Source organism: Leucoraja erinacea, chromosome 1 (assembly GCF_028641065.1).
Source record: "Leucoraja erinacea ecotype New England chromosome 1, Leri_hhj_1, whole genome shotgun sequence".
Lineage (NCBI taxonomy): Eukaryota > Metazoa > Chordata > Chondrichthyes > Rajiformes > Rajidae > Leucoraja > Leucoraja erinaceus.
In genome coordinates this window covers 116417178-116489266 of record NC_073377.1, presented here as the reverse complement: position 1 = coordinate 116489266, position 72089 = coordinate 116417178, and the positions used below count along the sequence as shown (strand labels likewise).

The 72089-nt window shown below is 44.1% G+C and overlaps 1 protein-coding gene across 1 annotated transcript; it reads left to right on the top strand.

The window, feature by feature from the left end:
• Positions 1 to 13527: 13527 nt before the first annotated feature.
• dkk2 (dickkopf WNT signaling pathway inhibitor 2) lies at positions 13528 to 69367 on the top strand. Its single transcript, XM_055641854.1, has 4 exons — positions 13528 to 13969; positions 49642 to 49795; positions 52081 to 52230; positions 62647 to 69367. The coding sequence occupies exons 1-4, from the start codon at positions 13775 to 13777 to the stop codon at positions 62883 to 62885; spliced, it is 738 nt and encodes a 245-aa protein (XP_055497829.1). The 5' UTR covers positions 13528 to 13774; the 3' UTR covers positions 62886 to 69367.
• The last annotated feature ends 2722 nt before the right edge of the window (positions 69368 to 72089 follow it).

Genomic DNA, 72089 nt, shown 5'->3' with positions numbered 1-72089 from the left:
TTTTACTTCCAGCTTTTCCTGCTGTTTAATTCAGATATCCAGTATCTGCAATTTCACAGTTTGTATGGTTTGCCTCAGGGTTTTAACCAGCCTTCCCTCCCCATGCTGAAGAAAATGGTGGAAACTGAAGTTTAGACAATAGACAACAGACAATAGGTGCAGGAATAGGCCATTCGGCCCTTTGAACCAACACCGCCATTCAATGTGATTATGGCTGATCATCCACAATCAGTACCCCATTCCTATCTTCTCCCCATATCCCTTGGCTCTTTAAGAGCTCTATCTAATTCTCTCTTGAAAGCATCCAGAGAACTGGCCACCGCCCTCTGAGGCAGACTCACAATTCTCTGTGTGAAAAAGTATTTCCTCATCTCCGTTCTAAATGGCTTACCCCTTATTCTTAAACTGTGGCCCCTGGTTCAGGACTCCCCCAACATTTGGGAACATGTTTCCTGCCTCTAGCGTGTCCAAACATTAATGATCTTAAATGTTTCGATGATCCCCTCTCATTCTTCTAAATTCTAGAGTATACAAGCCAGCCGATCCATTCTATCAACATAGGACAGTCCAAGGAATTAACCTTGTGAACCTATGCTGGAATAGCAAGAATCCTTGGAGACCAAAAATGCAGGTGTGCAAATTGGGAGACACATAATACTCCAGGTGTGGTCTCGCAGGACCCTGTACAACTGCAGAAGGACCTTTTTGCTCTTATACTCAGCTCCTCTTGTTATGAAGGCCAACATGTCATCTGCTTTCTTCACTGCCTGCTGTACCTGCATGCTTACTTTCAGTGACTGATGAACAAGGACCCCCAGATCCCGTTGTACTTCCCCTTTTCCCAACTTGACACTATTTAGATAATAATCTGCCTTCCTGTTTTATATACAACAAGTTTTATAATGCAGATAAATAGTCCAGTTGACCTGTTACGTAGTAATACATGGGCTGGCTTTTTAAATACACATGGAGAGGACGCCACTGAAAATACTTTTATTCGCCTAAACCTGTTTCTCCACTGCTACCGTCTGGCCCTAAAATTAATCCAGTTTCTCCGGAATGCCAGAGGTTGAGGGGAGACGATAGAAGTATGTAAAATTATGAGAGGCATAGATAGGGTAGACAGTCAGAACCTTCTTTCCCAGGATAGAAATGTCCAACACTAGAGGGCATAGCTATAAGGTGAGAGGGGGAAAGTTTAATGGAGATGTGCGGGGCAAATGTTTAACACAGAGTGGTGGGAGTATAGAATGCATTGCTAGGGGTGCTGGTGTAGGCAGATACGACAGTGACATTTAAAAGGCTTTTAGATAGGCACATGGATATACAGAGAATGGAGGGCTGTGGATCATGGAGAGGCAGAGGAGATCAATTTAACTAGGCATCATGTTTGGCACAAACATTGTGAGCCGAGGGACCCTTCCTTGTGCTGTACTGTTCTTTGTTCTATATGGTTCTTATGTGGGAGACCTGGTCAGGATCTGCATAATAACAAACCTATGAAAAGTGGCCATCAACTTAAACCAAGCAATAACTTTCCAGTTGACATAATGTACACCACCTACTGTACGACTTGATTCATTACTTCACTGCTTTTCTTTACCCAGCCCAACAAAATAGTATGGGGGGAGGGGGAAGAATGCATTAAATTTTTGAATGTTAAAAGCGACACAACATATCACATTGGCCAAATCTTGCTGTCTGGAGATGGTGGTTCTAGCCATCTGGATTTCTTTAATTCCTCATTTCTACATATGTGCCAATGAGATTTACTGAGTGACAGATACTGCATACGCTGTTACCAATCTCCTTCTCATTTTTCCATGTGAAATCCAACAACAGTCCAGAGACACGAGGAACTATAGATGTGTGGATCATGAGAAAAACACATAGAGATGGTTGATAGCTTCATAAGGTCAGAAGTGATAGAAGCAGAATTAGGACATTCGGCCCATCAAGTCTAATCTGTCATTCAATCATGCCAAATGTATGTCTCTCCCATATCTTTTAAACTCAAGTATACACTGTTCTGAGTAACATTTCCTTTTAACTTAATCCTTCTAAACTTCCACCATTTTTCCTGCAGTCCTCTACCCTGGTTGAACCCCGGCAGTGACATTGCCAAAGGCATTGACATTGGGTTTCATAAGCAGATATTTGGACAAAAGTCAGAGATGAAAAGACAGGAAATGCGAGATTAAGGGCAGCACAGTGGCACAACGGTAGAGTTGCCTTAGGGCACCAGAGGCCACAGGTGCTGTCTGTATGGAGTCTGTAAGTTCTCCCTGTGGCTGCATGGGTTTTCTCCGGATGCTATAGATTTCTCCCATATTCCAAATGATGTGCATCTTTGTAGGTTAATTGGCTTCTGTAAATTGCCCTTAGTGTGCAAGATAGGTATGGGTCATTGCTGATCGGTACAGCCTCGATGGGCCGAAGGGCCCGTTTCCACGTTGTTTCGCTAAAACAAAATAAGGATAGAAGAGGTGCAAAATGTGAAGTTGGAAGGAATATCAGTGGGGACAGATGGGGGAGGATATACATACTTCATAAGATCATAAGTGATAGGAATAGAATTAGGCCTTTCAGCCCATCAAGCCTACTCCACCATTCAATCATGGCGGATTTATCTCCCCCTCCTAACCCCATTCTCCTGCCTTCTCCCCATAACCGCTGACACCTGTACTAATCAAGAATCTATCTATCTCTGCCTTAAAAATATCCATTGAGTTGGCCTCCACAGCCATCTGTGGCAAAGAATTCCACAATTCATGTTCTTAGGAATAACCAAGGATCAGTCTCACCCTGGTCATTCTCTTTGCTCCCCTCTCCCACCAAGCAAGAGGTACAGGAATTTGACAACGTATATCTTCAGATTCAGGGGCAGTTTCATCCCAGTTAGTATCAGGCAACTGCAGCCTCCTCCAACTACTAACGAGCAATCCTGACCTCTCATCTTCTCCATTGGAGATCTTCAAACTAGTTTTAATTGGTCTTTATTGGACTTTATCTTGCACTAAACATTAAACCCTTTATTCTGTATCTATATACCATGGACGGCTTGATTCTAAGCATGTATAGTATTTTCACGGACTGACAGCACGCAACGAAAAGCTTTTCACTGTACCTCGATGCATGTGACAATAATAAACTAAAGACAAAGTGCTTGAGGAACACAATGGGTCAGGCAGCATCTCTGGAGAACATGGAGAGGCGACAATTCAGGTTGGGACCCTTGAACAGACTGATGGTGGTGTGGGAATGTGGGGAAAGGTGGAAAAAAGAGGTGGGGTCAGTGCAAAGCCTGGAAAATGATAAGTAGAGACAAGTAAGGAGGAGGAGGTGCTTGGCAGGAGAGCAGACAAAAGCTAGAGATGAAAATGAGGCAAACAGTGACAAATAAGAAGAGAAGAGGAGGGAAAGGTAAACCCAGAGTCCAGACCTATGGTATTACAACGGATTCTCTTCTCCAGCCATTACCAGCTTTTTGTAGGGCTTGAGCTCCCATTTGAATGAATGAATGCATGATGAATGAATGAATGAATGAATGTATGAATGAATGAATGGATGAATGAATGATTGAATGATACTTCATTATCACATGTGAAATTCTTTGTTTTGCATACCATGCAAAAAAGTATGCAAAGGTTTGTCACGTATAGGACACTGACATTATAAGGGCCTGTCCCACTAATTTGCGAGTTTAGAAGAGTTTGCGCTCGACTCAAACTCGCAGCATGGTCGACACGTGGTCCTAGGAGGTCATTGGAACTCTTCTTCATGCTCGAGGGAGGTTCCCACATACTTGCGGCCTCAGTTCGGTCAAGAAAAACATTTCTGCAAGTAAAAATTGGTCGGCATGGTTCTTTTGAACTCATAGTGCAGTGGAGTGGGGTCGCTAGGCAGTCGAGGTAGATGTAGGCAGTCTCCTTTGCTGACCGGGCATTTTAATTGGCTCATTGGCATTTTCGGAACCAAGGAAAACAGACCGGTAATGTTAAATGCCCGCTAAACTTTATTAAAAGATGTCTGGCTTCTTAAAAGTGTCTCCACTCCTTCTGCCCCCCTTCTCCTCCCTCCCATCTCTCGCCCCCCTTCTCCCATCCCCTTCGCCCCCCTCTCCCCCCTTCTGAGAAGAACTTTTTTCACACAGTGGTGAATCTCTGGAACTCTCTGCCACAGAGGGTAGTTGAGGCCAGTTCATTGGCTATATTTAAGAGGGAGTTAGATGTGGCCCTTGTGGCTAAGGGGATCAGGGGGTATGGAGAGAAGGCAGGTACGGGATACTGAGTTGGATGATCAGCCATGATCATATTGAATGGCGGTGCAGGCTCGAAGGGCCGAATGGCCTACTCCTGCACCTAATTTCTATGTTTCTATGTTTCTTCTCCCCCCCTTCTCCCCCCCCCCTTCTCTTCCCCTTCCTCCGCGCTCTCAAAAGGACTTACTGTACACTGTGCCAGCTGTCTTTTACCTTCCTGTTCATCGCAGGTGTGAATTTCAGACAACCCCCCCCCCCCCCCCGCCCCCGCTTTCCCTGCCCTCCGCTTTTGCGATGACAATAGACAATAGACAATAGGTGCAGGAGTAGGCCATTTGGCCCTTCGAGCCAGCAGCGCCATTCAATGTGATCATTGCTGATCATCCCCAATCAGTACCCTGTTCCTGCCTTCTCCCCATATCCCCTGACTCCTCTAAGAGGCTTTTAAGAGCCTTATCTAGCTCTCTCTTGAAAGCATCCGGAGAGCCTCTAAGGCAGAGAATTCCACAGAATCACCACCCTCTGTGAGATATTGGTTCCTCGTCTCTGTTCTAAATGGCTAACTCCTTATTCTTAAACTGTGCCCCCTGGTTCTGGACTCCCCCAACATCGGAACATGTTTCCTACCTCTAGCGTATCCAAGCCCTTAACAATCTTATATGTTTCAATGAGATCACCTCTCATTCTTCTAAACTCCAAAGTGTACAAGCCCCAGCTGCTCCATTCTTTCAGCATATGACAGTCCCACCAGCCCGGGAATTAACCTTCCAGGGATGGGATTGTAAACCTACGCTGCACTCCCTCAATAGCAAGAATGTCCTTCCACAAATTAGGGGACCAAAACTGCGCACAATATTACAGGTATGGTTTCACTAGGGCTCTGAACAACTGCAGAAGGACCTCTTTGCTCCCATATACGATTCCTCTTGTTATAAAGGCTAACATGCCATTTGCTTTCTTCACTGCCTGCTGTACCTGCATGCTTACTTTCATAGACTGATGTACAAGGACCCCCAGATCCCGTTCTACTTCTCCTTTTCCATTGATGCCATTTAGATAGTAATCTGCCTTCCTGTTTTTGCTACCAAGTGGGTAACCTCACATTTATCCACATTAAACTTCATCTGCCATGCATCTGCCCACTCCCCAACCTGTCCAAGTCATCCTGCATTTTCATAGCATCCTCCTCAGTTTACACTGCCACCCAGCTTTGTGTCATCTGCAAATTTGCTAATGTTACTTTAAATCCCTTCATCCAAATCATTGATGTATATTGTAAATAGCTGTGGTGCCAGCACCGAGCCTTGCGGTACCCCACTAGTCACTGCCTGCCATTCTGAAAGGGACCCATTAATCCATACTCTTTGTTTCCTGTCTGCCAACCAATTTTCTATCCATGTCAGGACTCTATCCCCAATACCATGTGCCCTAATTTTGCCCACTAATCTCCCATGTGGGACCTTATCAAATGTTTTCTGAAAGTCCAGGTACACTACATCCACTGGCTCTCCCTTGCCCATTTTCCTAGTTACATCTTCAAAAATGTCCAGAAGATTAGTCAAGCATGATTTCCCCTTCAAAAATCCATGCTGACTCGGAATCCATGTGCGTGTGTGTGTGTGTGTGTGTGTGTGTGTGTGTGTGTGTGTGTGTGTGTGTGTGTGTGTGTGTGTGTGTGTGTGTGTGTGTGTGTGTGTGTGTGTGTGTGTGTGTGTGTGTGTGTGTGTGTGTGTGTGTGTGTGTGTGTGTGTGTGTGTGTGTGTGTGTGTGTGTGTGTGTGTGTGTGTGTGTGTGTGTGTGTGTGTGAGTGTGTGTTGACGGTCGATCCGGCTCGTGGTTTCATCGCTGATGGTCGATCCAGCTCGATGTTTTTCAGGCGAGTGCCCTCGAGCTTGAAGGTCGAAGCCAGTCGCAGAAAAGTCGCGTTAGTGGGACAGGCCCTTTATAAAGTGTTAGTCCCAACAAGTGTTAGTCCCAACAATCCCTCTTCCTTCTCAGCAGCCTCCCCACGCCGGGTCCCTCTTCAACCTCCACGCCAACCTTCGATCACCCGTTCATACTAGTTCTACGTCATCCCACTTTCTCATCCACACCCTATCTATGAGGGGCAATTTTATAGAGGCCAATTTACCTACAAACCCACACCTCTGGAATGTGGGAGGAAACCAGAGCATCCGGGGGAAACTCACGCGGTCATAAGGAGAACGTGCAAACTCCACATAGACAGCACCTGAGGTCAGGATTGAAACAATGTCTCTGACGTTGTGACGCAGCAGCTTTACCAGCTGTGCCACCATTTGTTCCTGCATCTTTCTGCCACTTCATCCTGTTGGGAGTTATTGCTCCCTCAATCTATTCTTAAATGACAGGTCGTGCTGCCTCTTTCAACAGGTATGTGTTGATTCATTAGCAGCAGCAGCAGTGTAGAAAGCCAGGTGAAATTATGAAGAAAGTTCTCAACCCGAAAAGAGCCTGAAGAAGGGTCACAACCTAAGATGACACCTATCCATTCCCTCCACAGATGCTGCCTGAGCCTTTAGACTTTAAAGATATAGTATGGAAATAGGCCCTTTGGCCTGAGTCTGTGCCGCCAGTGATCACCTCATACACTAATGCTATCCTGCACACACTAGGAACAATTTACAATTTACAGATGCCAATTAACCTACAAACCTTATGTCCTTCGATTGTGGTAGGAAACTTGTGCACCCAGAGAAAACCCACACTGTTTCTGGGAGAACGTACATAGTCCGTACAGACATCACCCAAGGTCAGGATCGAATCCGGGTCGCTGGTGCTGAAAGGCAGCAACTGCTACACCACGGTGCCGCCAACCTACTGAGTTACTCCAGCACTTTGTCTTTTACGCAATGTTACAGCATCTGCCGTTCCTTGTGTCTCTAAAACTATACTAGTTATTTTCTGAGAGCACAAGAAGCAATGGAGGAATGCAGATTCTTGTGGCAAATAATCTGGCATGAATTTACTGCCAGTGAGAGTCATGCTAATGTTTTGTATTTAATGCTGCAGGAGTTTGAACCATGCATCGCATACCTCAAGTGGTGAAGAACAGAGGTGTTAATGATACATATTGCTCAGAGCTGATTTATGATACACTAATTCTTCCTAAGCTGTACCACTTTTATTTTCTGTTACGGCCCCACTGAATTTTACTAATACATTTAATTCTATTACATTTTTGAGAATCCAGCTCACGACTTGATAACATTTTAACTGATACCAGACTGCATTATCATTCATTCCCTGCGGTTTTGCTAACTGTTATTTAAAAACGGAGGAGCTGTAATGGAATTCCTACAACTTAAATTAAACTCCCTCTAAAACAAAGGTGGCCAGGACCCTTTGCTTTTCCAGACACATTTATGAATTTCGAGCGAAAGAGTTATCAAACACCATGCATGATTTAATGTCATGTCAAAACCAATAGCTAACTTTCAATGATTCAATTTAGCACATTGCAATCTATGAAAACCAAAATGTACAATGTAATTGGTTAGGCACAAGCCAGAGTGCATTGACTTAACATTTGAGTGTGAGAAAATATGGCCCCCTATAAAACATGAACACAATGAACAATGAACACAGGGGCTGCACGGTGGTACAGGGGTAGAGATCCTGCCTTACAGCACCAGAGACCCGGGTTCGATCCTGACTACGGGTGATATCTGTACAGAGTTTGTACTTTCTCCCTGTGACCGCATGGATTTTATTCGGGAGGGAGTTCCGGTTTCCTCCCACACCACACTCTAAAGTTGTAGAGGCTTGGAGGGTAATTGGCTTGGTAAAATTGTAAATTGTCCCAAGTGTGTATAGGATAGTGTTAATGTGCAGGAATTGCTGGTCGGCATGGACTCGGTGGGCCAAACGGCCTGTTTCCACACTGCATCTCTAAACTAAACTAAACAATGTACATTGTGGCCCTTCAGTTAGATGCTTTAAACTAGTTGTAAATCGTGCAGTATGTTTGCAACTGATCCACAACTCAGTTGGCTGATGGGTGTCAAAATGAGCCATATTATATAATTGAAGATAGACACAGAGTGCTGGAGTAACTCAGTGGGTCAGGCAGCATCTCTGGAGAAAAAGGATGGGTGACGTTTTGGGTGGGAACCCTTCTTCAGACTGAGAGTAGAGGGGTCAGGAGCGGAAACTAAAGGCAGGAGAAAGCTGGAATAAATCAGGGCCGGCAACAGATGACCAAGGCAGGGTGGAGCCCATAATGGTCCATTGTTGGGTGGGTACGAGTTGATAATGAAGGGTACATGGATGAGAGGAGTGGAATTAGAAGGGCGATTACGGTGGGGGAGGGAGGAAATGCAGGAGTTACTTGAAATTAGATAAATCAACGTCCATACTGTTGGGTTGTAAGCTGCCCAAGCAAAATATCAGTTGCTGTTCCTCCAATTAGCGTGTGGCCTCACTCTGACAGCAGAGCAAGCCCAGGGCAGAAAGGTCAGTATGGGAATGGGAATGGGAGTTTAAGTGTTTGGCAACCGGGAGATTGCATAGGCCAAGGCAGACTAAGATTGAAAGTGTTCCCTTCTCCTCTCCTAATAGCATATGATCGTTATCCTGCAGGCTGGGAAATAAACTATCACTCTGGCTTTGCCCTCCCTTGCCTTCTGCCAAAAGGTTATAAAAACATTCTTTGAGGTGACGGTAACACCTCTGTGGATGATTAATGGCACAAACTTTAGAACATAATTGATGCAAAACCTCTTTATTGGTTCCCTGGAGTGCCTCCTAAAAGGAGCATTTAAAAAACAGCTTCTGGAAATATTGTCGAAGCAATGAATAATAGCTGGAACACACAAAACGTAGTCATTTTCAACCACAACTTTATGCCTCAGTGCTAATAATGTGAATTTTGATCATTCCGTCCTTTTTAGCTTGGCCCAAATCAAAATACCTTTTTCTGTGTTGATATTAATGAAAACCTCATTCTCCAATATATTTGTGTAGCAAGGAACTGCAGGTGCTGGTTTAGACTGACGATAGACAATAGACAATAGACAATAGGTGCAGGAGTAGGCCATTCGGCCTTTTGAACCAGCACCGCCATTCAATGTGCTCATGGTTAATCATCCACAATCAGTACCCCGTTCCTGCCTTCTCCCCATATTCCCTGACTCCGCTACTTTTAAGAGCCCTGTCTAGCTCTCTCTTGAAAGCATCCAGAGAACCTGCCTCCACCGCCATCTGAGGCAGAGAATTCCACGGACTCACCACTCTCAGTGCAAAAAAGTGTTTCCTCGTCTCCGTTCTAAATGACTTACCACTTATTCTTAAACTGTGGCCCCTGGTTCTGGACTCCCCCAACATCGGGAACATGTTTCCTGCCTCTAGCATGTCCAAGCCCTTAACAGTCTTATATGTTTCAATGAGATCCCCTCTCATCCTTCTAAACTCCAGAGTGTACAAGCCCAGCTGCTCCATTCTCTCAGCCTATGATAGTTCCGCCATCCCGGGAATTAACCTTGTAAACCTATGCTGCACTCCCTCAATAGCAAGAATGTCCTTCCTCAAATTAGGGGACCAAAACTGCACACAATACTCCAGGTGCGGTCTCATTAGAGCTCTGTACAACTGCAGAAGGACCTCTTTGCTCCTATACTCAACTCCTCTTGTTATAAAGGCCAACATGCCATTCGCTTTCTTCACTGCCTGCTGTACCTGCATGCTTACTTTCATAGACACAAACCGCTGGGGTAATTCAGCAGTTGAGGCAGCATCTCTGGATAGAAGGAATGGATGACGTTTTGGGTCAAGACTCTTCTTCAGACTGAAAGTCGGAGAGGGGGAGACACAGAGATATGGAAGAGTAAGGTGTGAAAACGAGACATCAAAGGGGAGTAAGTTCAAGGAAAATGTAGAATAAATCATTTCAAGTAGGCACAAGGAACAGAATCTATAGGAACTGCAGATCCTGGAAAATCAATTGTAGACAAAAGTGCCGGAGACACTCAGCGGGTGCGGCAGCATCTATGGAGCGAAGGAAATAGGCAACGTTTCAGGCCGAAACCTTCTTCAGGAACAGAGTCTATAGAACAGAAAAGAAGCAGATGCTGGTTACAAAATTAAACACAGGGTGCTGGAGTAACTCAGCAGGTCAGGCAGCATCACTGGGAGACATGGGTAAGTAATGCTTTTGGTTGTGACCCCTCTTCAGTCAGAATTACTCCAACACTTTGTGTTTAAAAAAAAAAAAAATTCAACTATATGACCTGTCATTAGAACTATGAAAACTAAGAATTCAACGTAAGTTTCAGAGAAAGGGAAACATGCAACAAATGAAGCGAATATATGTGTTAGGCTTAAAAGGAAGGAGAAGTTGTGAGTGCAGATTGGCAGAAGTCTAAATAAATGTACCCGATCTGTCTGAAACATATGTCAATGGAAGGAAGAGAATGAAAACACAAGAGAGGGGAAAACATACAAAGCTATAACTGTGAGATAAATAGAACTGCGGTCACTGCAAATCTGAAATTAATAACAAATATGCTGGATATAGAATCATAGTCATAAAGTGTGGAAACAGGCACTTCGGCCCAACTTGCCCAAACCAACCAGCATGCCCCATCTACTCTCGTCCCACCTGCCTTTGCCCATATCCCACTAAACCTATCTTATCCATGTAACTGTCCAAATGTTTATTTTAATATAATGATAATACCTGCCTCAACTACCTCTGGCAGCTCATTCCATATACCTATCACCCTTTGTGTAAAAATTGCCCATCAAGTTCCTATTAAATCTTTCTCTCTCACCTTAAACCCATGACCTCCAGTGCTTGATTCCCATACTCTATGTAAAAGGCTCTGTGCATTTACCCTATCTATTCTCTTCATGATTGTATACACCTCTAACAGATCACCCCTCATCCTCCTGTGTTTCAAGGAATGAAGTCCTAGCCTGCTCAACCGCTCCCTGTCGCTCAGGCCCTCGAGTCCTGGCAAGGTCTTGGTAAAGTCCCGGCAACATCCTCCTAAAATATACCAGACAGCTCAGACATACAATGTAAAATCACATTGTAGAACTTAGGGAATGGGGGGGGGGGGGGGGGGGGGGGGGGGGGGGGAAAACTGGAGTCCAGAAAAGGCCCAGAACTAAACAGGGATGGAAACGATTTTCTGAGGAATGATGGAACCCATAATGGCTCATTGTTGGCTGAGGATGCGAACAGTGGAACGAGTAGGACCAGTAAAGGGGGGGAGGAATGCAGGAGTTATTTGAAATTAGATAAACCAACGTTCATATGGCTGGGTTGTAAGCTGCCCAAGCAAAATATGAGGTGCTGTTCCTCTAATTTGCATGTGGCCTCGCTCTGCAATGGAGGAGGCCTAAAAAAAAAGTCAACGTGGTAATGGGAAGCTGAGTTAAAATGCTTGGTGACGGGATCGTGTGGGCCAAGGCGGACTGAGCGCCTTCAACGTGAGAGTGAGTTCACAGGCAGATGAAGGAGGAGGGTGGTGCAGGAGCAGTAATGGACCTTTGTGTTCAAGTATCAATGAAAGGGAACTCAGGCCATCAGGGCATCCATGGTGAAAACGGCTCAGTTGGGACTGTGAACCCAGAAACATGTCAAAGGTTAAAATTCCCAGCAGTTTTGAGCATTGAGATCACTCGCCCTGGAACATTTCCTCATCCCATTTCCTCGTCCCCCCCCCCCCCCCCCCCCCCCCCCCCCCCCTCCCCCCACCCTTCTCAAACGAGGAATGAAGTCAACCACATCTGGACCGGCGATTCGCCACATGTGGCCCAAGCATTGGACAACACCGGGTGATCGACAGATTCTCTGCACTGGAGCGGTTCCCCCACGGACACCAGGACACACAGTGCGGCCAAAGGCCCACACGTCGAGTTAATGAAGGGGCAAGAGTTACTTTGTCCCCCTGGTCTTCACAAGATCTATAGCTTCCATCTGAAATACGTAATGTTAGCCTTTCTCTCCCCCCCTCACCCCTGCCCTACACATTGGGGAGAGGGAGGGGAAATAAGTTGTCTCCAAACCTCCGCATATCTTTCACTCATTGTTCTTTATCTCTCTACATCATCGTCTAAATCTCTCGTTTCCCTTTCCCGCGACTTTCAGTCTGAAGATGGGTCTCGATCCGAAACGTCACCAATTCCTTCTCTCCAGAGATGCTGCCTGTCTCGCTGAGTTACTCCAGCATTTGTGTCTATATCTCCCAATCGGAAGCTGAGCTCGCTGTTTCTAGAACGGAACAAGAGTGAGGCGGAAGGGGGGGCGTCAATAACATGGAAACTGAAGGGTCTCGACACGAAACGTCACCAATTCCTTTTCTCCAGAGATGCTGCCTGTCTCGCTGAGTTACTCCAATATTTTGAGTCTGGCTGATCAGACAACTTGCTCCGTCCGCGCCGCCCCAATGAGCGCTCACACTTCACCCAGCGACTGAGAGAGCGGGGGCTGCCGACTCTGACATATCAAGCAGGGTCCCGACCCGAACCATATCCGTGTTCTCCAGAGATGCTGTCTGGACGGGTGGCATCGATCAGCAGCTGCCTCACAGCGCCGGAGCCCCGGGTTCGATCCTGACCTCGGGTGCTGTCTGTGTGGAGTTTGCACTTGTGACCGCGTGGGGTTCCTCCGGGTGCTCCGGTTTCCTCCCACATCCTAAAGACGCGCGTAGGTTAATGTGCCTCCGTGAATTGACCCGGCTGGTGCGTAGAACTAGTGTGTGCACGGGTCGGCGTGGACTGGGTGGGCCGAAGGGCCTGTTTCCATGCTGTATCTCTAAACTCTGAACTACAACAGATTGTGTATTTTTTAAATCTCCCAACGTTTCCGTTTCAACAACAACAACAGACAAATAATCCGCGATGCAATCAGCAAGCGATCAGCGCCGGCAGCGCAGTGGTCCCTGACTCTGTGAAACTGTGGTTCGTGGAGGGGTAGAGAGGCTGGGGTGGAATTGCAGAGTTGCCTCACACCAGCCCGAGCCCAGATGCCCCTTCAACTCCCCCACACTCTCTGCTGTTCTCCCACACACGTTCATTTCCCTTCGCTTCCCCTCACGCTCTGGGTTTCAGACGATCGCGTAAGGATGGGGAAGGGAGGTGGTTACTGCCAAAGATCACCGTTAGTGCGGTGGTGGGGAGAGGATGGGAGGGGAGGGGACTCCCGCCTGTATCTGACCCTACACCCCCACCCCCTCCCTCTCCACGCCGCCCGTCATCTCCCGTATGGCAGGGTGGAGGAGGGTCTATAAATAGTGGAGCACTAAACTGAAGGGTCGCAGACTGCGAACCTGCGGCTTCAAGCTTGGAGCAATCGCAGGCGACCACACTGAAAGACATTATAATTGAAGATCCTTTACCGAGAAATCCATTGGGATAACCCGAACGAGCCTAACCCTGACCTAGTTCGTGCTCCGTCAAAGGGAGCTGAACAAGTTCAGCAGTTGGAGCCGCTGCTTCTCACACAGCCCTCACCTCCCTCTCTCCCTCGCTGTGTGCAAGGCTCTGGTCATGTCCCCGAGCAGCTTACTCGTTCTCTGGACCGCGCTCCTCATCCTGGGCATTCAAAGGATAGACAGCGGCAGACCCAAGGTCAACTCCATCAAGTCTCCGGGTGGAGGGCAGTCTCCGGATCAACTGCCCACAAACAGATCCACTGGCGTCCAACAGGCGAAGGTCAACAAGAAGAACCCGTCCGGGACCCAGGTGAGTGGGTGCCGAGTTCATCTCACGATGCACTTTGGGATGTCCCGCCGGCAAAGCGTTGGGGGAAGAACAGCGATTTAGTCTGGCGTTTTCTTTGAGAATTGGGTCCTGTACCCCACGGATTGTGTTTGGTGGTGGTGTTAAACATTTCGGGAGATGCAAGGAACTGTAGATGCCGGTTTACAAAACCCCCCACAAAATGCTGGCGTAACTCAAGTCAAGTCAAGTCAAGTTTATTTGTCACATACACATACGAGATGTGCAGTGAAATGAAAGTGGCAATGCTCGCGAGTCAGGCAGCATCTCTGGAGAACATGGATAGGTGAGGTTTCGGGTCAGGACCCTTCTTCGGTTTGTAGAAGGGTCCAAACCGCAGATGTCATCCATCCATCTTGCGTGATCCGCTGAGTTACTCCAGCACTTTGTGTCTGAGTTACTTCTGCACTTTGTATAATGTCACCTATACATGTGTTCCAGTGATGTCTGCCCGCTGAGTTGCTCCAGCGTTTTGCGGCTGAGTTACTCCAGCACTTTGTACATTATCACTTATCTTTTATCACCATAGATGCTGCCTGACCCGCTGAGCTACTCCAACACTTAGTGTCTGAGTTACTCCGGGATTGTGTATAATGTCACCTATCCATGTTCCCCATGCCCGCCTTAAACACCCCGGGATTGGGCTGAGTGAGACCTCTCGATCCCACATCCCACGAAGTCACAGTTGCGGCTCTGCCCAATGAGCCAGAAGAGAACTCGTTACTGGAGAGAAAGCGAAGGTCCCATTTCCCACTAGCGTGGAGTTTGCTGTTGAATCTGCAGGCTGCACCAACTAAAGCGTCCATTTGTAATACTTTCTCTTTTTGCAAAGGGGATTTTCGAGGATGTGGCCAGGACTTGAGGGCGAGCTATAGGGAGAGGCTGAGCAGGCTAGTAGGACTTTATCCCTTGGAGCGCAGGAGGACGAGGGGTGATTTTATGGAGGTGAATAAGATCATGAGAGGGTTAGACAGGATGAATGCGCACAGTCTTTTACCCAGAGTAGGGGAGGCAGGAGACTTAAGTTTAAGGCTAGAGGGGGAAGATTAAAGTGGGCGTTGAGTATGTGGAACGAGCTCCCAGAGAAGTTAGTTGATGCAGATACAATAACAACATTTAAAATATACTCAGACTGGTACATGGGTAGGGAAGATTTAGAGGGATAGGGAGCAAATGCGGGGAAACGGGACTACCTTAGATGGGGCATCTTTGTGGACATTGGGCCGAAGAGTCTGTTTCTATGTTAAAGGGGTTGACTAGGTTCCATTCAAAGGTTTGATGGAGGCGTTTAATGTGAAATAAAAATAGATTGATTTCTCCCGGATCGCGAGTCGGGAAAGAGTGGAGGGGTGAAATCAAGAAAGTTTGGGCAGAAAACGTGAGAGCTCGTTTTACTTCACGGAAAGGGTTGCATGTACTGCAAGAGGCTGGAGAGAAATCCGTAGAGGGGTGAGTTGTCCAAGAGGCGGCTCCGCGGTATCTCTGGCAGATGAAGATACAAAGTGCTAGCGTAAAGTCTCAAGTCTAAACTCAGCGGGTCAGCGCAACATCTCTGGAGAACCATGGATAGACCGCGTTGCGACGCCCGCAACCAAAGATCCTATAGCTCCACTCTAGGATATTTGCCCGCAAGGCTGCCGACCCGAACCGTCACCTATCCAAGTTTGTTCTCCAGAGATGCTGCCTATCCCGGTGTGTTACTCTAGTGCTTTGTGTCTTGTTTTGTAAACCAGCATCTACAGTTCCACTGGAAGATCTCCAGTTCACGACAACTAGTCACAGTCGATTAACGGAATGAAACTGTCTTTTTAACGTTCTGGTTGCCGTCAAAGTAACGACTTCAGAGCAGTACAGACGCCAAGGGAATTCAAACGGACCTGCTATCAATGATGCCGGTTGTGTTGGAAGGAACTACAGACAAACATAAAATGCTGGAGTAACTCAGCGGGACCGGCAGCATCCCTGGAGAGTAGGAATGGGTTGACGTTTCGGGTTGAGACCCTTCTGCAGACTGGGTCAGACCAAAGAATCGTTTAGTGCCTCGGATTTAGTGCTTAGAGTTTAGTATCTCGGTGACTTTAAAAATAAATACTTTATAAAAGATACTTACAGGCGAAGCATTAAATCGGGCAGGTCCAATCTAAAGAAGGACTTCGACCCGAAACGTAATTCACTCCCTCTCTCCAGAGATGCTGCCGGTTCCGCTGAGTTACTCCAGTATTTTGTATATATCTTCAGTTTAAACCAGCATCTGCAGTTCCTCCCTACACAAGGAACTACAGATGCCGATTTACATTGAAGACAGACACAAAATGCTGAGGTTCAATCGTACTGGTCGCGCTCTGCAGATCCGCGTAGGGTGAAAGAATATCGTGCACATTGTCTGCGAGATTGGACGTTGACATGGACCTAAAATAGACGCAAAGTGCCGGATTAACTCAGCGGGCCAGGCGGTATCGTTGGTGAGAAGGAAAAGGTGACGTTTCGGGTCGAAGCCTTCTTCAGACCGGACCGGTCCGGTTTAATGTCTCGCCTCCGTGTAGCTCTTTTGAAGTAATTATTTTTAAAGTCACCAGGCATTAAACGATTTTTTGGTAAATTTAATGTGTTGGGTAAAGCACAGTGAAACTTCTTTCAGGAGGGGGAAGTTTAGTATCAGAAAACTATGTGCAACGTGAAGGTGGAAATAGTTTATTCCGCTAATGGAAAGACACAAAGTGTTGTAGTGACTCAGTGGGTTAGGCAGCACCTCAAGAGAACATGGATAGGCGACGTTCCGGTTCGGGACCCTTCTCCAGACTGGAGATAGTTTTATGACGGTAGACAAAAATGCTGGAGAAACTCAGCGGGTGAGACAGCATCTATGGAGCGAAGGAAATAGGCAACGTTTCGGGTCGAGACCCTTCATCAGTCTGTTGGACTAAATCAGGACATTTTATTATTTGCCAAAATATATTTCTCAATGTTTCTTGTTTAAAGCCTGCACATTCACCCAAACTACTTATTTATTTAAGTATTTATCATCTAATAACAGACAAGCCTGCAGCATGGAATGATGTCAACAATCCTGATTTTGGCAAATAATAAAATGTTCTAATTTTGTCCAACTAACAGCTGACAATTATCCCATTCCTTAGCTTGCATCTGAGTAAAATTTATTTCAAAACGCATTGATAGTTTACGATTATTTAAATGGCAAATGTAGCTTCAGAAGCGTTTTCATTTTGCATGTTAAAACCCACATGAGAACCATGGGCGATTTTGCAATTTTACTGACGGATTTTTCACTTTTAAAACTTTTCATATAACAAATGAATAAAGATAAAAAAAGTCAATAATGCCTTACTTTTGATGAAATGCAGCGAGCAAACGCGATAATTCCCGATATTTTGGATCTTTAAATCTCCAAGACAAATGTCCGCTGATCACTTCCGCTGGTTTAGCACCTTCAGCTCCCTCTTGAATTTACCTTAGTTTCTATCTTTTTTTGGACTGTAAATTTAGGTAGCTGTGCCTCATGGTCAACCCGACTGGCACTGTAAATTGCAGCTCAAAAACTGGCCGTTTTCGATGTTTTTAACGGGTGTGAAAGTGCGTGTTTTCCCATTCACTAACATGTACCAGAAGTATCGCATGTACTCCACTTTAAATTTTCGGTCACGTGGGTGCGGATCTACGCTCCAGTGACCTTTCATGAAATCACCCTATTGTCAGTTGCACCGAGAGACACAGTGAAAAACACTTTGCGTGCTATCCAGTCAAATCATACCATACGTGAGCACAGACATGCCACACGCAGTGCAATAAAAACCACACTGCAGCATATAGTATTACAGCTTTATGCATTGCAGTTACAGAGAAAGTGCAGATTAAAAAAAAACCCTGTATGGTTCGCAGTGGGACAGGTTGGGAGATTGGGACTACACCTTTGGGTTATGAGAGAACCATTCTTTGATCTGAAAACAGCGGGAGAGAAGCTGTTCCTGAATCCAGCAGTTTGTGCTTTCAAGCTTTTGTATCGACTGCGTGATGGAAAGGGGGAGAAGAGGAGGCGAATATCAATGATTTGGATGAGAACATGCATGGCGAGATAAGCAAGTTTGCTGATGATACAAAAGTGGGTGGTTTTGAAGATAGTGAAGATGATTGTGAAACAAAGTGCAGCAGGATCTGGATCGATTGGCTAGGTGGGCGGAGGAATGGTTGATGGAATTTGATGCAGAGAAATGTGAGGTGTGGCATTTTGGGAAGTCTAACATAGGCAGGACCTACACAGTAAATGGTATGCCTCTGGGGAGTGTTGTAGAGCAGAGGTATCTAGGAGTGCAGGTGCATGGTTCCTTGAAGTTGGAGTCGCAGGTAGATAGGGTGGTCAAAAAAGCTTTTGGCACATTGGCCTTCATCAGTCAGAGTATTGAGAATAGAAGTTGGGAGGTCATGTTGCAGTTGTATAATATGTTGGTGAGGCTGCATTTAGAGTATTGTGTTCAGTTCTGGGCACCATTTTATAGGAAAGGTATTGTCAAGCTGGAAAAGGTGAAAATGTTCCTTGATTATGATGGCTGCTCTCCCGAAGCAGGGATAGTGAAAGATGAGGGGAGGATGGTTTGGTCTTTTGTAACAGCATCTGCACCTCAGAACATTTAGTTTCAGCAGCAGTATGCTTTCAGCCAACTCATGAAATGCACCGCAGAAATACAAGTCAGTCAATCGCTCTCAACTCGGATTAAGTGGGTAAATGGGATCAAGCGGTTCAATGCACAGTCCCTTGCCCAGAGTAGGGGAATCAAACTGAGCAACCTAGTCAGATTGGGCATTTTATAGCAGCCTGTGATGAAGTTAGAATGGTCATGTAATCACTGACAGGATTATATGTCCAATTACCACATTCAGGATGCATTTATATAATGGGATTGAACCACTAGAAGAACAGCAAAGAAAGAGCTTCTGTTTTTATAACATTTTTCATGGATGCTTCTGTGAAATACTTCCTGAAATGTGATCACAGCAGGGAATACATTAGACAATGTTCAAATAATGAGTTCTAAAAAAAAATAATATGCTATATAATGTTTTGTAATTGGTGGCTGTGGAATTTAAATTGAAAAAGCAGAATACCTTTGTTTTATTTGGATTTTCTTGTTGTATCTCCACTATCCACATTGTGAATTCTTTATTTTAACATATTGTCCAAAAGACTGCAATGCCGCACATCTTAAGAATCCAAGAAATCAGGACCAGGTTCCTCAAGTGTGTCCCACCATTTAATGTGATCATGGATGATTAATAGTCGCCTTTTTTGTGCCAATTCCCCATAATCCTCAATTCCTTGATCTTTCAAATATTTATCTTTCTCCACCTTGAATGTATCTATTACATTGGTGTGCTATCATGTGCTATGTCCTTTGACGATACTTTGGAGGGGATCTTCAATTAACTGCCTTCTGACTCAGAGCAAGACTGCCACTCTGAGCCCAAGGCTGACATCTTGTGTCAAGAATCTAGTATGAATGTGGAACAATTAGTTACAACAACATGGAAACACAAGACACTGGAGATGCTGGAATCTTGAGCAATAAATTGATTTGCTATGTTAAAGGTGGTAGTCAAAGTGTTGATGGAATTAAAAAATAAATGCTGGAGGAGCTCACTGGGTTAGGCAGCATCTGTGGAGGGAAATGGATGGATAACATCTCAAGTCAGGACCTTTCTTCAGCCTGAAGGAGGATCCCGAACATAATTGCTGCAGGTCTGTTTCTCTTGGTTCATGAGAGGTAGAGATGACATTGTTGGGTTGTTGTCCAACAATTATTGTCAGCATAAATGTGCAAAAAATGGTCTGTTTTCTAGAGATGTTACCAAGAGCAACATAGGGATGAAAAATGGAAAATGGGCGGGCAAACTCCCAGGTATATGGGGGACACGAAAGAAGAACGGACTGGCACGGTGGTGCAGCGTTAGAGTTGCTGCCTTACAGCACTTTCAGCGCCAGAGACGCGGGTTCCATCCCGACTACGGATGCTGTCTGTACGGAGTTTGTACGTTCTCCCTCATGACAGTGTGGGTTTTCCCTGAGGTCTTCGGTTTCCTCCCACACTCCAAAGATGTACGGGTTTGTGGGTTAATAGGCTTGGTATAAATGTAAATTGTCCCTTGTGTGTGTAGGATAGTGTTAATGTGCGAGGATCGCTGGTCAGTGTGGATTCGGTGGGCTGAAGGACCTATTTCTGCACTGTATATCTAAACCAAACTAAAACTAAACACTTAAGAAACAGTGTTGCTGATTAACTCATTGGCTAAGCAGCTCCCTCGCTCTTTAACCTCATTCAAATGGGCAGAGGACGGGTTTCGCTACCTCGGCGTCTTTATCACAACACCCTTATCTGATATGTTCCGCACAAACTTTCTGCCTCTGGTTGAGAAAGCTGAAAGAGATTTTGACCGCTGGTCAGTTTTACCGCTATCCCTCGTGGGCCGGATAAATCTGGTCAAGATGGTCGTCCTACCCAAATTCCTGTATCTTTTCCAGCACGTCCCTATACTTATCACTAAATCTTTTTTTGATAAATTAGAAAGGACAATATCTAAATTTTTATGGGGTAGCAAACCGGCTAGAATCCGAAAGGCGTTACTGCAGTCTCCTAAGAGTGACGGCGGTTTGGCACTTCCTGACTTTAGGCGATACTATTGGGCAGCTAACTTGCAAAAACTCCTGTATTGGATGAATGATGATTGCGACCACCTACCGACCTGGGTACACATGGAAAAGGCGAGTTCACATCTCCCGTTGCGGTCTGTCCTATGCTCCCAACTCCCCCTTCCTATAACATCTGTGGGTGCAGGCCCAATTGCGTCCCTCTCGCTCAAGATATGGAGTCAACTCAGGAAAAACTTCGGTTTACAAGGCCCTTCCATCTTGACCCCACTCATTAAAAACCACATCTTTAAACCTTCAAGTACAGACCACGCATTCAAAACCTGGCATAGCAACGGTATCAGTAGTATCAAAAACCTATACAAGGATGGCATCTTTTCGTCTTTTCCGGAGCTCTCGTCCAACTATAGCCTCCCAAACTCCCACCTTTTTCGTTTTTTCCAGATTAGGGATTTGTGAAGAAGACATTCCCCCATTTCCCAAATCGCCCCCCTGAAACCCTGACCGATACCATCTTAGCTCTAGATCCCAACCGGAAGAAATGCATCTCTGTTTTGTATAACTTGTTAGGGTCGGTTATATTGAAATCTCATACCTTATTAAAAGCTGCGTGGGAGGGTGAGCTGAATACTAAACTAACAGACCAGCAATGGGACTCTGCCTTGGATTTGATCCATTCTTCCTCCATATGTGCCCGTCATGGCCTAATCCAATGCAAAGCCCTTCACAAAGTCCACTACACAAATGCAAGATTATCTAGAATTTACCCCGCTCTTAGGGACACCTGCAACAGATGTAATCAATCTCCTGCCAACCATAGCCATATGTTTTGGTCTTGCCCTAAGCTAGCAGCCTTTTGGAGGAGTACTTTCGACTTGATAAGCAGAGCCTACGGCCAGACTATTCCTCCAAACCCACTGTCAGCCATTTTCAGTACCCCTCCCAACGCCAACCTCTCTGTTGCGGTGAAACAGGTCCTAGCTTTTACAACCTTGTTAGCCCGGAGACTGATCTTGCTTAACTGGAGGCTCACCTGTCCCCCGACACACGCCCGCTGGATTAAGGAGGTCCTTTACAATTTAAAGCTTGAAAAACTTAGGTTCTCTCTCAAAGGCTCTACCAAGACATTCCTAGATACATGGAACCCTTTCTTGGAACTTGTTAACTCTCTCAACTTGTCCCCGGACTCGGAAGAGGACTGAGTGCTCTCCACCATTGTTCTGCTCTACTGCAGCTGCTCTTCCCTTAACCCACCCCCCCACCCCCTCCCCATACTTATTTGTTTAATTACTTACTTATTTACTGTTATTAGTGACCCCCTTTTTTTTTGTACTTTTTGATTTGTTTATCTTACCATATTTGTGTGTATGTTGTTTGTCCCCGTTTGGTTCCGACCTGATTCGGGTGGGTTGAAGGTGGGTAAGGGTAAGGACTTTGAGGGTCGCTTACATACTGTTGCACAATTATGCCTTGACTGTCACTGTCTGTTATCATTGTATGTATGCAAATTGCTGTGAAATTCAAATAAAAAGATTTAAATCTAAGAAACAGTGTTGCTGATGATGTACATGGAGGTGGCTTTGATGAGAATAAAACACATGTTTGGCTAGAATGAATGGAACAAATCAAGAGGAGCACCATTTTTTGTGTCCATGAAAGGCACTATTCTGCTTAATCTTTCTTCATCAGACATCTCCTCATCCAATAAGAGGATGCTTACAGGGGAGAGAGCAAGTATAAGTCACAGGAAGTATCATCTACCCGTAATTTTATGCACAAATAACTAACAGGATGTTTCCATTGAAGTAACATGATCACAACATAAGTCTTGCTTTTCATTGAATATATAACTAATGTGAACCAGAGGACATACGTTTTGAGTGCGGGGAGAAAGATTTAATAAGAATCTGAGGATTAACCTTTTCTCCCAAAGTGTGGTGGGTGTATGGAATGAGCTGCTGGCGGAGGTAGCTGAGGCAATGTTTAAGAAACATTTAGACAGGTACATGGATAGGACAGGTTTAGAGGGATATGGGCCAAATGTAGCTAGAAGTGACAAGTGTAGATTGGACTGTTTAAGAAAGAACAGCAGTTGCTGGAAAAATCGAAGGTAGACAAAAATGTTAGAGAAACTCAGCGGGTGAGGCAGCATCTATGGAGCGAAGGAATAGGTGACGTTTCAGGTCAAGAACCTTCTTCAGACTATTCCTTCGCTCCATAGATGCTGCCTCACCTGCTGAGTTTCTCCAGTGTAGATGGGACTTGTTGGGCAGTATGGGGAAGTTGGGCTGAAGGGCCTATTTCCACACCGTAAGACTCTATGACTCTTTCAATGAGTGATCAATGGTTGGTTTGGACTCAATGGGATGTAGGGACTGATTCCATATTGTGTCTTCATGCACAAAAAAGTGTCATGCATATAAGAAAGGTATCTCATTTTAGCGCATTATCCCTCAGGATGATTACATTAAAATTACAATACACAAACTCATTATTCAACTAAACTAGTCCACATTGGTACTTACTATCCATACCCTGACAGTCCATATCTTGTGTAAGACGATTCTTTAGTCTGACCCAGTCTGCAGAAGGGTTTCGACACGAAACATCAAAGTGACGACTTCAGAGCAGTACAAACGCCAAGGGAATTCAAATGGACCTGCTATCAATGAGATTGGTTGTGTAGGAAGGAACTACAGATAAACACAAAATGCTGGAGTAACTCAGCGGGACAGGCAACATCTCTGGAGAGAAGGAAGGGTGACGTTTCGGGTCGTGACCCTTCTTCAAACTTGTACTTTGTCTCTATTCTCTTTGCTTTCCTTTATCATTTCTTTAGAAAGTAACATATGTTTTAATCATTAGTCCTGAACATTGATTCTGCAGCCAAAAAAGCTCCAGTTCTTTTGCTCTTTCGCTAGAATCTCCAACATTTAATTTTATAGCTATCTCAACCTTCAACCACTAGATGGGATCTGTCCCAAAGCTGTCTAATATTAAACATTTCCCTCTCAACATTACTTCATCTCTCTGGTCTAATGAAAATAATCTGCATGTTTCAACATTAGTCTTTAGTATTTAGAGATACAGTGTATAAACAGGCCCTTAGGGCCACCGATTCCACGCAAACCAGTGATCACCCCATACACTTGTACTATCCTACACACTAGGAACAATTTACAGAAGCTAATTAACCTACAAACCTGGTCGCCTTTGGACGTCAGCTCGATATGTTACAAATACCTATGAGAGAGAAGCGAGTGTTACCAAACTTCTGAATTCACTGGGGTGGAACCCTCTCCAAGACAGACGTGAAGCTCACCGTTTGACCTGTTTTTACAAAATGTTAAAAGGCCAGCTCGACATAGATTACAAGACCTACACCAAACCCAAACCAATTAGGAGCAGACGAAGGCATTCAATCCAATTTAAGATTCCAGCTACCAAGACAGATGTGTACAGCAATTCATTCTTCCCCCGCACAATTAAAGTATGGAATAGTCTTCACCCTACCATAGTTACCCAACCAGATGCAACTAAATTTAAGGTAGCTCTTTCTTCCCAATAACCCTTTCTGGCTTAAGTCCTCCCTCCACCACAACCAGTTTAAATTCCATTTGGAATATTTTGGAGGACCAAGAAACCAAGAAACCAAGATCCAAGAGTGTGGGAGGAAACTGGAGGATCCGGGAGAACGTTCAAACAGCAGCTACAGTCAGAATCGAACCCGTGTCTCTGGAGCTGTAAGGCAGCAACTCTACCACTGAGCCACTGTGCTGCCCCAAAGTTCTTTATATATCTTTTATATATCCATGTTATTTATATATCCCCATCCTAAATATGTGCTGTTGCATTTGATTTATATGTCGCCAATATGAAACCTATTATATATGCGAAACAATCCTGATACTACACAGCACACAGGAGCTCCGATCCTTCATTCAGATGTGCAATTCATGTTGTTCAATTCAAAATGTTTGACAATTCAAAATTTCTAGCATTACACTTTATTCTGAACAAAGATAAAGGTGTTTCTCGTTTGGCTTTAGAAAATAGCATTTGACATGAAAATGCAGACTGCTTTTGTGAATTAAATCTTGATTTATTTCTTCCTCTTGTGTGGAAGAGAAAGTCATGATTGCAAAGTAGCTCAGACTGAGAGATTAATAAATGAAGAAGGAGATGGATAATCTGGATAGAGAGCTGGACTTTAAACAGGAGCGGTCAATGATTAATGAGCATTTGGGATATCTGCAGTCAGCAACATTTCTGACTACAATATGTCTGAGAAACTGAAATTATATTTGTTTGACTTTGTGTATAAAAATAGTGAGACAACAAAGAGACAGTCAAATAGCAAAACAAATGAGATTAAAGGCAATGCTTTCAGAAACTGTAAATGATATGATGTTATGAGGGAGGTTTAAACATCTAAAAGTTCCAAACATTCAAAGCTACAAGGAGCAGAGTGGGTGTAAAGGTAGGGGTTGCTTGACAGCCAGGATACTATCTGTGATCATTTATTTTCTTGGAGTTGGCAAGCAGCATGTCTGAGGGCTGGGATTCCCTGTAGCATCACTGTTCCACTGTACTACCCACCTGAGCCACCCCCGCATGATGCAATCTCAAAGCTTCAGATCAGAATCGCTCTCGTGGATGCTGGGTTTCATCTCCTGCACATCAGAAATAACCATCCTCCCCTATATCTGAACAGGAACAGTCTTGTGGCGGGCGGGGTTTACCATGCTGGTACATGTACCATGCTTGGAAATCTTTGCGGGTTCCAAATGTGTTACTTTTCATTGTGTGGTGATGAGCATTTTGTGCACGATTACCCCTTTAGTTGAGTTCAAAGATACAGAGCGGAAACAGGCCCTTTGGCCCATCGAATCCACACAAACTAGCGATCCCTGTACACATCAGTTGATCGATCAATCAATCATACAATAAATACAGAAAAAAGATATAGTAGCTCATCAGGTGTAGGTAGCAGGTAGTTAGATGAAACAATCAATATATTGATGACCTTACTAGAGAGGGGGCAATGGTAGACCTCTTCTTTGTGAACGAAGGGTCAGTAAGGGAGCATTTGAGACCAGTGACCATAATGTTATTAGTTTTTAAATAATTGCAGCAAAATTTAGAAAAAGTCCATAAGTTAATGTCCTAAATTTGGGCAGGTCAATTTTGGATGAATTAAGTTACAACTTGAGGTCGAAATGTAGAAACCAAGAACTATGGATGCTGGTTAATACACAAAAGAACACAAAGTTCTGAAGTAATCAGCAAGTCGGGCAGCATCTCTGGAGAACATAGGTAGGTGATGCATCTAGTAAGTGGGAGGCTTTTAAAAATGAGATAGCAAGAGTTCAGGGACTGCATGGTTCTGTTAGTGAATAGTATTTGATGAAAGATATTGATACTCTGGTTAAGTAAAAGCAGGAGGCAGACATCAGCGTTAAGCAGTGTATGAAAGAACTGCAGATGATGGTTTAAATCGAAGATAGACAAAATGCTGGAGTAACTCAGCAACACAGGCAGCATCTCTGGAGAGAAGGAATGGGTAACGAGACCCTTCTTCAGACATTTGTCAGGGGAGTGAGCGGTACAGAGATAAAATGTGGTCGGAGACAGCAAGACTGGTCGGAGAACTGGGAAGGGGGAAGGAATGGAGAGAGAGTAAAAGCAAGGTAAAAGCTACCCAAGCAAAATATGAGGTGCTGTTCCTCCAATTTGCGCTGGGCCTCACTCTGGCAATAGAGGACAGAAAGGTCTGTGTGGGAATAGGAGGGGGAGTTAAAGTGTTGAGCAACCGGAAGATCAGGTAGGTTTAGGGGGAGTGAGCGGAGGTGTGCAGCGAAACAATTGCCGAGCCTGCTCTTGGTCTCACCGATATACAGGAGTCCACACCTGGAACAGCGGAAACAGTAGATGAGGTTGGAGGAGGTGCAAGTGAACTTCTGTCTCACCTGAAAAGACTGTCGGGGTCCTTGGACGGAGTTGAGGAGGGAGGTTTAGGGACAGGTGTTGCACCTCCTGTGGTTGCAGGGGAAAGTACCTGGAGAGGGGGGTGGTTTGGGTGGGAAGGGCCGAGTTGACCAGGGAGTTGCGGAGGGAACGGTCTCTGTGGAAAGTGGAAAGAGGTGGACATGGGAAGATGTGGCCAGTAGTGGGATCCTGTTGGAGGTGGCGAATATGTTGGAGGATTATGTGCTGTATGCAACGGCTGATGGAGTGGAAGGGCAGGACAAGTGGGACTCCAACTTTGTTACAAATTGAGGGGAGGGGGAGTAAGAGCGGAGCTGCGGGATATCAAGGAGACCCTGGTGAGAGAATCATCTATAATGGAAGAGGGCAACCCTATGCTCCCTGAAGAATGAGGACATCTCCCATGACCTGGTATAGAACACCTCATCTTGGGCGCAGATGCGGCAGGGACGGAGGAACTGGGAGTAATGGATACTGAAAGCAGGGTGGGAAGAAGTGTAGTCTAGATGGCTATGGTAGTCAGTGGGTTTATAATAGATGTCAGTTGATAGTCTGTCTCCTGTGATGGAGATGGTGAAATCTAGAAACGGTAGGGAGTTGTCAGAGATGGTCCAAGTGAATTTGAGTGCAGGATGGAAATTGGTCATGAAGTTAATGAAGTAATGAGTTATGAAGTATTCAGGGTCAGGAAGATGTGTGGAGTACACCTGAGGGAAATAAGAGAGACAAAAAGAAGGCATGAGATGGTAAAGGAATAATCCTAAGAGATTCTACTAATATGTAAGGGCAAAAGGGAGTCTAGGGAGAGACTAGGTCCATTTAAAGACCAGCTTGGCCATCTATACATGGAGACACACGAGATGGGTGAGATCTTAAATTACTATAGAAGTATATAAACTTAGGAGAGGCATAGATTGGGTAGACACGATAGAAAAATCAATACTAGAGGGCACGGATGTATCATTGTTAGCTGCAGGTGATGTCCCCGAAGGTGGTTTATATTGTTATTTAGTTATTTAGTTTAGTTTATTGTCACGTATACCAAGGTACAGTGATGAGTCTTTGGCGTGTGCTATCCAGTCAATGGAAAGACAATACATTATCTGCATTTTCTTTTAATGCTCATTTTCTTCCCTTGATGTCAAGGGTCTAATGGTGCCTTAATGCCAAAGGCAGTCACTCACCTTGCCTCTTGAATCCAGCCTCACACTATATGGTTGATCTTAATGCCTTCAAAGTAATTAATTATTGCCTTCAAGGTAATTAAGGTGAAACAACACATTGTTTGACTTGTAGACACAAGGAAGTGCAGATGCTGGGATCTTGAGCAACAGAACATACGGGGGCAGCACGGTGACACAGTGGTAGAGTTGCTGTCTCACAGTGTCAGAGACCCGGGTTCGATCCTGACTATGTGACAATATCCATGTAATTTATGCGCATGAGCTGTACTCATTCTCGCACTTGCTCAGTAAATCAGTCAGCGACCCTTGACTTGGAAATAAAGTATTCCTGTATTTGATCCCAACATGAGTGTGTGTGCAGCCATCTTTCTCTGTATAGTATGTGATAGCTTACTTATTTTATAATCAGACGTATATCAAAACATGGTGGCAGCGGTGAAAGTGAAGATTTGTGAATCAAATAGACACTATGATGATGAGCAAAAATGCTTTGAAAAGCTTTCAGGAATCAGTGTTTCAACACTGAGCAATCGGACTAGCTGCATGCATGTGGAATGCATGTCAGTGAACACACAAATATAAGATGCTGCATGTAAATCAGCGCTGTGGGAGTCAAAGTTTAAAACAACGTGCTGTAAGACTGCTTAAAGATAAAATAAGCTATTAAAAGCAAGGGAAAACACTGATATTTCAAATTGCTGCAGACCAGTCCTTGTTTCCACGTGGCTCCACCACCCAATCTAAAGCTCAAAGAGAACAGGGTGGAAGAGTGGAAAATGTTTGAACAAATGTATGGAAATTATGCAATGATAACAGAACTGGATAAGAAGGAGAAACAGTATCAAAAAGCAATATTCCTGCATAGTATTGGACCAGAGGACATGCAAATCTTCAATACCCTGATGTTTGAAATAGTAGCAAATGAGATGGATCTGAAAGTCATCATTGACAAGATGTCTACCATCATCATAGGAGAGACGAATTAAACGTATGAACGATTCATTTTCAATAAACGAGACCAGAAATCAGGGGAAAGCATTGAATCGTATGTTGCAGAGCTGTAGGAGCTTGCTAGGACATGCAACTTCAGTGATTGCCTGAGAGAAAGACTCATTCGAGATCGAATTGTCATTGGTATTGCAGACCGGTCAACTAGGAAGATACTTCTTCAGAAGAGGAATTTGATACTACAGGGGACTGTGGACATATGTAGATCCTCGGAGGTAACAGCGGCAAGAATGCAGATCATTGGCAAAGAGCCAACAATACACAAGGTGGAAGGATTCAAACTGAGGGAAAAGATGGTTGATTTTCCTTCTCAGTGGAAGAATCAGGGACTGGTCAAGTGCAAGTTCTGTGCAAGGACGCACACGTGTAGGAAGGAGGAATGCCCAGCATATGGGAAGGATTGCAACAGATGCGGACGACAAAACCACTTTGCCTGCTGCTGCAGGTAGATGAAGGAGAGCATGCAGAAACAGGATCTGCACAAGGTCGTAGAGACATCTGACACAATGTCCATTTCTGACACAGAATCTGGGAGTTGCATTGAGATCAATGCAGCTGGAAACAATTCCTCTTCAGGCCTATTCGCTGAGATGCAGGTCGGCAAGTTTCAGTTTGACTCTGGTGCCAGTGTTAAAGTGATTCCCAAGGATCTTGTACCCAACAAAGAGGACATTAGATGAGAGAAAATCATCTTAAAGATGTACAACGGATCCAACCTGCTGGCGGGAGGTAGGATGAAAATTATACTCCGGAACAAGATGAACAACACGAAGTACCGGGTTCACTTCATAGTGATAGAGGAAGGTTGGCTCACACCGCTCCTGAGCAGCAACACTGCACAACAGATGAAACTCATCACTGTTCACTACGAGAACTTCAAGAGCCTGAATGCTGTTAGCGAGGCTGACTCATTACTTAAGAGCTACAAAGGTGTCTTTGGCGACGAAAGACCTGGGAGACTGTCTGGCAAGGTCAAGTTGGTAACTAGGACGGAGGATGTGACCCCATCACAGTGTTCTGCAAAGCCGGTACCTGTAGCCATGAAAGAGAATGTCATGAATGGTCTCATGAAGCTGTTTGAGCAGGACGAAAGTCAAAGAACCAACTGAATGGTGTAGCAGGCTGGGCGTTATGGAGAAAAAGGGCAGTTGAGATTCTGCATAGATCCTAGACCCATCAACAAAGTCCTGAAAAGGGAGATCCACAGACTACCAGTCATAGAGGATGTACTCCCCGAGCTGTCCAAGGCGAAGATTTTCTCCAAATTTGATCTGAAGTCAGGATACCTCCACTGCGAACTAGACGAGGAGAGCAGTTTCCTAACAACCCCTTTTGGGAGATATCACTGGAAGAGGTTGCCATTTGGGTTGAAAGTCAGTGCAGAGATCTTCCAGAAGAAGCTGCAACAAGCTCTAGAAGGATTAAAGGGAGTGGAATGTGTTGCAGATGACATCATCCTATTCGGAGTAGGGGACACCAGAGAAGATTCAGAAAGGAATCACGATGCAAGACTGCAAGATCTTCTTCAGCGATGCAGAGACAGAGGCATCAAGCTGAACCGGCAGAAGTCAGTAGTGAAAACTACTTGTATCACATTTCTAGGACATATAATTACAGATCGTGGCCTGAAACCAGATCCAAAGAAGATCCAAGCTATCCTAGAGATGCCCAACCCAACCAATCCAACAGAAATCCAAAGATTACAAGGCAGTGCAAGATTCCTGCCAATGCTGTCGGACATATTCAAGCCTTTGAGGAGATTGACCCACAATGAAGCAGAGTAGGAATGGTCATCAGAACATGACATGGCAATGTCAAAGATCAAGGAGCTGTTGACAACGGCACCTATCCTGGCGTGCTACACAATAGATAAACAGCTGACCATACAATGTGATGCAACCAAGGCAGGTCTAGGTGCAACACTTATGCAGAAAGGACAACCACTGTCCTATGTGAGTCGTGCATTGATGCCAACCGAGCAGAGATATGCTCAGATTGAGTAGGAGGCACCAGCAATAGTGTTTGCCCTCGAGCGCTTCCATCAGTACACCTACGGACAGAGAGTGATCATGGAGAATGACCACAAGCCATTGGAAGTCATAGTTGAAAAGCCTCTGCATACACCACCAAGACTTCTCCAGGGCATGATGATGAGGATGCTACACTATGACATCGAGATCAAATGGGTGAAGGGAAAAGACATGCATCTAGCAGATATGCTCTCCCAAGCATACCTCCCTGACACCACAGGATCAACCAGATTCACTGATGTCAACATAGTTGAGTCCTTGAGCCTCGGAGAGGACTAGGTCAAACACATCCAAGCTCACACCAGGGAAGACGAAACACTACAAACAGTTAAGAGAGTAATCCAAAATGGATGGCCAGATCACGGCAGATGTTCCAGAGGCAGCACAACTGTACTTCAACGCCAGAGACGAGTTGAGTGTGCAAGACGGCCTAGTATTCAAAGGAGAGAGAGTTGTAATCCCTGTCACTCTACGCAGAGATATGAAGGAGACCTCACCTGGGAGTGGAAGGAACCCTCAGATGTGCTAAAGAATGCATTTTCTGGTCCGGAATGAACTCTGATTCATTTCAAACTGTGAAGCCTGCAGGACGTACGAACAACAGAATCAGAAAGAAACTTTGATGCCCCATGACCTCCCAGATCGACCATGGGAGAAAGTGGGAAGCAATGTGTTCGAGCTTGAGGGAAAGCACTATTTAATCACAGTTGATTATCTATCTAACTTCTGAGAAATAGTTAGATAGACAGACTGTACGACCTGACCAGCAGGAGAATCATTGTGAAACTCAAGAACCACTTTGCAAGACACGGAATTCCCAGCACTGTGGTAAGTGACAACGGGACACAGTTCTCATCAGAGGAGTTCACCAAATTTGCCAGGAAATGGGAATTTGAACACTACACAATTTCTCCAAGACATAGCCAAGCTAACGGTAATGTGGAATCGGCAGTCAAGGCAGCTAAGCGAGTGCTGAAGAAAACCAATCACTCCAAGACAGATGTTTACTTGGCAATACTGGAATTACGCAACACCCCTGCGCAAGGATTGAACAGTAGTCCTGCACAAAGACCACATGGAAGGATGACAATTCCAACTACATCTAACCTCCTCAAACCATGTGGTGCTGAGACACTCACAGAGAGGAAAAAGATGGAGGATTTGCAAGGAAAACAGTAAAATATCTACAACCAACATGCCCAGGATCTGCCAATCCTGGAAGAAGGTGATGTCGTAAGGCTCAAACCCTATAAACTAGGAGATACCAGATGGTAGAGGACAACAGTTCAGAAATGACTGGATGAGAGATCATACGAAGTCGAGACAGTTACGACTAATCCAACGTAATCGCGTGGATCTGAAGAAGACCGGAGAACTCCCACACATAACTCCAGAGAAACCACCAAATGCGGAGAAGACTGGGAAACCTTTGCAACCTCAGCTGACACAGAAAAAAACAACACAACATGCATCACCAGAAAAAGATGCGACTCGTAAAACTCATAACACAGAGAAATCTAAACAAAAACAAAGTGACACAAGAGAAGAAACTAGATGTGATGTACAGAATGTACACACTGAAAAGAAAGACTCTTCTGAAAGAAACACAATCACAAAGTCTCGACAGGAAGAGTTGTCAGACTGCCAGAAAGGCACGGCGAGTATGCCACAAAGTAATGTGTTTGGTTGTGATGTACCTACATGCTTATGAGAAAAAAGCATGTGAACATTATTTTGTGTTATTGAAATGTCACAAGTGTGACTATGACTGAAATTGTGAAATAAGACAGTTGTTTTATTCTGTTAAGTTAAACCATATTACTATGGTGTAATATTATGAAAAGTGTTTAAATTTACTTTGTTTTGGATCGTTGGAAATGGAACCCCAAAATGTCAAAACGGAAGGGATGTGATAATATGCATGTAATTTATGCGTATGATCAGACTCATTCTTGCACATGCTCAGTAAATCAGTTAGTGACATTTGACTTGGAAATAAAACATTCCTGTATTTGATCCCAACATGAGTGTGTGTGCAGCCATCTTTCTCTGTATAGTATGTGCTAGCTTACTTATTTTGTAATCAGACATATATCAAAAGACTACGGGTGCTGTTTGTGCAGAGTTTGTACATTCTCCCCGTGACCGTGTGGATATTCCCCGGGTGCTCTGGTTTCCTTCACGCTCCAAAGGCATACAGGTTTATAGATTACTTGCCTTTGGTAAAAATTGTAAATTGTCTCCGATGTGAAGGATAGTGTTAGTGTGCGGGGATCGCTGGTCGGCGCGGACTCAGTGGGCCGAAAGGCCTGTTTCCACGCCATATCTCTAAATTGAATTAAACACAAAGAGCTGGAGTAACTCATCAGATCAGGAAGCATATGTGCAGGGAATGGACAGCCAACATTTTAAAGAAAAATTTCCTTAGCCAGAGGGTGTTGAATCTGTGGAATTCATTGCCATAAATGGCGGTGGAGGCCAAGTCTTTTGGTAATTTTAAAGCAGAGAATGAGGTGTTGTTGAATAGTAAGGTGTCAAAGGTTGGGAGGAGAAGGCAGGAGAATGGGGTTGAGAGGGAAAAATAGATCAGCCATGATTGAGGGGCCGAATGGCACAATTCTGCTCCTGCGTCAGGCCGTCTTGGGTCCTTTTTCAGACTTGTTTCAGTTACCCATATTGCATGAAAGAATGAATCTGTTTGAACACCATTTGATAGTTAGATTAAACGAGTACTTACCAGTATGAAGTTTGATCTGTATTTTATGAGGAGTTACGGTGAGGGATTAAGTGAAGAACCCAGCAGGTACTGCGCATGCGGCATACTTCGAAGCAGCGGTGTGGAATCACAGAATAGACACAATATTTGAAGTAAGATAGTAAAGATCACGAGACATCAGTTTATTAGCTTGATCTATATAATGAGGGTGGGAGCGGCGGGCACTTAATCCCTCACCGTAACTCCTCATAAAATACAGATCAAACTTCATACTGGTAAGTACTCGTTTAATCTAACTATTTTACTTCGGAGTCACGTGAGTGATTCCGTGAAGACTTCAAAGGTCTGTGATTTCAAACCGTGTAACAGTTTTTATTTCACTCACTGCCGAAGTTTATGAGGGAGGAAGTGTTATCGTAATCAACCAGTTGATCTGCTTTCAAAAGAAACAGAAAGGTATTTGTTAACAATAACAACATAAGAGAGCTCCTCTGAGCTTAAATTAATATTGCAGTTTGTAATATTCTCCTGCAATTAAATCAGGTTTATCAACGGTTTATAATAAAAACAAAATGTTCTGAACGCCGTTCCCTTGACCATTCTGCTGTATTGAAAATGTGGTCAACCGGGATGTCCATTCGTTCAGCCGCTGATACCAATGCTGCCCTAGTGGAATGGGATTAAATGTATTATTATCTATTCCGGCAGCTTTCGGTACCTGTTTGAGCCACCTTGGAGTGGTTTGGCTCGTACCCCGTCTTGGGTTACTGTGGTTGACCCATAGGCTTTCCTCTCCCTCTAAGATTGTGGGTTGTGTCTATATATAGTAGTAGATGGGTCACCACACTCAACCTGGACTCTGGTGGGTAGGCCCGGAATCCCACCAGTGAATTGGGCGTTCCTGGTCCATATAGCCATATAACGACTACAGCACGGAAAACACAGGCGATCTCGACCCTACTAGTTCGTGCCGAACTCATAATCTCGCCTAGTCCCATATACCTGCGAGTTAGATTTTACCAGACCTAAATATGAACGTGATGCGTCTGGGGTAATCACCATGTTATCCAGTCTGGTTTATGGAGTGACTGGACTCTGTGAGCGTGTACGAGAGCCATAAGCATGAGCGTTTTTTTTAAAAAAAACATAGATTAAGCAAGCTGAGGGATCTGGCTGGTGCCATCTCTGAGACATGTCAATGTCACACCAATATCCCATACATGGGTATATACCTGGGTGTTTGGGGCTTATATTATAGTTGCCCTTCATACCTTCAGTGGATGGGATCCCATGCTCTGCTGACATGCTGTTTTAGATAAGCAGATAAGGCGCTCCATGCTGTATTTACGGCACTGTAACTCACCTTTTAGTCATGGTGTAGATGTTCCAGGAACTCCAATACGTCAGTGGTTGAATAGTTCGTCGTCCCTGCGTCGTGGCAGTATTTTACCCATGTTAGCTTTTAGTGACTGTTCGCAGGGATGCCGACATGGTGGTAATGGTTCCTTTGGATAATCCCAGTCCCTGGTAAGGTCTATTCAAACCCTGCACCCAGGAGTTTGATGTTTCCCTGGCATGGGTGGCTTGTGCCTGATACTGGGTTGAGTCAGCAACCATGGTCCACTAGGGAAATCCATAGGTGACTCGCCCACCGTGTCGTGATGAACTGGGAACCATGGCTGTGTAGGCCGGTCGGGCACGTTCAATATCTCGGAGACAGATCCCTCTGTATTGCGAAGTGCCCGTCTGATGAGGCAGAAGGGAGGAAGGCAAAGCAGAAATTCCCCCTTCCAGCGTATAGGCATCTATCGCTGCTGCCTCTATCTGGTTCCTAAGTCACATACATGGGTTACTGTGATTCCGTCTTGTGCAACCAAATTGATATCTGGCTTTCAAACTGCTTAATAAATTTAGCAGATATTTTGGGTTTGACATTATTGAATGTAATCATGGATTTTACCCCGTGACATGGTGTCTCCCACTGTGTTCTAGCTTCCTAGGACATAGGCAGCTGATAGTTAAAATGTCTTTTGACACACCATTGCCAGATTTGTTTGACCAATTTGTTGCACAATAATGATTATTATGCTCCCCATATGGTTGATATAAGCCACCACCATAGTATTATCAATCCGTAACCACATATGTACGTGCTGCATTTGAAATGCATATGCTTTTTAGCCCAATAGGCGATCACCAATCCCAAGTAGTTGATGCCCGGTATGTGTAGTAACGATGTTTGTGAATTGGTCCATCTGTTACCTGTGCTGGATATGGAGTTTAGTTGCTCCCCAGCCTAAAGTACTGGCATCGGTTTTTAATAACCAGGTTGGGATTGGTGATGATAATAGGGCTGAAAACTATGCCAAATATATGTCTGCCCACCACCTTAATTGTGATATAGCTTCAGTGGGTACATTCATGATTTGATATAGTGACCCAAGTACCTTGGCAAAGTAACAGTCATATGGACGGAATTATTATTGAAGCCCAGATAATCCTTGGTAGTTAACGCTTCAACTCTGGTTTATCTGGGCGTGGGATAAACCTCAGCTTTAGGGAGCTGTTCGTAGCTAGAACTGCTGCCACAGCTAATTCCTTTGTTTCCCCTAATATGAGGATATCATCCAATATATGCCATGATTATGCTTGTTTTCTTAATATTTTCATGGCCATATATAATAGTTTAGGGCTGAGGTTAGACCATAGGGAATGCTATATGCTCCCATGGTTGCCCTAACCGGGATATCCATTATCCAGGTAAAATTTTTTAGGTATCTATAATGATCCTAGTGTATGGGTATAAGATAGTTAGCATCTTCCATATCAATGCTCCCCATAGGTATCCTAGGGAGATCAGATGTCTGGCAGTGACAAGAACCCATCTCCATCTTAAGTGTATATACTCAACAGATTTATTTAGTGATATTAGATCAATGATGATGCTACATTCACCATCTTTTGTAGTTTTGGTGAATATATTCGATACAAATTCCAATGGCTCATGTTTACTCCCCTGATCCGTTTAGTAATAAGCCTTTCTAGTTCAGCTTGACCTTCTCACTTCTCTTTTCTTAGAGGGAGAAAATGCCCTTTGGGCGCATTGCTGAACTGGCGGTAATATGCCCAATTTGAATTCGTTTTTATCCTCTAAGACTGTTGAGTATATTTTAGTTATTTGTGACAGCATCCCATGCTTTATCCACAAGTGTAAATGCCCCCCCACGCAGTTAGTAGAACACCCTGTTTAGTGTAAACGGGAGGAACCAGACTACCTACCTCCATGTTTGTTGTTTTTTTTTCATGAAGGCGTAGTTTGCTGGTATGCTGGTGCTGTCGGTGGGGCGGCGCATCTTCCCACGGCTCCGCTCTGGGCCCCGTCTAAAAAGAACTTTGGGGGTAAAGTGAAGCGGTCGCCAGGCTTTCACCAGTCCTTGTTTGATTCACTGGTGGATGCCGAGGGGTGCTGCCAGCTGGGTGTTGGATGCGATGTCCTGCTCGTTCCATGGCCTGCCTTCATGAGGCGCACAGGTTTATCTGCCTCTCGTCCCGCAGCAGCGGTTTGCATAGCCCCATATATTTGGGGTTGCGGGCAGGTCTATATGCACCATTGTTCAGTCGAGTATCCCAAATCTGGGGAACATCTTAGGCGTCAGCACCCTGGTAGTGCAATGGGATAGTCTCATCCTGGGAGAGTATAATCCGTGGAAAAGGCGAGCAAAGGCGGTAACATCTTGACCCTTCTGTAGAATTCGCTGCTTGTCTGCGAGTCTGCTGACCCAGCTGCCTGCGGATTTGCCTCTGGAAAGGCCTGCTCCTGCAGGACTTTGTTGGGAAGATGGTCGCGTGGAGGAGCCATGTAGTGGCCCACGACACCCAGTAGCTCTTCCTGATCCTGCTCCCCTGGCATACTGCTGTTCTCGTCCGCCTGCCCAGCGTTTAAGCCAGCCCAGCCCTGGCCTCCTTAGCTAGCCTCAAAAGAGGGAGCAAAAGGGTGTGCTAAATTGGAGGAGGCATAGCTCAAACTCCGCTGTTGCATCAATCCCTTGACAAGGGAGATGGCTAGTGCAATAGCACTGGGGTAGGAGTCAGCTCCCTTGGCATTCAGCCAGTGCCCCTTTTCTCCTGGAGGTGAACTCCATGACCTCCTCTGGCTTGGGGAGACAGACATACTCATTTTTGCTGTCTCCAACCTGTTCCAGTTTTGGAGGAAGATGGCTCCTGTAGAACCTGTAAATTGGTAAGATTTCCCCTTACCTGCATGTAGAGGCTGCCTGCCGTTTTCCAGGCGGCGTTGTGGCGGTTCCCGGGCGGTGATTCTCCTGGTCAGGAGTCTGCAGGGCTGCTGGTCGGGTTTTTTAAACTTCCCGCCGGTCCGCTGCTGTTACCAAACAGCTGTTCAGCGGACCGGCATAGCGCAGCTCCTTGCAGCGGTCCGCAGCGTTTGCGGTCCGGGTAGCGCTTTTTCCCCGTCCACTGTCGGCTCCACGCTGGAGTCGAAACGGGGCCCGCTCACCATGCCTCTCTACTTTGCTCCCCCTGGAGCAAAAACCACAAGGCCCGATTAAGGTAAGTACTTACCTCTCGTCCTTGGATGCGGGAGCTAGCCCGACTCCCGCTGGCCGCGTTGCACAGCTGTGCGATAATGCCGCATGCGCAGTACCTGCTGGGTTCTTCACGGAATCACTCACGTGACTCCGAAGTAAAATTAATATCAACCAACTTTCCAATATATGAATCTTGCCTGTATGAAAAAATGTCTCAAAATGCTTTGCAGAAGCTTAGAGATAATGGGATGCAAAGTCAAAGAAAGGTGTGGAAGTACCTATCATTTTGGAAAGGGATAGTATTTAATAGAGTAGTAGAGGGGGTGAGGTGGAAATGTTTGGGAAGAATGTTCTGGATTAGAAGTTGAAAACATGCAAAACATGGGTGGCTACAGTGGCGCAGCGGTAGAGTTGCTGCCTTGCAGCACTTGCAGCGCCGAAGACCCGAGTTCGATCCTGACCACGGGTGCGGAGTTTGTACGTTCTCCCCGTGACCGCATGGGCTTTCTCCAAGATCTTCGGTTTCCTCCCACACTCCAAAGACGTACAGATATGTACGTTAATTGGCTTGGTGTATGTGTAAAATTGTCCGTAGTGTGTATAGAGTAGTGCTAATGTGCGGGGATCGCTGGTCGGCGCGGGCTTGGTGGACTGTAGATCTCTCAACTAAACTAAAGATAAGGTTGAGAGGGAATGGGGCCACGAGGCAGGAGAAGATTTTTCTGAGGAATAAATAACATTTTAAAACAAACCTTTCTCTTATGGGGAGTTCTCATTAGGAAGGAAACATTGGAGTTGAAGCAATTGTAGCTAGATTTACAAGCTGTGAAACCTGGACTCCCCAAGGCTCAGTCACGAGGAGAGTTTGCACAAACCATAGCTTTATTCTTTGGAATTATACAGTGTTTTGGTCAGTTTTCAAGATATACATCAGAGCTGATAGAGTAGAAGAACTACATTGTGTGTTTTGGCACTGGTACCTCAGAGTAGGAAGCCTGAACTAAAAGTTAGATGCGTGCCTTTAATGACCGAGGTTAAGGAAGATTACGATACATAATTAGCAGTAGAAGTTTGGAACAACAGTTACTATTGAGAAGTTTATTTGAGATTGATAGTTCTTTAATCAGTGTATCCACAAAGTGGTGGACACACAAAATGTCACAAACTGCTATCATCCCATTGAGCGGCATGAGGGCCAATAAATATCCTCTTCTTCCATTTTTCCTGTAATTCCTGTTTATTGATGCAGATAATACTTTAGCCATATTATCTTTATTGCTTAGTAGTTTACTTGCCAATTCAAAGACTCATAAAGGCAGAAAGGGCGACCTTTGTCCCACTAAGTCCATCTGGAACTTGCAGGGCAACCTATCTTTTCTCAAATTCATGCTCTTTTCCCTTAGCCATGGAAATTAGTGCCTATCCACTTCTTACAGAGAGCCACAGAGCCATAGAACTCTGTAGCAGCATCTCTGGAGAAAAAGGATGGGTTACATTTTGGGTCGGACCAGGAGTCACATAATGGATCCACGGCTCAGTGCCTCTCCCTATTCATCATCGGGGATGCTATAGATATTGTAGTTAATTATATTTATTGATGATCATTACACCAAGCAATGTGGGGATGGTGGACTCTTATCTCTAAGTCCATATTTCTTTAGAGTCATTGGGTTTTCAAGTTATACAGCGTGGAAACAGGTCATTCTGCCCAACTTGCCCATGCTGACGAACATATCCCATCTACACTAGTCCCACATGTCTGTAATTGGGCCATATCCCTCTAAAAGTATCCCATCCATGTACCTGCCCAAATGTTTTTAAAAGGCTGTGAAAGCACCTGCCTTAACCATCTCGTTCCTTATATTTATCACCCTTTGTTGAAAAAAAAAACCCTCAGGTTCCTGTTAAATCTTTCCCCTCTGACCTTAAACCTATGTCCTCTGGTTCTTGATTCCCCGTCTCTGTGTGGTGTGGAATGAGATTATATGGCTTGTCGAGTCAATGCCACTATGCTGCCCACTCTGTTTCTTCTTATTGGGTTCCTGATGTCCTTTCAATTGTGGGAAGACATGAAGAGGGCACCAGCCAAGGAGGACAAGGAAAGTCAAAGCTTGGATGCAATGCTTGTATCAATGCATGGGACTCACTTCAATGCAAGGAGTATTATGGATAAAGCAGATTAAATGAGGTTGGATCAGTACACGGAACTCTGATGTTGTGGCCAATGCAATGGTTTCATTGGTGCTTTATTGTCATATGATCAAAACACAGTGAAATTATTTTCTCGGTCACCATGAGGTAGCTTGGAAAGTTGGGACTGTACGATAGTTTATGGAAGGACCGCTCAGTAGACTGATAAGAGGAGGGAAGAAGCTGTTCCTGAGTCTGGTGGTATGTGCTCTCAAACCTCTGTACCTGCTGCCGAGAGGAAAGGGAAGAAGAAGGAATAACCATGGTGGGAGAGTTCCTTGATTATGTTGGCTGCTTCTCCCGAGGTATCATGAATTGTAGATGGAGTCAATATTGGTGAGCCTGATCTATGCAATGGAATGGGCTACATCGACAACTCTCAGTAATTTCTAGTGGTCCACATTCCACAAATGAACAAATTGCACTTGAGTTTTGTTTATTACTGTCACGTGTAATGAGGTACAGTAAAAAGCTTTTGCGTGCTGTTCAGTCAAAGAAAAAACTATACATGAATACAATCAAGCCTTCCGCAATGCACAGACAAAGGGTACAACATTTAGTGCAATATATATCATTGAAGTCCGATTAAAGGTAGTTCAAAGGTCTCCAATGAGGTAGATGGGAGGCAGGACCGCACTCTAGCTGACGAGGGACAGCTAGGAGGCAACTTTCCCCGAATCTGAAGGTATGCGTTTTCAAACTTCTGTACCTCGTGCCTGATGGGAGAGGGGAGATGAGGGAGTGACCATGGGTGAGACTGGTCCTTCATTATGCTGGTGGCCTTGCCGAGGCAGTGTGTAGTGTAGACTGAGTCAATGGAAGGAATGTTGATTTGTGTGATGGTCTAGATTGCGTGCACAACTCTGCAATTCTTGTGTGTTTAGATGGAGCTGTTGCCAAACCCTGGTGTGATGCATCCCAACAAAAAGCTTTTGATATGCCAACATTCCTAGTCCTTCTAAGGAAGTAGCGTGTGCTTTCCTGGCCATTGCTTCAATTTCCAGGAAAATTGCTGGTGGTATTTATTCGTAGGAACTTGAAGCTTTCGACAATCTCTACTTTGGCACTGTTAATCCTGGCCAAATTGGAGAAGCTATGACTTCAAAATGGGGTAAAAGCTTCAGGGCTGCTGGGAGATTTGGTCAATTTGGAATTGCTCTCTGCAGAACTGGGACAAGCTGTGGAGTAGTGCCAGTGTGTCTACAGCCTTGATACAATTTGCAAGAAAAGAATAAGAACATCTGCAGACCCTGTCAATTAGGTGCAAAATGCATAGAATGGATTGGATGCTACATTATTGGGTTAGGGAAATGTCTGATATGTATGAGGTTAATCGATATCTGTAATTGGATTATTAAGAGACCACCCCCATGCGGTTCGGCCCCTCGAGTTCCCGGGACCTATAAAAGTCCGCGATCATGAGGTCCAGCGTCGATCTTCTGGGAGAGCGCTTGCGACTGCGTGACCTTCTGGAGTTTGAGCGAGGCCTAGAGGGCTTGATCAGGCAGATAAGAGGATCGAACCCATGGTGGGATAGGTACGGTAGTTGAACTGTAATTGCGCATTTGTTAAAATAAAGATGAGTTGTTTCAAGTGTTTGATTCAGTGTTTTTGCTGAAACCAGATTGGGGGAAGCTTAGAAACAAACAATTTACAGCACCATCATTGTAAATTGGGGTGTGTGCATTGCCTTGCCAGGGAAACAGTACACCAGAGAAATTCCCTTACTTGTGCCTGTGAAAGTATCACCACTTGAAAAAGTAGATGGGGATCTTAGTTAAACATCCTCATAAGAATATAAGAGTTAAAACAGAAGTAGAATATACATCCTGAGGTGCCTGCTCCACCAATCAGTAAGATGAAGACCGAAACTCATTTTCTTGCTTGGTCCTCATTTTCCTGTACTTCATGATTCGGTCTCCATTACCTGATAGACCGGAAGATAGACCAGAACATAGACCGGAAGATTGACAACCCTCTTACACAAGAGATTTCTCCTCATCTACTTAAGAAGCTTTTAGATAGGCACTTGGTTATGTCGATAATAAAGAGATATGGATCATGCAAAGGCAGAGGACATTAGTTTATCTTGGCATCATGTGCAGCACAGACAACGTGGGCTAAAGGAGGTGTACCATCCTGTCCCTATACTTCCCACCTCATGCAGCAGCCCTCCAGGTGAGACAGAGGTATACATGCACCTCTGCTAACTTCATCTAATGTATTGGGTGTTCTCGAATTGGCTCCTGTACATCAGCGAGACTAAGAGTAGTCACATGACCATTTTGTTGGGCACTTGCGCTCGGTCCACCAAGGCCTACTTTATCTCCCGGTTGCAAACCATTTTAACTTTACTTCCCATTCCCACACTGACCTTTCTGTCCTGGGCCTCCTCCGTTGCCATAGTGATGCCCCAGGCAAACCAGAGGAACATCAACTCATATTCCACTTAAAATGTGAACATTGAGTTCTCCAATTTTACGCAACTCCAAAATCCTCCACTTCTTCCCACATCCCACTCCCCCCTCTCATGTGCTCCACCTGGACTGCACCTATTTTCTCCCTCCCCCTCCTCCTCCCCTTCAACCTAAAGTCCTTCCTCTAGCTTCACAATTTGCAACTCTTCAATCCTTCTGACTCACACCTATGCTTTAATCTCTGGCCTTTGTTCCAACCATCTACCTATCAAACCCCCCCTTGCCTGTGTCTGCCTTTAACCTGCCATGTTTTGTCCTGCTTCACCTCTTGTCCCAGCTTTCTTCCACCCCCACAATCAATCTGACGAAGGGCCCTGGCCCGAAACGTTAGACATCCGTTTTCTCCAAAGAGGCTGCCTGACCTGCTGAGTTACACCGCAATTTGTGTCTTTTGTGTCCCAGGCATGTGCTGTTCTATGCTCTTGTACGAAAGGGTCCACCTTTTATCCTGAGGCTCTGCTTCCTAGGTCTAGGTTCCCCACCATAGGAAGCATCTCCTCAGAAGCTTCTTGGAGTCTTATTTCTCGACTAACTTCACTTTCCATTCTTCTAAACCCCTGAGTGTAATTTCCTCTATCAGCTTGATTATTTCTCACAAAAAATAACCCTTCATGCTTGGAATCGATCCGGTGGACCTGCCTCCAAGGCAAGTATATCTATCCTTCCTTAAGTAGGAAGATGGAAATTCTGCACAATACCCAGGTGTGATCTCACCAAATTCCTCTGCATTTGTAACAAAACTCTCCACTTTTGTATTTCATCAGCCTTAAAGGCCCAACATCCCAGTTACCTTCTCAGTTACTTGTTATAGCTGCTAACTTTTGTATGGCACTAAGTTCCCTTCTGAACAGCAGCGTTCGACAGCCTCACATCACTTAAATAATACATTGGTTTTCTTCCCTTCCCACATCACATTTCCCCAAGTTAGTAATTCATTTAACATGTTTATATGCTCAAGCAACTCTTTTGCTAAGCATTTGAAAAATGAGCTATATGATCCAAATCAGTATCACATGGAATAAAAAAACATTGAAACATAGAAAATAGGTGCAGGAGTAGGCCATTCGGCCCTTCGAGCCTGCACCACCATTCAATATGATCATGGTTGGAGTAGCTCGGTGGGGCAGGCAGTATCTCTGGAGAACATGACTAGATGATGTTTTGGGTTGGGACTCTTCTTCAATCTGAATAGAACTCTTGACCAGAAATGTAACCTATTCATGTTCTCCGGAGATGCTGCCTGACCCTCCGAGATACTCCAACACTTTGCGTCATTTTATAACAAATGTCGCAATTATTTTGTGACACCTTTGGGCTGCTTACAATGCTGTTTTCGTGTACCAAGTCCAATTCTTGTCACCAAAGACAGACATAAAATGCTAGAGCAAATCAGCGGGACAGGCAGCATGTCTGGAGAGAAGGGATGGGTAACATTTTGGGTCGTGACCCTTCTTCAGACCCTTCTATCCAGAGATGATGCCTGTCCTGCTAAGTTACTCCAGTATTTTGTGTCTACCTTTGGTTTAAACCAGCATCTGCAGTTCCTTCATACCCAATTCTTGTCACTGTGTCCTCCTCACAACTTTGTTTCCCAGTTTTCCTTTGCATTGTTAGCAATTTTGATACAATACCCATCTGAATGATAACAGCACCTCTCACACTGCGGTGTTAGTCTGGAACGTGTGCTGAAGTGTTCAGTGCAGGGCATGAAGCCACAACCTAACTCACAGAGGGAGAGGTACCACACAGAGCTAAGATCCACACTACTGACTGTGAATGGATAGGATTACTCCCTGCAGCAACATACATATACAGTCCCAAATGTAATGAAAAGGTATAATGGATTTTGCCGTGGAACCCCAGGGGATTCACTGTACAGCCTCTTTATAATGAATTACAGATACATGGCAGTTATTATAAAGTGATAATCTTACTTATTGCACTATGAAGTGAGAAAGAAATTGATTTATGATTGCTCATTGAATCCTTTAACCTAAAATGCTATAGTCATTAATCATTTTTTATTCTCTACACTAACTGATCTCTGATGTCATTACTTTGGGGCTGCCTAGGATTTGGACATAGATGCTAAAATGGAGATATGCTTTTGATCTAATGTCCCTTTAAGACTGAGATGCAGGAGACCACATATACTGGAATCAGGAGCAAAAAACAAACTGCTCAGCAGGTCGAGCAGCATCTGTGGAGGAGGTGATGCAGACTTGATCAAGGCCTCGATCTCAAGTGTCAACCTCCCTTTGCCTCCACAAATGCTGCTTGATCCACTGATTTCCTCCAGCAGTATGTTTTTAGCTCCCTTTAAGGTAATTGCCTGGTTACGCCCTATGAAGAAGTGATCCAAATAAGAACAAGCTGAGGTCAGATTAGGGAATCATTGGCTTCAAATTACTGGTTTCTCTCAAGCCTGTTTACAAACTTCCTGGGCGTGCACATCTCTGAAGATCTGTCCTGGGACCAGCACATTAATCAATCCCAAAGAAAACTCATCAACATCCAAATACTCTATCCAACTTCTACAAGTCTGCAGTAGAGAACATACTGACTGATTGCATCATGGACTGGTGTGGTAAACCTGAATGCCCAGGAATGAAGGAGACTGCAGAAATTGGTGGATATTGCCCAGTCCATCACAGATATTGACCTCCCCGCCATCCAAGGAATCTATAGTAAGCGCTGCCATAAGGAGGCAGTTAATGTCATTAAAGACCCACAGCACCCTGATCACGCTCTCATCCCACTATTGGGAATAGGATACAGGATTCTGAAAACTGTGACCTCTAGCTTCAAAAACAAGCTTGAATATTGCACAACACTAACCATTACCAAAACAACTACGATCTACTATGGACTTGTTTAAGTTGCAATATGGACTTAGGTTTTGCACTATTATGGTCTGCTCACCTAGTACAACTGATCATTAATTTATTATGTAATTGATTATTGTATATGTATTTGTTTCTAATTGCATTAATGGGTCTGTAAAGCTGCAGCAAGTATGAATGTCATTGTTCCTTAGCCAACACATATGACAATTAAACACTCCTGCCTCTTGACATTTACCGAAACATCGGGGGAAGAAATCCAAAAAAATGTATAACCTCCGGATGTCAGAAATCAGAAAGCAATACAGAAAATGCCACACACACACACAGCAGTTCAGGCAGCATCCGTAGAAAGAGAACCAGAATTAATATTTCATGTCAAAGTCTCTGTGCTAGAACAGGGTCAGAGAGAAATCAAATTACAGGAGAGATCATGGAGGTAATGAATAGAACAAAGGGAGTATCTTATGCTGCATGTTGTTAAATATAATTTATTGGAATAACGGTGACATTTGATATGCCTCTTTTTGCAATTAGCATCAAAGTAACCAGAGCACTATCTCTATCACACATTTAACATGTGACCACTGAGGAATTTGTATCCACTGGAACACATCATATCTACATGCATGGAATTAATAAACTTAACATAATGAAAGGTGTAAAAGCAACTCAGCTCTGAATAGCGGAGAGCCTTGCATAATCAAAGATGATCGTTAAGGCAAGTGGCCAGTGTCTGCATGAGCAAGACTTCAGTGTTCACAGTGTAGGCTAACTGGTCATAATATTATCAATCAACCTTTATTGTCATCTTGCAAAACAACAGTTGTACAGTTGTACAGTGCAAAATGAGAAGACATTTCCCAGGGAATACCGGAGCATCGCACATAAAACTTAAACATTTGACACATAAAATAAAAACAATTAAACCAATCCAGTCCATGATAAAACAGTATGAATAGTTTAAAAGTGCAGGTAAAAACAGCAACATTAAAATACAAGTAAAAACAGTCATAAATTGTCCAGGGCAGCTGATTTAAGTGGCCAGTGCCAGGATTATTAAATTGTCAGTGCAAAAAAGCAGCAGAATCAGGTGGAGTGACTGTTTAGCAGCCTCACAGCCTGTGGAAGGAAGCTGCTTAGCAGTCTGGTTGTCCGGGCTTTGATGCTATGGTATCTCTTGCCTGATGGCAGGAGATCCAGATGTGTGTGGAGTGAGTGAAGTCTGTCCTTTGCTATGCTCAGAGCTTTTTTCAGACAGCGGCTCTGGAACAGTTCTTGTACCGAGGGAAGGGAGACGCCAATGATCCTCTCTGCTCCCCTCACTACCCTTTGCAGAGACTTCCTGTCTGAGCAGTTACAGTTGGAGTACCACGTGTTCATGCAGTACGTGAGTACAGACTCCACCGTGGCCCTGTAAAAAGTCTTGAGGATGTTGGTGGGAAGTGAGACCTGTTTGAGTTTCCTCAGGTAGTGCAATTGCTGATGGGCCCGTTTGACAATCCCAGTGGTGTTCCTGGACCAGGGGAGACTGTCTGTGATTTGCACTCCGAGGAACTTTATGTTCTCCACTCTCTCCACCGTGGTGCCACTGATGTTGAGGGGTGTGTGTTTGGGCTGCGAGCTCCTGAAGTCGACAAACATCTCCATTGTTTTGTCGACATTTAATTCTAAGTTGTTTTCGCCGCACCAGTCCACCAGTTGTTTCACTTCCTCCCTGTACATTGTTTCATCCTCTCCACTGATGAGTCCCACCACTGTGGTGTCATCTGCAAATTTAATAAACCTGTTGTCCCTGAATCTAGCAGCACAGTCATGTGTGAGCAGTGTGAACAACAGCGGGCTGAGCACACAGCCTTGAGGGGAGCCAGTGCTCAGCGTGATCGAGCCTGAGGTGTTCTTGCCAACATGGACTGACTGCGGTCTCTCTGTCAACAGATCTACAAAGAATATTAAACTCTTGAAAAATAAGTAATTGTTCACGCAATATATTTAACAGTATTGATTCATATTAAAATTACCTCCAACATCCATTTGATACCAAGATTGAAAGTAAAAAATAAAAATAATATAATTAGTTCAGCAAAAAAGTCATTTTATAAAGATTTGCTCAGACTTTCAGACATAACTCAGTTTTTAATATTTATTTATTTAGTCAGTAAGTTGAAGACTTGGGTATTACTTGGGCACTTTAAAACTATTTGCTGCATTTCTCTAAAGTTTAAATATACATTTTGAAAATGCAATTAATTTGTTTAGTTGGGAGGAGTGGATCAGGTCATAGAGTCGGGTCTCTAGTCATAGAGTCATGCAGTGACGAAACAGGCCCTTCAGCCCAACTTTCCAATGCTGATCAAAATGCCCCATCTACACAGTCCCTCCCTCCTGGGGTCATCGGGTGTTTCGGGTCTCACAACATCAGACACCCTAGCCCAGGCGACCCAGCCGGGGTTGATCAAGCCCCGACTTGCGTTCCAGTGGCAACCGCCCACGGATCAGCCCTCTTAATCCAAAGCCACCTGTAGTGGCTTTCTCTGTGGCTTCGCTTGCGGATTGAATGGCCCTCTTCTTTGTCAGCCCTATAATAGAGATTCTCACGATAAAGTTGACTTAAAGTGTTAGTTAATTTCATTTTTATTATGAATGCTATTATTCTTTCACCACAAAAGCACGCTTAAGTTTTTCCGACGCAGCCTACAGAAATGTTGTCAGTGTAGTTTGAATGCCTATGTTGTTATCTTGGTACAGTTGTTGAACTTCTACCAGTGTGCCATTGCCCTCTCAGTTGCTTCTCCACTGTTCTCTCCACTATTCTCATACGCAACAGCAAGTAGCAAAAGCAAAACCTGTGATAGTTGCTGTGGTACGAGGGGACATTGTATGAGGGGACATGACACTGTAAAGGAGATTAAAAAGAGGATGTCAGTGTGAAAGTGATCTCTGACAAAGCTATCTTTCACAGGTGCTCAATGACATGAGGTAACTTACTGAGTGCAGCCACTCTTTACAACCCAACAGCACACCTAAACCTGATACTCTGCCTTCAAGGCAAAGTGCTGAGTGCATTTTAGAGTCATAGTCATACAGCATAGAAGCAGGCCTTTCAGCCCAAAATGCCCATATCGACCAAGATGCCCCATCTAAGCTGGTGGGCCCATATCCCTCTAAACCTTTCCTTCCAATGTACCTGTCCAAATGTATTTTAAATCCTGTTATATTACCTCCCTCAACTACAGCAGCTCACTTCATATACCCACCACAATTGGTGAAAAAGTTGTCCCTTGGGTTCCTATTAAATTTTGCCCCTCTCACCATAATGCAATGTCCTCTGCTTTTTGATTCCCATATTCTAGGTACAAGCTGATCTATATCGGTGAGACCAAGCGTAGGCTTGGCAATCATTTCGCGCTAACACCTCCGCTCAGTCCGCACTAACTAACCTTACCTCCTGGTGGCTCAGCACTTCAACTGCCCCTCCCATTCCGATTCAGACCTCTCTGTCCTGGGCCTCCTCCATGGCCAGAGTGAGCAACGCCGGAAGTTGGAGGAACAGCACCTCAAATTCCGCTTGGGGAGTCTGCATTCTGGTGGCATGAACATTGATTTCTTACAATTCTGTTAGCCCTTGCTGTCTCCTCCCCTTCCTACCTCAGCCCTCGGGCTCCTCCTCCTTTTTCCTTTCTTCTCCCCACCTACCCCCACCAGTCTGAAGAAGGGTTTCGGCCAGAAACGTTGCCTATCTCCTTAGCTCCATAGATGCTGCTGCACCCGCTGAGTTTCTCCAGCATTTTTGTGTACCTTCGATTTTCCAGCATCTGCAGTTCCTTCTTAAACAAACTGATCTAATATTTACATTTTGAACAATCTCTGCCCTCACCCCCACTGTGCTTCACCCCCATCCTCAATAAACCTATTTGCAGCATTTGTCTCACACATTTTGACTATAGTTCATCATCCGTTATTTATTTACATTGTGATTTTATTTTGTGTTTCTCCAGAAGCAAGCGTGCAGCAGCGATAAGGAGTGTGCACCAACTGGCTACTGTCACCATTCGCAACATCAAGGCTATCTCACTTGCCTCTCCTGTAGACGGAGGAAGAAGCGATGCCACAGGGACTCCATGTGCTGCCCTGGGAATGAATGCAGTAATGGTGTGTGGACTTTAACTTCACTCATTTATGGATCAATGTAGTGGAGAAATTATGGAACAGAACAAATGCATTTTAGAGTCATTGAGTCATACAGCATGGATATGTGGGGGGGACAGCACGGTGTGCAGCGGTAGAATTGCTGCCTCACAGCGCCAGAGACCCGGGTTCGATCCTGACTAGGGGTGCTTGCTGTGCAGTGTTTGTATGTTCGTCCTGTGACCCCGTGGGTTTTTCCCAGGTGCTCCAGTTTTCTCCGACACTCCAACGACATAATGGCTTGTAGGTAAATTGGCTTCTGCAAAGTGTAATTGTCCCTAGTTACTTTACATTGGAGAATTCAACGTTTATACCACTGGGCTGTAAGCCACCCCTGTTTGTGTATGGCCTCACTCTGGCAATGGAGGAGGTCCAGGACAGTGTGTAGGAGAGTGATCGTTGGTCGGCAAGGACTCGGTAGGCCGAAGGGCCTGTTTCTAGGCTGTATCCCTAAAGTCTAAAGGCCATCGGCTCAACTTGCCCATGCCAACCAAGATGTCCCATCTACACTTGCCCACCCATCCACATTTGGCCCATAACCCTCTAAACCATTCCTACTCATGTACCTGTCCAAATCTCTTTTAAAAGTTGTTTTGATACCTGTCTCAACTACTCCCACCACCTTCTGTGAAAAAGTCATCCGGTCAAATCTTCCTCTCTCACCTTCAACCTATGTCCCCTAATTTTTGATTCCCCTACTTTGGATAAAATACATTTTAATTCCAGTGGTTTCTCAGGTTCCTGTTAAGTTTGCTAGCTAAAGACATGGCATATGGGCACAGAGTATAAAACATGTGCTGCAGGTAGAAACAAGGAACTGCAGATGCTGCTTTACAAAACAAGCACAATGTGCTGGAGTAAATCAGCGGGTCAGTCAGTATCTCTGGAGAACATGTTTATGTCACTTTTCAGACCTCCAGACTGATTTTGATGGGGGGGAATGAAAGCTGGAAGAGAGGAGAGGCAGAACAAAGCCTGGCAAGTGATAGCTGGATATTGGTTAAGGGTGGGTGTGGGGGGAGGATTTGATAGGCAGATAGTTGGAAAAGCAAAAGGTATGCGATAAGGATTGAAGAGATGCGAATTGTGAAGTTAGAGGAAGGAATGTAGCGGATGGGGAGGGGTAGGAGAGAAATAGGTGTGTCTAGGTGGGGCACAGGGGTGGGGTTACATAAAGGTGGGGGGAAGAAGGGGGAGGGGTTGTTTTCTCCAAAATTGGAGAATTCAACGTTCATGCCATTGGGTTATAAGATACCCCAGTTTGTGTATGGCCTCACTCTGGCAATGGAGTAGGCCAAGGACAGAAAGGTCAGCATGGGAATGGGAAGGTGAGTTAAAATTGTTACCAACCAAGGAATCCACAAGGCCTTGGGGAACTGAGCACAAGTGTTTGCCGAATTGGTTGCTAAGTCTACACTTGGTCTCGCTGTATTCATTGATTCCCCATGCTGCAAACAAGGGCGGCACGGTGGTGTAGCAGTAGATTTGCTGCCATACAGCACCAGAGACCCGGGTTCGATCTGTACGGAGTTCGTACGTTCTCTCCGTGACCACTTTGGTTTTCATCGCGATCTTTGGTTTCCTCCCACACTCCAAAGATTTACAGGCTTGTAGGTTAATTGGCTTGGTATAAGTGTAAATTGTTCCTTGTGTGTGTAGGATAGTGTTAATGTGTGGGGATCGCTGGTTGGTGTGGACTCAATGGCGCACTGTACCTCTAAACACTGGATGCCGTAACCTCTGTCTCATCTATAAAAACTGCTGGGCCCCTTGGATGTTGAGGAGGGAGGAGACACAGGGACAGGTGATACATCATCTATGGTTGGATAATTTCTAAGGTGGTGAATTCCTTCCGCTATATACGTGGAACTGTTGTGTGCCCCTGAGGCATGACCTTGAGTTTTTTGTGATGGATTAACTGTTTATTTCTCGGTTTTGATATGCATATGCATATAGATACATACATATGCATTCATATACACACACACATATATATAAATATGTGTATGCATGTATTTACTGTATATATTTGCGTGTATACATAAGAGGATATATATATAAAAGAGTATATATATATAGTTGTTGTAGTTGTTATTATTTTTTTTACAGAGTACTATGTTTACATATCTGTTGTGTTGCTGCAAGTAAGAATGACATCGATTTGTTTTGGGATCTATGAGAATCAAACACTCTTGACTCCATTTTTGGCCGGGCGTTAATCTTGTGACCATTGCTGTTCTTTCCCCCAGGAATCTGTGTAGCGTTTCTTGAAGGCGCTGCCCGCAGAGCCGCCACTGGGGATATCCAAGAGCACTCGAAGAAGCCCACTCACCGTGGATCCAAGGGCACGTACTGGCACATTGTGGGCAACACCCAGGCTAAACCATCACGCGAGAAAGGTCGGTGTCTTTATCATCAATGGAGCAACCTTGCAAAATTCTCCTCAATTACATTTTTCGACCGCAGCTTCTGAAATAAGTGAAATCAGTCCAGAATATTTACTTTAGTTTACTTTAGTGATAAAGCGTGGAAACAGGCCCTTTGGCCCACCGAGTCCACGCTGACATGCATTCACCCCGTAAACCAGCACGATCCTACACAATAGGGACAATTTACAGTTTACAGAAACAAATTGACCTACAAACCTATGTAGGGAAGAACTGCAGATTAAGGCTTGTACAGAAGTTGGACACAAAATACTGGAGTAACTCAGCGGGTCAGGCAGAATCTTTGGAGAAAGGGAATAGGAGATGTTTCGGGACAGAACTCTTCTTCAGACATGATCTGAAAAAGGATTCCGACCCAAAACGACACTTAAATTCCTTTTCTCCAGAGATGCTGCCTGACCCTCTGAGTTACTCCAATACTTTGTGTCTATTTTTGGTAGCCTACAAAATTGTATATCTTTCGAGCGTGGGAGGAAACCGGAGCACCTGGAGAAAACCCACGCAGTCACAGAGAGCATGTACAAACTCTGTACAGAGCGGCATCTGTTGTCATGATCGAACCCGGGTCTTTGTGGCTGAGTATCACATCTGACCCCACTGCGGAATTGGAACTAGGTTGTCAGATTTGGTTGTCTAGAGGGATTTCAGTATTGTGTACTTGGGGCGTCAAAGCTGGAACATCATCAGTCTGGGTGACACGGAGCCACTGCAAGCAGTACATATACTGTGAATGCATCGTGTAGCTTGCAACAGATTCCTTTGAAGGTTTATTAACTGCTACCCATGTGATCGGTGCAGTCCACCACCACAACTGGCAGGAGACTGGTAAAATACTTGAGGTTGATTTAAAACAGAAGTTAATTGTGGTTTTTACAATGTTTTTCAGTCAATCAGAACCCTTTATCATCAATCCCATAATCTAAATTTGGCAGGCAGCTCAATATAACACAAAATTAACTGTGCCTCAACTAGTACTTGATAAACTGTTGCAGTCACATACAGGACCAATCCAAGCTGCTGGGAATAGCCTGAACACTTATTGGCAGAAGCCTGAGTGTTTAACTTTTTAACTTTGTAGTTTTTCAATGTGTTAGCCAAAACTTTAGGGGAACTGCACAATAATCCAAATAATGGAACACAATAATGGAGGAACCCAGCGGGTCAGGCAGCGCCTGTGGTGGGAAATGGCCAGGCAACATTTTGGATCAAGACCAGACACAACTCAGAAGCGGATACCTGTTTTAGATGGAAATGTTGCAAAAGAACAATACACTTTGGATTTGGGTTGCAAGAGGTTTTGACGAGACAGGCAGGTTGAGTAAAACAAATTTTTATTTGGAAATCACAAACAAAAGGAGGTACTCGAAAACCACATGCTGGGTCAGCCATATATATAATAGCTCCAGCTACACGGGAGGAGCACTGTCGACTGAGGAGCAAAATCCCGCAAAAACACACCTGCGATCACGTGATGGCGCCAGCCAATAGCGAGGGTTCGCATTTCCCCAAGCCACCACTAGGTGCTGCTACAATGTATCACATCCATTACTAATGAAAACTAGCAACTAAAGAATTTCAACATGCGTCACGTGCAAGACAAGGACATTAGTTGAGCTTGGAATCATGTTCGGCATGGACACCAAGGTCTGAGAGGCCTGTTCCTGACCAGACCAACACACAAACCAACCTCCCTCCCATTAACTCCATCTACACCATGCTGCCTCGGCAAGGCCACCAGGATAATCAAGGATCCGTGTCACGCCGGTCATTCCCTCCACCCCTCATCAGGCAAGAAGTGCCTGAAAACACACACATCCAGATTCAGGGACAGTTTCTTCCCAGCTGTTATCAGGCAACTGAACCATCCTATCAACAACTAGAGAGCGGTCCTGAGCTACCATCTACTTCATTGGAGACCCTCAAACTATTTTTGACTGGACTTTACTGGACTTTATCCTGCATTATATGTTATTCCCTTTATCTTGTATCTAAACACTGTGAACGTTTTGATTGTCATAGTCAGAGTCATACAGCATGGAAACAGGCCCTTTGGGAGAAGGCGGGCAGCCGGAATTGGTAGTGCATGTCGGTACAAATGACGTGGGGAGAAAGAGGAAAGAGATTCTGCAGCGTGTCTTTAGAGAGCTCAGAAGAAGGCTGAAAAGCAGGACCTCCAGGGTGGTTATCGCCGGTTTGGTTCCAGTACCTCATGCTGGTGAGGGCAGGAACAAGGAGATAGGAGATCTGAATGTGTGGCTGAGGATCTGGTGCAGGGAGCAGGGTTTAGATTCTTAGATCACTGGAATCTGTTTTGGGATACGGGTGAATTGTACAAAAGTGATGGGTTGCACCTTAACAGGCAGGGGACCAGCATTCTGGCAGGCAGGTTTGCCACTGCTACATGCACGGGTGGGTTTAAACTAAATAGTGGGGGGGAAGAGACAAATTGGAAATACAAGGATGGAGTTAAAGGGAAAGAGAGTATAGGAAAAGTTAAGAAAGACACCAGAATTAACGGGACAGAAAGGTTACAAAGAGATAGGAATCGATGTGAAAGGTTGATGTGAAAGGTGAGGTTAGTAATCGATTAAAAGTATTATATATGAATGCGCAAAGTATAAGAAGTAAAGTAGATGAGCTAGAGGCTTAGTTAGAGATTGATAGATATGACATTGTGGTGATTACAGAGACATGGCTACAGGAGGATCGGGACTGGGAACTGAATATTCAGGGTTATACGTCCTATAGAAAGAACAGGCAGGTGGGCAGAGGAGGTGAGGGATGAAATTCAGTCCCCTGCAAGAGGTGACATAGGGACTGACAATGTAGAGTCGCTGTGTATAGAATTGAGGAATTGTAAAGGTAAGAAGACACTAATGGGAGTTATCTACAGGCCCCCAAACAGTAGCCTGGATAAAGGATGCAAGTTGCAGCAGGAGTTAAAGTTGACATGTTAAGGGCCTGTCCCACTTAGGCGATTTTTCAGCGGACTGTCGGCGAGTGTCAAGCTCACGGCACTCGCTGAAAAACCAGGAAGTGGAACGGTGAGTGTCAAGAGTGGAACACACACACACACACACACACACACACACACACACACACACACACACACACACACACACACACACACACACACACACACACACACACACACACACACACACACACACACACACCAGAATTCGGGAACTCCTCGTGCCCATGAAGGACACTCACCAGAGACCATCAGCGAACATGTGGCGACCACGTGGTGATCATGAGGTGAGTGCATAGTCTCCTGCACTCGCCTAAAAAGTCGCCTAAGTGGTACAGGCCCTAACAAAGGTAATGCCACTGTTGTTATGGGAGGTTTCAATATGCAGGTAGACTGGGAAAATAAGGTTGGTTCTGGACCTCAATAAAGAGAGTTTGTAGAGTACCTCGGAGATGGATTCTTAGAGCAGCTTGCATTGGAGCCTTCCAGAGAGAAGGCAATTCTGGATTTAGTGTTTTTTAATGAACAAGATATAAGAAGGGAACTGAAGGTAAAGGAACCGCTAGGAGGTAGTGACCATAATATGATAACTTTAAATTTGCAATTTGAGAGAGAAGGTCAAATCTGAAGTGTAAGTGTTGCAGTTGAACAAAGGGGACTATAAAGGCATGAGAGAAGAACAGGCCAAGGTCGACTGGAAAAGGATCCTTGCAGGAATGACGGTGGAGTAGCAATGGCAGGAATTTCTTGGCACAATCCCGAAGATGCCGGATCATTTCATTCCAAAGAGGAAGAAAGATTCTAAGGGGAGTAAGAGGCAACCGTGGCTGACAAGGGAAGTTAGGGATGGTATAAAACTAAAGGAAAAGGTGTATAACGTAGCAAAGAGTAGCGGGAAGCCAGAGGATTGAGCAACTTTCAAAGGACATCAGAAGGTAAAAAAAAAAGGCAATACGGGGTGTAAAGATGAAGTACGAAGGTAAGCTGGTCAAGAATATAAAGAAAGATAGTAAAAGCTTCTTAAGGTATGTCAAGAGTAAAAGATTAGTAAAGACATATGTGGGTCCCTTGAAGGAAGAAACTGGTGAAATTATTATGGAGAACAAGGAAATGGCAGAAGAGTTGAACAGGTATTTTGGTCTGTCTTCACTAAAGGAGTACTCAAACAACCTCCTAGATGTACTAGAGGACCATGGATCTATGGAGACAGACTGAAAGGAAATGTGAATTAGGCCAGAAATAGCATTGTGTAACTGATGGGACTGAAGGCTGATAAATCCCCAGGGCCTGATTACCCGCATCCCATGGTACTCAAGGAGGAGGCTCTAGAAATTATGGAGGCATTGGTGATCATTTTCCAATGTTCCTTAGATTCAGGATCAGTTCCTGTGGATTGGAGGGTACTAATGTTACCCCACTTTTCAAGAAAGGAGCGAGAGAGAAAACGTGGAATTATAGTCCAGTTAGCCTGACACGGTGCTGGAGTCAATTATCCATGAAGTAATAACGGCGCATTTGGATAGTAGTAAAAGGATTGGTCCAAGTAAGCATGGATTTATGAAGGGGAAATCCAACTTGACAAATCTTCTGGAATTTTTTTAGGATGTGACAAGTAAAATGGATGAAGGAGAGCCAGTGGATGTAGTGTATCTAGACTTTCAGAATGCTTTTGATAAGGTCCCACACAGGAGATTAGTGGGCAAAATTAGAGCACATGGTATTGGGGGTAGGGTATTGACATGGATTGAGAATTGGTTGGCAGACAGGAAACAAAGAGTAGGAATAAACGGGCCCGTCAGAATGCAGGTAGCAGCGAGTGGAGTGCCGCCAGGCTCGGTGCTGGGGCCGCAACTATTTACATCATATTTTAATGATTCAGATAATGGAATTAAAAGTAATGCTAACAGATTTTCAGATGACACAAAGCTGGGTGGCAGTGTGAACTGCGAAGAGGATGCTATAAGGTTGCAGGGTGACTTGGGCAGGTTGAGTGAGTGGGCAGATGCATGGCAGATGCAGTATAATGTAGATAAATGTGAGGTTATCCATTTTGGCGGCAAGAACAAGAAGGCAGATTATTATCTGAATGTTGTCAGATTAGAAAAAAGTGAAGTGCAACGAGACCTGAGTGCCCGTCACTGAAATTAAACATGCAGGTTCAGCAGGCAGTGAAGAAAGCTAATGGCATGTTGACCCGCATAAAGAGAGGATTTGAGTATAGGAGTAAAGAGGTCCCTCTGCAGTTGTACAGGGCACTGGTGAGACCACATCTGGAGTATTGTGTGCAGTTTTGATCTCCTAATTTGAGAAAGGACATCCTTGCTATTGAGGAAGTGCAGCATAGGTTCACGAGGTTAATCCCCGGGATGACGGGACTGTCATCTGAGGAAAGATTGGAAATATTGGAAAGACTGGGTTTGTATTCACTGAGATTTAGAAGGATGAAAGGGATTCTTATAGAAACAAGTAAAATTATAAAAGAACTGGACAAGCTAGATGCAAGAAAAAGTTCCCAATGTTGGAGGAGTCCAGAACCGGGGGTCACAGTCTAAGAAGAAAGGAGAGCCCATTTACAACTGAGATGAGAAAAAACTTTTTCACCCAGTGAGTTGTGAATTTGTGGAATTCTCTGCCACAGAGGGCAGTGGAGGCCAATTCACTGGATGAATTTAAAAGAGAGTTAGATAGAGCTCTTGGGGCTAGCGGAATCAAGGGGTATGGGGAGAAGGCAGGCACAGGTTACTGTTTGTGGATCATCAGCCTTGATCACAATGAATGGCGGTGCTGGCTCGAAGGGCCGAATGACCTCTCCTGCACCTATTTTCTATGGTTCTATGTTTCGGCCTAACTTCCCCACACAGACCAATATGTCCCATTTACACAATTCCTACCTGCCTGCATTTGACCCATCTCTCTCAACCCATCCTATCTACAGTATGTATCCATTGTAATCAGCTTTCCGCTTACTGGATAGCACGCAACAAAAAGCATTTCACTGTACCCTGTTACATGTGACAATAAACTCAACTAAACTAACTAACTGTGCTCTACTGTTCTATTTTCTACGTATGCCTTAAGGGTTAATGATGTTTTATCATTCAATGTGTGACAATGGTAGGTACATTCTTTCAGCCCAATTTTTTAACATATTTCAGATGTGTTGTAAAATGCCTCTGGTGGGAGTTATTCCATTAAATATCCCAATCTAAATTTACAGGTATCTCTTTAATTAAGCTGATCCAAGTGGAATTTTATGTGCAATGGATTATAGCTTCACATAAAGTTGCCTCTGGGTGAGACTTCTTACTCCATCTGCCGTTGTGCTCTGCTTAAAGCAAGTTCGAACACTTGTACACAAAAGTATTCCAGCCTCTTTAAAGGGAAGAGAAACCTTTGGTTGTCTTCAGCATGGTTTTTTTATCTGCTTCTGTTCTGTTTATTTCACTGAATATATCCCAGAAGCAGATAGAACCAGAAGACAGTGTTCCCGACCTCCCATCTACATCATTGGAGACCTTAAAACTATCTTCAATGGGAATTGACTGGACTTTATCTTGCACTAAATGTTGTGCCCTTTATTCTGCATCTGTACAATGTGGACAGCTTGATTGTAAATCATGTATCATCTTCTTGCTGACTGGAGAGCATATACCCAAAAAACTTTTCACTGTACCTCAGTACACGTGACAATAATAAAAAACTACACTAAACATATATATTTCTCAATGTTAAAGATATTAAATGACATGGGAGAAAGCAGGAGCAGGGCACTGAAATGGATGATCAGCCTTGGTGATCTGGAGTAGGCTTGAAGGGCCGACTCCTACACCTATGTTTCTGAGTTCTCCCATCCTCGTCACTGTTATCATTTATCCTATGGTGGATCCTGTATACTACTAGACCTTGGATAAGTTCTACTTGCAGTAGCAGTAGAAAATTGCCCAACGCATCACCGGTTCCACGCTCCCCTCCATTGATCTGTCCAAAGCAAGCGCTGTCTGCGGAGGGCGCTCAGCATCGCCAAGGACTGCTCTCACCCCAACCATGGACTGTTTACCCTCCTACCATCCGGGAGGCGCTACAGGTCTCTCCGTTGCCGAACCAGCAGGTCGAGGAACAGCTTCTTTCCGGCCGCTGTCACTCTACTAAACAACGTACCTCGGTGACTGCCAATCACCCCCCCCCCCCCGGCACTTATTATTTATTTATTTTAATTCAAAATCGTTTGCTATGTCGCTCTTCAAGGGAGATGCTAAATGCATTTCGTTGTCTCTGTACTGTACACTGACAATGACAATTAAAATTGAATCGGAGCTGTTTCAGGATGCAAAGCCTTTGAACAAGATTGCTTATTTTACCAGTGAGAAAGTGTCTACATGCGTCACTGCATCATCTAACACTGCAAAACCTCTTCAAGGTATCCATAGATGCTGCCTCAACCTCTGAGTTTCTCCAGCATTTTATTTTTCCAGCATCTGCACTTCTTTCTTAAACATTTCATCTAACACCCATGTGACATGTTTACACAAGTCTATACCAAAACGCCGCACATCCTGTCAACATGAACTTCATGGGGCATTAGCCCTCTTCATCCTCTCAACAGTTATTGATATAGTCAGTTGGGGCAATGGTTCATCGTAGTCCTTTTCCCCGTTGTTCAGCCAATAGCCTGTAAATCTCCAGCAATGGTGAAGGAAGAGAACCGTTACGCACACAATGTTATGTCTAGGGTCCTCAGGAATCGAGCCTTGCAGGATAATCATCTTCAGATACATTCTCCACTTTGGCAACAACCCTTAGATGAAGAGTCTTTCCTCCATTTGTATGTCGGAACATCTACGTCAATATATTCTGTTACCTTCACCTTTGGCCCCAACTCTGTACTTCCACTCCTGCTCCAGGATTACTTTTGAATTTTCTGGATCAAAATAATCTGGTGTAAGCAACATGGGGTGAAAAAATCACACAGGCGCATGGAAGGTGTTTGGCATATGACATTGTTGTTGAAGATTCTGGTGCAGTGGGTGTTTGTGGAACGGATGCAATAAAGGCCATTGGACTGGGCAAGGTAATAGCTGCAGATCATAGAGGACAGAACATAGAAAACGGATCACAGAGGAGGGATGATGGAAGATAGCAGAGAAACAGGTCCTTCAGCCCACATTGTCCATGCTGAACATAATGTCAAGTTAAATGCATCTGTACATGATTCATATCCCTCTTTGGGATGTGAAAAGGTTGTGGATGTTGACAAGTTGTTTCCAGTAATGGGAGAGTCTAGGACCAGAGGCTACTGGCTTAGAATAAAAGAACGGACATACCTTCAAAATGGAGATGAGGAGGAATTTCTTTAGCCAGAGGGTGGTGAATCTGTGGAAATCATTGCCACAGATGGCTGTGGAGGCCAAGACATTGAATATTTTTAAATCAGAGTTTGATAGGTTTTTGATTTGTGAGTGTGTCAAAAGTTACAGAGAGAAAGCAGGAGAATGGGGTTGAGAGGGAAAAATAGAGCAACCATGATCAAATGGTGGAGCAGACTCTGTCTCATGATCTTATGATTTAGTTAATCAGGGTCACTTTACATGAATGCCCAAGCACTCCCTCTTGAGTTTGAGTAAACAATTGGGAATATGAATTTAAATTCTTAATGCCACTTCTAAAATCAGAAATTTTCATTATTTCTAAAGGACCTGTTCATTTTTATAGGATTTTTGTTTGTTTAAAGCAGCCAGCAAGTAATTCTCAAAGCCAATAGAAGGATTTATGTTTTAAAATGTGATAGTAGGTTCACAAACTGCAAGTCATCAGCTTGTGGCATTCAAAGTGGGCTTCAGTACATCCCATATTAAAGTCAATAATGAATTGCCGTAAAGTGTTAAGGACATGCCTGTATTTTCTTGGGAAATGCTCATAAAATGATATTCTGCAGGTGTTGCTTCTTAATGGTTGGAGCTAATAATGTAATTAATCAGGTTTCTATGGAGGAAGGGAGTGACTTTCAACACTTTGCAGTCATGAATGACTTCATTTTGCTGAAACTTTGTGGAAAGCATGCAATTAGTTTATCTCAACCTCCCTTGGCGACTCTAAACATCAGGAAAGGTAGACATCCTGTAATCAATTCCCCGAATCTGGCCTTCGATGATCTCAATACACAACATTCTTCTCACACGTGGGTGCCTGGAATGCACAAACAGGGGTGTTGGTGGAGCCAGATACAACAGAGAGTTTCGGATAGGTCCATGGATGTGCAGGGAATGGAGGGATGTGGGTGAAGTGTGGGCAGGTAAGAGTTGGTCTTGGCATCATGTTCAGCTCAGACATTGTGAGCCGTAGAGCCTGTTCCTGTACTGTACTGTACTAAGTTCTATGTTCTAAACCCATATTAACCTTCAGCCACCTCGGCCCTAAGCTTTGGAATTCACTCCTGAATCTCTCCATCTCTCTCTCTGCTTCATTGAAGCTCCATCTGCCTGCCTATGTTTCTGTTTATTCTTCACAGTATCTTCATCAGGTTCAAAAAGTATTATTGAAACCAGTTCTATAATTGAAGAGAGAGTTAAATATAGCTCTTTGGGCTAACGGAATCAAGGGACATGGGGAGAAAGCAGGAACAGGGTACTGATTTTGGATGATCAGCCATGATCATATTGAATGGCGATGCTGGCTCAAAGGGCCGAATGGCCTACTCCTGCATCTATGTTTCGATGTTTCTATGTTTCTATTGACTGAGCATGTAACCATCAATGACCTTGGTGGCATACTTAGGTTTAGGTTTATTATTGTCACATGTTCTGAGGTACAGTGACAAGTGTTTAGTTTTGCATACTATCCAAACAAACCAAATATACCATACATAGATGCAATCAGTTCAAACTCAAGTATGATAGAAGGAATATAGTTCTCAGCATTGCAGCACATTGTAATGCATCAGTCCCTTAGATACTTTACCAATGCTAAGAGAGACACAGAGGCAGAGTTGCTGCCTTACAGCGCCAGAGACCCATGTTCGATCAAGACTAAGGGTGCTGTCTGTATGTAGTTTGTATGTTCTCCCTGTGACCATGTGGGTTTCTCCCGAGTTCCCTTCCACATTCCAAAGCCAGGTTTGTAGGTTTCAGTAAATTGTCCCCAGTGTGTAGATTAGAACTAGTGTATGGTGATTGTTGGTCGATGCGGACTTGGTGGGACGAAGGGTCTGTTTCCACACTGTATCTCTAAACTAAACTAAACTAAGAGAGACATAGAAATGGGTTTCGACCCGAAACATCGTCTATCCATGTTTTCTGGGGATGTAGCCTGACCCGCCCAGTTACTCCAGCATTTTGTGTCTATAAACCAACATCTGCAATTCCTTGTTATTGTATAAACATGTCCTTTTCCCTGCGTAGGTCATGAAGGGGACTCCTGCCTCCGCTCATCTGATTGTGCCGAAGGTTTCTGCTGTGCCCGTCATTTTTGGACCAAGATCTGCAAGCCTGTTCTTCGTCAAGGAGAAGTATGTACGAAGCAGAAGAGGAAAGGTTCGCACGGCTTAGAGCTTTTCCAGCGCTGTGACTGTGCTAAAGGACTTGCCTGCAAAATCTGGAAAGAGGCCAAATCACGGCTCCACATCTGCCAGAAAATCTGAGAGCATCGGTATTCTGCTGCAGCCCTGAGACTGTGCGAAACTAAGGTGCTTTGTACAACCATATCGTGTAAATAATGCAGGATTTGTTAAAGTTGCTTTTCTTTAACAAGAATCCTTTCTCGCTTAATGCAAAAGTATACGGAGGCCCAAGGATCACGGCATGTTCATATTTGGGCCAGTCCATGACCGGATTCTATTTTCAAATTAATTAAAGCGGGCAGCATTGCAGTGGGCAGCGTTGAGCTGCAGTCTCAATTTTCCATCACAGTTTGTAATTCTCACGGTGTGGGTATCGCTGACGAGTCTGGCATTTATTTCTCATCCCAATGTCCCTCGACAAAAATTGACGACAGCTCTTCACTTTGTACTCCTCCTGTTGGAAAAGCACTCACAATGCTCTGGGTGGGTTTTGACCAGCATTATGTGAATTATAGGTCAACGCGTAGAATCTTACAGCGCAAGTGGATGCCATTAGGCCCATCGGGCCTGTAACAGCACTTTACGACACATGGGGATGCATGCAAGCATGTATTTATTGACCTTTAATGTTGCCCCTGGGAAGGCATGAGCAGTTGACCTTTTCCTCGAATATCAGCAACTTTCCAAATCCATCCCCCTTTGCAGACCTGAAGGATAATTGCTAATCAGTTCTCTTCCCCTCCAAAACCCATTGTGTTTATCTGCATAGAAGTCCATTTACCATAGGCACACAATGTTTCACACTCAGAACATCTTACTTACAATGTATGGTTACACATCAAGAAATGTCAGTGCAGATAAACTTAATAATTGGAAACATGCCATTCAGCCCCTCAAATCATAATACTATCCCACCCCCCTTAGTTTATTTACCCGCCATTTCCATGCTGTGGCTTGAAATCCCGTTTTGATACCTCATGACATGAGTGGCATAGCAACTAATCAAATTCCTTTTGCAAAGATCACATTTACAATTGAGGAAATTAAGACACAACATTCTTCGCTCATAGAAAGGTGAAAAATCAAAAGGTTATTTTCAATTAATCATTATATGTTTCAAGAAACTTGCTGGATGGTTTATCTTAAATAATCTAAATCTGTGAATCAGGTTTTTTTCTTCAGCCTGTATGTATGTAGTTTAAAATATTTAATGAATGAACGTATTCAAAATACAGAAAAAATAATTGAAAGGTCTGATGTCAAAGTGGGGACGTATAGTAAATGTGTCCAGTCAACCTGTTGTCAATTTGTCTATTTAGATAAATAGGTGAGAAAAAATAACAATAGAAGAATATAGGAAGAAGTCAGAACAACTGGGAAAATAATTAGAAGAAGAAAAAATTATATTCAATGTCTGAAGTAACACAGTGATGAATTTTGTAAAGAAAGAAAGGAAATAAACTCTAACCACCTTGTCTTTGGCCTTGTGCACCGCTGCCGTGTGACACAACATTGGTCTGAGGGTCAATATCTTATCTTGAAGACTCACATCAAATGTTCAATAATTTCATATAATCATCTTTAGGCATTTGACATTGCCAGAGTTAGATGTATTTTTATGCCAACGCTTAGTCAATCACCAATCCCATTATCACACCCTTTCACCTTGCACAATCACCCCATTTATCATTTATCTTCATTCTTTCACTCACCTTCCCTTGCGTTTCTTCTTTCACATCAAAGCTGTTTCTGTTGAAAGGTCATCCAGTGTTGAAATGTTAACTCAGTTTCTATCTTTATAGACATTGCCTTATCGACTGAGTATTTTTCTGACTTAATTTCAGATTTCAAGCATCTGCAGCATTTAGCTTTTGTACAAGAAAGTAGTATATTTTGAAGGAGATTCAACAAACTGCAGAAATACAAAGTATGGGATCTTTTCTGAGAAGACTGAAAGCAAAATATATAGAATCCTTAATTTTGCAAAAGTTAAGGAATTTTTGCTATATCTTTATTAATCTTGGTATGGTCTCAACTGGATTATCATATCCAATTCTGGGCACCAGCAAGATGCCAAAGGCTCTACGTGATTTAATACATGTTTAACAAGGTTATGTGATGAGAGAAGAGAAACAGAGGTTAATCTTTCTGAAGAAAGAGAAGGTTACGGTAGGATTGAATGGAAGTGTTCAAAATTGTGAAAGTTTTAAGAGGAATTAGATAAATTATTTCCACTGAGAGGAGAGTTTATAACCATAGTTATTGATAAAAGAAAAAGACTGATGAAGAGACTGCATGTTGTGATATGGAATGCACTGACAGATGGGGCGGTGAAGCAGATAAAGGGGATTTTTAGCACGGAATCAGTTATACATGTGGGAAAAGAACTATGGTGAAGTGTAGGATAATTGCTGATATTTGTAAACTCCAGCACTGAAGGCAGGGTTGGCCATTTTCTTCGATTTTCCCCAAAGACATCACAACTAGTCCACCGATCAATCATCCAGTTGATTATTGAGTTGAGTCCAACCAGTACTGGCGCTGGTTAAACAACTGAAGATTCAGTACTTCAATAACATAGGTTGAATCATAGTTCATGTATTGGTGGTAGACTTGTGGAGATGTGATGTGTGGGTTGCTGGGTTAATTGGCTGTTGTAAATTTCCTCTAATCCACAAATAATTGGTAATATTGCGGGGAGAGGTGGGAGTTGATGGGAAAGGGTGAGCAAAATAAAATGGGTTAGGGTTGGATTAGTGTATGAATGAGCATTTGATGGTCAGCATAGACTCACTTGGCCAAAGGGCCTCTTCCAGTGCTGTATCTCTCTGTGACGTTAAAACAAGTTACCAGCAGAAGTCCCTTAAACCCGCATTGGAGAGAGAAAGGATGGAAGGAGATTTTTAAGATGCAGATTGACATATTCTTAATTAGGAAAAGTGTCAGGAGTATTGGGGAGTATTGGGAATGGTGTTGAGAGGGAAAGATAGATCAGCCATGATTGAATGGTGTAGACTTGATGGGCCAAATGGCCTAATTCTGCTCAAATAACTTATGAATTTACAATAAGGGAAGCAAATTAAGTTGATACCCAATGTCTTTCATCACCATCAGCTCTTAATCGATAGAACTGAACTGCAGTTGCAGTGTTGCCAGTTCCTGACTGCTCTGAATGCTGAGTCCAGTTTTCATGTTGTACTAATTAATATAACGTTTATTTTTCTTGTCAGAGCTCTCTACAAATATCAATATATATTTTTAATATACAGACACCTTGAGGGTTTAAAGCCCATCTGAAGCATAATGCAATATATATTAGTTTAGTTTATTGTCACATGCACCAAGATACAGTTAATACAGTCTGCTAAATTGAACCGCATAAGTTAGGTCAGGCCAGTAAAAATAATTTAAAGAATAATCAATGAAAGGGAGAAGATTGCCTTTTTTCAATTACATGAAATGGGTTGCTAGTGAATTAGAAGATGATAATATATCAAATTTTCTTGTCTATTATTATGTGGAGTGTGAAAACAGGCAGCCAATTTTCTGGAAGCCCACACAGCCAAAGGTCAAGTCAAAGTTTCCATTTAAGTACTCTGAGGACTTTGAAAGTATGTGAGTATATTTCAGAAATGTGGGCATCACTGACTTTTACCCAGTGAACAGAAAACCACAGGATCAAAGTGCAGATTGTCAAAGTCCGCGGGGAACAGGTTAACCCAGTTGGCAGTAAAGTGTGATCAAATAATTGAATCAGATTTCACTGGCAGCACATGTTTGCACATGTTAACACTTAGCTCAGTGTCACCCCTGCTGAGCAAAGCCCAGTGGATGGAAAACTTTCTCAAGATGGTGCATTGAATTGTCACTACAGTCACTGACATCTGGTGAAAGAAAAGAGGGATTGTGGTGTGTAGACCATGACATGCCATTATCGGAACCTATATTGTCATCCTTTTATAATTTACCTTCCACGGCTAGTGAATATAGGATATGCTATCATTATTGAGTAATACCAGAAAACATATTGGTGACGGCTAAATCTTTTAACTGTAAATTTGTGTAGGATTTTATGTACAGTACTGTAATCCAAAACCTGAAATTTCTTTAGAAGAGAAAATTTAAACCAGTTCTTGTCTCTGCTCTGAACACTGAGTCTAGTTTTCTGGTTGTGTTCATGCATATAACATTTTTTTTCTTTTACGGGCTCTCTACAAATATCAAGATCTTTTTTTAATATACAGACGCCTTGAGGGTTTTAAGCCCATATGAAGCAAGTGAAGTATGTATTAGTTTAGTTTATTGTCACGTGTACGGAGGGTACAGTGCTTGAAGCAACTGATGTAACATAGATAAGGTTATGTTACTCTCCCCTTCTTAATCCACACATTATGGCAAACAGTGAAAGAGTAAATAATGAAGAAGTTTAGGAGAGAACTTTATATGGAACCATGGGTAGCAGTGAGTGTATGCCAAATAATAATCTTTTAAAGTAGTCCAGATGATGGATTGTCTGAAATTTGCTGTTGAAGTATATTTTGCTCTGTATCCAGTGGAATACAGGAGATTATTTTCATCCAATTTAAGGGCCTGTCCCACTTCCACGACCTAATTCACTACCTTTTTTTACTCGTGGACATTTTTCATCAGGCTAGAAAAACGCCTAGACCTACTTGATGCCACGAGTACCTACGACTAGCATCACGACCTCCTACGACCTACCTACGGCCTCCTTCGACCTCCTACGACCTTGTGGCGACCATACTGCAAGTATAAGTCAAGGGCAAACTTGGCAGAGGTCGTGAATTATGTCATGAAAGTGGGACAGGCCCTATATTCTGCTAGCTATTTCTTACACCATTGATGATGCAATGTGTAAACTTAAGGCCCTGTCCCACTTTCACGACCTAAATCGTGACCTCTGACGACCTTAAACGAGCTAAAAAAAAAATCAAGGTCGTGGTAACCTACGACCTCCTACGACCTTTCACGACTATGTGTACGACCTTATACGACTATGTTGAAGATCTCCCACGATTATGAAGAAGACCTCCGACATCCTTTGACTATGTTGAAGGCTGGCTTCGACCATGTACGTTTTACTGCTGTTTGCAGTAGCCCTTTTGCTTCTGCAGCCTTTTAACAAAGGCAGAAGGGGAAGAGCAAGGGTGAAGGGGAAGCACAAGAAGAGGTCTCAATGGGTGAATGGAGATGATGTGATGGACTGTCCCAGTACACCAGATGACTGGAAGAGAGTGGCGCTGAGCTTTGACAAAAGATGGAACTTTAAGCACACATATGGGGCAGTGGATGGCAAACATGCCATTCTTGTCCCTGACCCTGTACCCCTCATTTTCCTTTTCGTACAGGATGGCATTCTGCTGGAACCGTTCCTCAAGGTCCCCCTCCTGCTGCCTGGTGAAGGTGTAGGGCATAACCTTCCTCCAGCCCTCCCTCACCACCAATGGGGCATCTGCCTCTGATGCTGTGTCAGACACAGGAGAAAGGGCTGCTTTGCTGCCTTCAAATGAGGCAGTGAAGGATGGGGTGGTGGTGGGGACATATACTACCACCCTGGTCTCCTCCTCCAGGGGTCTCTCATGCAGGGCCACCTCCTCCTGCACTATCACCTCCTGTGGCATCACCTCCTGCCACTCCTCCTCCTGGGTGGGCAACACCTGCATGGCAGGTGTTTTTGAGGGTTGTGACCTCCCCCTGCGCTGCTGCCTTTTTGTTGCCATCTCTAAAACACAAGTCTCCTCTACAAAAAACTCTCCACCTGTGAATGAACATGCCTTGGAGTGACAGAGGTGACGTTCTGCTGTTTAAATAACCTTTTTTTTCCACTGACCTTTTTTTCACCCCTGAGCTATTACCTTCGACTGCCTCTGACGACCTAGGACTACCTACGACTAGCTTCACGACTTACTACGACCTACCCACGACCTACCTACGAGTAGAAAGTATCGATTTTTTCCATGACGACTTTTTTTAAACTTGTGGACATTTTTTATCAGGCTAGAAAAAAACGCAGCGTCCTACATGATGCCACGAGTACCTGCGACTAGCACCACAACCTACCTACGACCTCCTACGACCTCGTGGCGACCATGCTGCGAGTATGAGTCAAGGGTAAACTCGGCAGAGGTCGTGAATTAGGTCGTGAAAGTGGGACAGGGGCTTAACAATGATAAGAAACAAGACTACAAGATGGATATTAATGGGAGATTGTACTCAACTGATGCTGTATAATGGATATTGGGTGTGCCAAATTGGGCGTGCATGCTTCTGATCTGGCTTGGGACATCCATACCTGGAAGAGACACATTGTTCAGGGCAGCACAGTGATGCAGTGGTCAAATTGCTGCCTTCTAATGCCAGTGACCCGGGTTCGATCCTGACTACGGGTGCTGTCTGTACAGAGTTTGTACCTTCTCCCTGTAACCAAGCGGGTTTTATCTTGTTTCTTCTCACACTCCAAAGACATACAGGTTTGTAGATTAATTGGCTTCTGTAAAGTGTAAAACTCTCACTAGTGTGTAGGATAGTGCTAGTTTCTGGGGTGATCGGGCGTTGCTCGGCATCAAGGAGCCTGTTTCCGCGTTGTATCTCTAAAGTCTAAAGTAACAGCTAAGGAAAGAGCTAAAGAAAGATACAAAGTGTTGGCGTAACTCAGCGGATCAGGCAGCATAACCTAGAGAACATGAATAGGTGATGTTTCTGGTCTTAACCCTTCTTGAGAGTAATTGCAGGGATGGGGAGTGGTGATGGAAGAACAAAGCATGGCAGGTCATAGGTGAACACAGGCGAGTGGGGGATTTGATAGGCACATAATTGGACAAAGGCCAGAAATGAACACACACAAGGTGTGCGACAAAAGCTCATAAGGTCATAAGTGATAGGAACAGAATATGGCCATTCAGTCCATCTACTCCGCCATTCAATCATGGCTGACCTATCTCTCCTTCCTAATCGCATTCTCCTGTCTTCCTCCATAACCTCTGACTCCTGGACTAATCAAGAATCCAACAGCCACCACAGCCTTCCATGGCAAAGAATTGCACAGATTCACCACCCGCTGACTAAAGAAATTCCTCCTAAGGAAAAGGATGAAAGATTTGAGAATTGTGTAACTAGAAGATTGATGAGGTGTGAATTGTTAAGGAATGTAGGGCGATTGGGAAAAAAGTAACAGTTATGCAGAAACTAACAGTTGTTTGAGATCACTGATGCCATAAATGCTAGACATATGAAGTTATATATAAAATAAATTGCTGTGCTCCACTTATTGTTTGGAAGCAAAATCTTCACAAAGAGGGAACAAGGAACACGGATACATTATATGCGATATTCAATTTGGTTTGTGGACACAATTACTGCAGGTTTGTTAAGTAAATCAAATTAGTTATCATCTCTTGGCTTATCCAATCTCCTTCAATGGCAGCCACACTCCCTCAACCCATCACCCACCAGCACTACAGACACATAGTCACACAGCACAGAAACAGGCCCTTTGGTCCAACTAAAGATAGACACTAAAAGCTGGGGTTTCTCAGCGGTCAGACAGCATCTCTGGAGAAAAGGAATAGGTGACATTTTGGGTTGAGACCCTTCTTGAGTTACTCCAGCTTTTTGTGTCCATCCTGGGTTTAAACCAGCATCTGCAGTTCCTTCCTACACCTGTGGCTCAACTTGGCCCTACTGATCACGATGCCCCATCTAAGGTAGTCTCATTTGCCCACATTTAGCCCATCTCCCTCTTACCCTTTCTTGTCCATGTTGCTGTTGCAATGTCTCTTAAATGCTGTTATTGTCCCTGCCTCAACTACCTCTTCTGGTAGCTCGTTCCATATACCCATCACCCTCTGAATGAAAGGGTTGCCCCTCAGGTTTCTATTAAACCTTGCCTCTCTCGCCTTAAACCCATGTCCTCTTGATTCCCCTACTTTGGGTAAAAGACTCTGTGCATTCACCCTATATATTCACCTCATGATTTTATGCCCCTCTATAAAAGATCACCCTCTGCCTCCTGCACTCCATGGAATAAAGTCTTAGCCTGCCCAACCTTTCCCTATAGTTCAGACCCTCAAGTGCTGACAAGATCCTTGTAAATCTTCTCTGCACTCTTTCCAGCTTAATGACAACCTTCCTATAGCAGGCTGAGCAAAACTGAACACAGAACCATAAATATTAAAAAGAAGCCATTGTAATTATTGAAGGAATATATGAAAGAGTTTCAGACTTATTTTTAAAGCAGGTTTCAATGAACTGAGAGAGATTCCAATAATTTTGACAATTACCAAATATTCTGTCTTTGCATCAATGTTTTTAATGTAGCAAGATTATTTAATCTAAGATTTAATCTAACCTTCTTGCTGCAGAATTCTTACTGGTGTCTCAGTGTTACTTTTCAGAGCTGTTAATATCATTCACCTAGAACCAATTATATTTAGTTTTATTTCCCAAGTTGTTATGAAACATAAAGTTTTCTTTTTGTACAGTATTTTACATGTATTCAAAAGGATTTATTTTACATATGACTATTCCATAATTTTTTTAATAAAGCAGATCATGATTATTCATTACGTTCTTTATTTCATTATTTACTTTCCCCTCCTACCGCAAGCGATGCAACACCTGTCCCTATATCTCCTCCCTTGACTCCGTCCAAGGACCCCGACAGTCTTTTCAGGTGAGGCAGAGGTTCATTTGCACCTCCTCCAACCTCATCTACTGTATCCGCTGTTCCAGATGTGGACTCCAATATATCGGCAGGCTCGGCAATCATTTCACTGAACACCGCCGCTCAGTCTGCTTAAACCTACCTGATCTCCCAGTTGCTAAACACTTTAACTTCCCCTCCCATTCCCACACTGACCTTTCTGTCCTGGGCCTCCTCCAATTTCAGAGTGAGGCCCAGCACAAATTGGAGGAACAGCACCTCATATTTCACTTGGGCAGCGTACAGCAGTGGAGACCTTTTTGCTTGTGTACTGCTGGATTGTATTAATGTATAATATCAACTTATTTACTCGGAGAACAATGAGTAGGAAGAAACTGCAGATGCCGGTTTATACTGAAGATAGACATAGACAATAGACAATAAGTGCAGTAGGCTATTTGGCCCTTTGAGCCAGCCCCGCCATTCAATGTGATCATGGCTGATCATCCCCAATCAGTACCCCATTCCTGCCTTCTCCCCATGTCCCCTGATTCTGTTATTTTTAAGAGCTCTCTAGCTCTCTCTTGAAAGCATCCAGAGAACCTGCCTCCACCTCTGAGGCA

What these genes read in the sequence shown, in the direction of transcription:
- dkk2 (XM_055641854.1), top strand. Translation starts at nt 13,775, where the DNA reads ATGTCCCCGAGCAGCTTACTCGTTCTCTGGACCGCGCTCCTCATCCTG. An exon ending in AGAACCCGTCCGGGACCCAG is followed by an intron (nt 13,970 to 49,641) that starts GTGAGTGGGTGC and finishes GTGTTTCTCCAG; the next exon opens with AAGCAAGCGTGCAGCAGCGA. An exon ending in TGGGAATGAATGCAGTAATG is followed by an intron (nt 49,796 to 52,080) that starts GTGTGTGGACTT and finishes TCTTTCCCCCAG; the next exon opens with GAATCTGTGTAGCGTTTCTT.